Source organism: Diospyros lotus, chromosome 5, assembly GCF_014633365.1.
Source record: "Diospyros lotus cultivar Yz01 chromosome 5, ASM1463336v1, whole genome shotgun sequence".
In the NCBI taxonomy this organism is placed as follows: domain Eukaryota; kingdom Viridiplantae; phylum Streptophyta; class Magnoliopsida; order Ericales; family Ebenaceae; genus Diospyros; species Diospyros lotus.
The window spans coordinates 26,231,034-26,291,981 of record NC_068342.1 but is presented as its reverse complement, the minus strand read 5'-3'; the positions used below and the strand labels follow the sequence as shown (position 1 = coordinate 26,291,981).

The following is a 60,948-nucleotide window of genomic DNA, read 5'->3' as shown; positions in this document are numbered from 1 at the left end:
GAGTGGTACCTGTAAGTGGTAGTGGGGTGTCACATTGCCTAATTATAATAATTAAATTTATTTGTCTTAGAAAATAGCTCGGTCAGAGCCACGAGGTTCGGGGCACCACACAAGGACTAATAGGTGTTAGGCTCAATCCATTGTTTGGGAAAGGTAAGACGGGTGCTAGGAGTCTCCGGGGCCCTTGCTCCCCGAAGAGTCTTCGAATGGTTGGTTTTTGCAAGGTCTGGAAGGCCTTCAAAAATGTGGCATTAGAAGGGTCTGTAACACAGAAATAGTTAGAAGGTACACGAGGATCTTCCCCATACGAGCCCTCTGATGCCTAAGTCAAACAATAGTGTCTTAGAGTTGAAGTGTAAATGTATGTATGCACATATTGGATGTATCTGTTGGGAGTCTTCCAATGGGTTGTTTCCCTAAGGGTTTTGTGTGGTTTAGGGTCTATGTGTTGAGCCAACTTGCTCATATTAATTAAGTTTTGATGATTAACAAAAATATTTTTATGATATAAATGTATTTATTTCTCATATAAAAAATAAATTTATTTTGAATTAAAAGTGGGTACAAAGAGTAAATTTATTTTAAATTAAAAGTGGGTACAAAGAGTAAATTTATTTTGAATTAAAGGTGGATTGTCTTTAGACATGTTTCCTACTTTTGATAATTTATGTCTCAAAAGTTTATGTTTGAATTTTTATTTATTGATAAATATTTTTATTACTTATGTAAAAAGTATATTTATTTTGAATTAAAAGAGAAATACTTTTAAACATGTTTTCTCTGCAAAAAGTAAATTTATTTTGAATTAAAGAGAATTAGTTTTAAACATGTTTTCTCTTATTTATGCAAAAGTAAATTTATTTTGAATTAAAGGAGATTGTTTTTAGACATGTTTTCTTGTTTTAATCATTTATGCCTCAAAAGCTTAGGTTGTGTTTTCTTTGTTGTTTTCAAGTCATTTTTAGTTTTCAATTTTTTAAAATAATGAAAATGCGTTCTCTTTACTGTTTTTAAAAATACATTTTTGAAAACAAAAAAAAAAATTGTAAAGAAAACTCAAAACGACAAAAAGTTGTTTTGGGTGTTTTCATTCAAAACAAACTCAAAACTCAAAATATATTTATTTATTTATTTATTTATTCATATTTTATTATTATAATGAAAAAATATTACAAAATTCATTAACTGTAAAATTAGATATTTTTTTAATAATTTATAAACATTAAATATTTTTAATTTACTGAATAATCAAATTTATTAAATAAAATATCATTAAAATTTTATTTTCAAAATTTAGAAGAGAACGTGTTTTTTAATTTCTGTTTTGAGAAATAGTTTTTCAAAATGACAAAGAGAACGCGTTTTCAATTTTCTAAAAACAGACTACCAAAACAGAAAATTGAAAATGAATTCAAAACTCAAAATTAAAAATTTAAAAACAAAGAGAACGCAGCCTTATATTTGAATTTTCAAATCTTGATTTCTTATGCAAAAAGTAAATTTATTTTGAATTAAAGGTGAGACATGTTTTCTTATTGTTTGATAAAATCTAAACATTTTTTGAATTTCAAATTTCATATTAATCATTTCTTTAGTGGCTAAAATGCTTATAAATACCCTACAAACTCATTTTTTGAGTATCCATTACACATCCAAACCTCCCAAAAGCTCTCAAGCTAATTTTCAAGCATTTCAAGGCTCTCAAAAATTCATTGTTCATCAATCAAAAAGCCAGGCAAGAGGAGAAAAAAGATCGCAAAGTCGAATCCGATCTTCTCCATTCAAACTGAGGTAACTGTTTATTTATTTATTTAAATATTATTAGCTTGTATAATTTGTTCTTAATTGCTTATTTGTGTCAAAGTGTGGACAAATTATTTGTAACATTTAAATTATTATTGAGTATTGTATAGGTTTCCTAGATCCGTTAAAATTTAGGTGAATTTAGTTTCCAAAATAAGTTAGGGAGAAAACCTTGGAATAGTGGTTGCCTAGAACCCATTGTAATCTTGGTGTGTATCTAATTTTCAAGGTGACCTAGTGTGAAAAACTTGGTGATTTTGATTTAGTGGAATCCCAATGGTGGTTAGACCTTAGAATAGTGGATTAGGTGTGTGTGAAAATACCGAACCACTATAAATTGTGCTGTGCTTCATATTATTTATTTTTCTTATATATTGTGGCTTACATTTATTATTAATCTCAAATATAATTTAGTATATTTATCAAATATATATTTTTCAATAAAATTATTAATCAATAATATTTATTAAAATTGAGAAAAATTTTAATCACTCAATTCACCCTCTTCTTCGGGTCTAGAATATGTGTGAGAAAGAAAGAAGTCTCGAGGAATCCAGGCCAAAAGGTCCTTTTGCTGTGAATGAGCAATATTTATAGATATTCGATAATGGGGTCTACGTGACATGTGGCATGCTGATATAAGTCTCTTTACTCTTCGAGTAAAATGCATTGAATGAGGCTGGAGGGTTTAGATGTATCTTTGGGGTTAACGTTGAAAGCTAGCGACCAAAGGCATGCCAAAAACACCAACTCAGTGTGGATTTATGAAATGATTTTGATGATTGATTTTCTGAAGTGGTAGCCGCACGCTCCCTTCTTGCGTCTCCGAAGGTACCTGCAATGGAGACGGGGACTTGCTCCCCCGGTCGATCTCCGATGATCAAGTTAGTTCTCTCAATCTAGGATTAATTGTCCCTTTTAAACTATATCCTCTAGAAGAGGATAAGAAGAATCTCCCACCTTTTTCTCTTACCTTTTCTCGGGATAGGGATCATGGAGGGATCTTCGGGATCTCCCTTCCGCCTTCTTCGGAACTTTCCTGATAAGGATTTCGCGATAATATCCGTCTCCGAGGAGTTCAGGATAGCTGTTGCCTCCGTGACCTTTGGTGGGTTAGCCTGTTCCTGAGGCCTCGGAGATTTCTTTACTGAGTGCCTATCCGATTGACGTGGCGATGCTTGTCTGCCATGTATCTTCTGACAGCCACTAGGTATCCGTCTTGGCGTAATTATGGGACCGAGGGCGTTCTCCTCATCACTTGCCCCCCCACTCCTTGAGCTCTTCGGCTTGAAGGGCTCGAGGAGTAGTAAAGCTCCTGAGGCTCTTCCATCTAACTTCTTCTTTTCCTTTCTTCTTTTTTTGCGTGTCTGGCGGGCGCAAAAATCGATTGGTTTTGACGGCGGTATCCCTTCCCTATGCGTTGTCCGAGGCCTTTTCGTCTTTCGAGCTCTGTCAATGCGGGGTGATCAATGCTCATTATTGCTCGCCCTTTGGTCTCTTATTCCCACAGTTTAAACTTTTAAAATGGGAACTCCTCACCCTCTCTACTTCTCTTTCCGCACGACTTTCCTTCAGTTTTAGCTTTTCTTGTGGCGGTAAGCATTTTCCACTTCTTCCGCCTCTCTTTCTTCTAGCTCTTTGCCATGGCGATAATTGGTTTTGGGAGGTTTAATCCCGCCGGCGCAGAGCTTATTGAGTAGGAAAAACACCCTGCTGCCTCCATTCCATGCCAATGGATGAGCCTGACGGAATGCCAACAGTTCAGAGAAAAGTACAACGTCCCCGAAGAGTGGGAGGTAGAGTTCAATAGCCATTTACGAGCGTGTCATCCCGTCGCCGGCCGCCTCTGCATTTACAAGTGTGCTTTTGACAGGGGCTTTCGGCTTTCTCCTTGAAGAAGAGTGATGTCCTTACTTCAACATCTTACCATCGCTCCCGCCCAGCTGTCCCCCTTCGGATGGCAATACCTGATGGGGTTCCTCCTTATTTGTCATTCTGGCAAAATTGAGCCAACCGGGGACCTCTTCGACTACTTCTTCACGACCAACCGCGACCCCGGATGGTGGATCTCCATCTCCCCTCGGATCGTGAAAGATGGTCGTCTCCTCGCCTGCAAGGGGTACTCCGGACTTGAGATTTTTGCCTCGACTCTCATGCAGTCTGGTGGGTCGAAAGATTCTGATGATTGGAAAGAGCGCTTCGTCTTCGTCCGCCCCAGGCCATCCGGCTCTTCTCAAGAAATCTGGTCTGTCTGCAATGAGTGGACTCTAGATACTAAGCACAAGCGTCCGAGCGTCGAGACCATCGAAGATTTCGCCTGCCGACTTATGAAGAACAGTCGGAACTGGGAAGAAGGATGGCTTTCCAATCCCAGCCTTACCCAAGCGGGTTTGGACGGCGAGAACTGTGAGCTCTTTTTCTTTCATCTCTTTCTTTACTCTCTCTTCTTCCTTTGTCTGTATTTGATTTTCGTTATTATCTCTTTCTTAGTTGAAGAGGTCTGGGAGATATCGTATTCTACTATCACCAGAGGAATGATTTTGGACTTCCCTGGGAGTAAGGGCCCCTCGGCTTCTCCCAACAACCAGAGAGTGTCAGAGAGGGCTGCACCTCCCGAGCGAGTTCCAAAGAGCAAGAAGAATAATAAAAAAAACTCAATACCTTCCAGGTCGCGAAGAGCGGTGGAGGAAGATCCTCGGACCTTCCAAGAGGCTTCCAAGAGGGGCGTTGCTGGGGGTTCGGGGGACCCATCTTCCCAGCTCCTCACTTCTCAGACCAGAGACTCTCCGAACGCGCGGCGGGAAGCCTCCACCATGCCTGCGCCCTCGTCGATCTCTCACGAAGATGATTCAGCGACCATCGCACAGGTGCTTGCTGTAGCTCGCGCAGAGGCCCAGAAAAGACAAACCTTGGCAGGTACGGAGTCCAGTGCTACGTCTCCCAGCATCCCTATCAGTTCGGTTTTTAAACGAATTTTAACGCCATTAGCACCAGCGGGGTGTTCAGAACTGACGGGGGAGGCTTCGCTGGAGGAGGCTTCGGCGTTGTCTACGAAGGAGATATTAGCACGCCGGACGAAGAGTCGTAGGATGGAGGCCACCTCCCCAGCTGCTACTCCCTCCGAGCCTCCGGCTCCTGAAGCCACCAATGTTCCCTCAACAGCTTTAATCCTACCGGGGACCCTACGAACTCCGAACGAAACCGACTATTGCGCCGAGATTCTGAGGGTGCGATTGTGCTCCTTTCTCTTTTGACTTTTCCCTTTTTCTATGCGAGTAGGTCTTAATCTATATTCTGTTTTCACTTCCTCAGAACCTTACAGAGTTCCAAGGTTTGATCTCTCGGCGAGAATCCGAACTTCGAGCCCGGATTATTTCCCTGGAGTCTGAGGTCGAAAGGCTTCGGGGGCTTGAGTCTTTTTCCTCCCAACTGTCGAGTCTCGAGCACCGTGTTCATATTTTAACTAAGTCTGTTGAGCTGGCGCAAGAAGATGCCCGACTTGCCAACGAAGCCGAAGCTCAAGTGCGCGAGGATTTGGAGTTGGTCCAAAAAAACATGCTTGAGGCTAATCAAGCCAATTCCCGGCTTGGGGAGGAACTGGACGCCACTAAGGGTGTTAATCACCAGCTTCAGGAGGATATAAAAAGACTTACTCTAGAGCTGAAGGAAGCCAAGAAGGGACAGGTCGAAGCGTTGGAGTCTTATTCTCGGTGCAAAGAAGACCTTCGCACTGCTCATGTCTAACTCCAATCCGCCCTCAAGGATGCCCAAGTGGCTTTTCAAAATGGTCGCGAGGATTTCCGAAGTTCCGAAGCTTATGCCGCGGAACTAGAAGGAGTTCTTCGGGGCGGGTTCGAGCATATGAGGAAACTCATCAAAAAGCGCTTCCCGAACCTGGATGTAGACTCCATCCCCTTCGACGTTGCTGCCGCCTTGTCCTCTTTAGAGTAGACATTTTTGTATTCAAACCTGCTGTCGTAATAATAAAAGTGTTAGATTTTTTCGCACAATTTTCTTTTGCTACCGCCTTTTTGTTGCCTTGTTTCCTTTGCTTTTTGTCGAAAACAAGAAAAGGTCGTTTGGTTTTTATCGAAAATAAGAAAAGGCTGTTTGGGATCAGGCTTGATCCTTCCTTTTTGCCACCCCTGCTTATCGTAGGACTTGGTCTTTGTCGCTTATTCAAAAGGGCTCGGCTCCGGCCCCCCAAGGATCACGCCTGATCCCCGTAACGTCCTTGAGGGGTTGAGTCGTATCTAATCCTTTTATCTTAAGCCTTTCGAGGATCATATCTGATCCCTTGTCTTTGCCGGGGGTTCGGACCCTCCGAGGATCACATCTGATCCTTTGCTTTTGCCGGGGGTTTGGACCCCCCAAGGATCACATATGATCCTTTGTTTTTGTCGGGGGTTCGGACCCCCCGAGGATCACATCTGATCCTTTGTTTTTGTCGAGGGTTCGGACCCCTCGGGGATCACATCTGATCCTTTGTTTTTGTCGGGGGTTCGGACCCCCCGAGGATCACATCTGATCCTTTGTTATTGTTGAGGGGTCTAGCCCCATTGAGGGTATGTCAAATCCTTCCTTTTGCTCTGATGTGCCTTCCCAGGTCTTTGAAAATGATGAGTTTTTACGCATAGGAGAAAAAATGAATTTATTCCTGGATAGCATACGCAAAGCAACAAAGAAAAAATGCCAAGACATGTAATGGAAAATTATTACTAATAGATCATATGAAGATAATAAAGAGTTATCACTGATAGAACTTTCTCAAGTTTTGCACGTTCCATGCGTTTTTCACTGGTGCACCCTCGAGGGTCTGTAGTTTGTATGCCCCCGGGCTGAGAACCTCTGTTACTTTGTAAGGACCTTCCCAATTTGGTGTTAACTTATCTGTTTCTCGGGCTCGCTGAACATCTGCTCGCCTTAATACCAAATCTCCTGGTAGAAAATTTTGTGCTCTTACTCGTCGATTGTAATATCTCTCTATGCGCTGATTATAAGCAGCTTGTCGAATCCTCGCTTGATCACGAAATTCATCAAGGAGGTCTAGGTTGTCCCTCAAACTTTGCTCATTGGATTCAGGGTCGAACAGCTCTACTCGTAGCGTAGGCACTCCAATTTCAACTGGGATTAACGCTTCTGAGCCGTAGCATAGACTGAAAGGAGTTTCTCCCGTGGAGACCTTCACCGTGGTTCGGTAAGACCACATGATGCTCGATAGTTCTTCCACCCAGCTACCCTTCACCTTATCTACTCTTGCTTTTAAACCGCGCAACAGAGTCCTGTTGGCGAGCTCAATTTGGCCATTAGCCTGTGGATGAGCTACAGAGGTGAATTGTTGCCTGATTCCCAACTCCTGGCACCATTCCCGAACAGACCGATCAGAAAATTGAGTGTCATTGTCTGAGATCAGCACCCGAGGAACTCCGAAACGACAGACTACATTCTTCCATAGAAATTGTTTCACCCGCCGGGAAGTAATAGAGGCCACTCCTTCAGCTTCGACCCACTTTGTGAAATAATCGATAGCAGCCATGATATATTTGACTTGTCCAGCTGCTGGGGGAAAAGGCCCCAGGATGTCTATACCCCATTGAGCGAAGGGGCATGGTGTAGCGAGATGAGCCAGTGCGACTGCCGGCACATGGACCAAATTAGACGTTTTCTGGCATCGATCGCAAGTCCTGACTAGCTGCTCGGAATCTCGTACCATCGTTGGCCAATAATACCCCTGCCGCAGAGCCTTTTGACTAAGAGCCCGAGCCCCAATGTGGTTTCCACATATTCCTTCATGAATCTCCCGTAGGATATAATCTGCTTCGCGAGGTCGGATACATTTGAGTAGCGGTTGTGAAAAAGACCTTCTGTATAGTTCCCCACTAACTAACACGAAATTTTGGGCTTTTCGTTTGACCTCCCGTGCCTCCGAGTTGTCTTCGGGGAGTCTCTCTTCTCTCAAATATAACAACAGGGGGTCCATCCAGCTAGGCTCGTCATTGACACATAACTGGTCCGCGACTTCTTCGATACTCTTTTGTGGAAGAGATTCGATCCGAATCTCCCGAGAGCTCGTAGGGAAAGAGGAAGAAGCGATTCGGGACAGCAAGTCCGCCTCTGTATTCATAGCCCGAGGGACGTACTCCACCTTTACGTGTTGGAAACGTGCCATTAGCTCTTTGACTATGGTCAAGTATCGCGCCATGTGACTTTCTCGGGCTTCATATTCTCCATTCACCTGCTGCACTACTAAGTTAGAATCTGAACTCACCTCGACGTTTTGAGCTCCCAATTACTCAGCCAATCTCAGCCCAGCCAATAAGGCCTCATATTCTGCTTCATTGTTAGACGCTCAGAATTCAAAATGTAAAGCATAAGGCCATATTTGCCCTTCGGGACTTTTTATCATTAATCCTGCTCCACCACCGCCCGAGGTCGAGCTTCCGTCTACCGCCACCAACCATGGTCTCTGATTTTCTTTGGGGCCTTCAGGAGCTCCTATCCCTTCGGCAATGAAGTCTGCTAACGACTGCGCCTTAATAGCCGGTCGCGGCCTATACTCAATGTCGAAGGCGGTGAGCTCCACTGCCCACTTCAACATCCGTCCTGAAAGCTCTGGTTTGCTAAGAACCTGCTTCAAAGGTTGATTAGTAAGCACTATAATCGTATGAGCTTGAAAGTAAGGTCGGAGTTTCCTCGTCGATATTATTAAGGCGAAAGCCAGTTTTTCCATAGGAAGATACCAAACCTCGGCTCCCGACAATCGTTTACTCGCATAATAAATAGGCCTCTGGATCTTATTTTCTTCTCGTATCAATACCGAGCTTACGGCCTCATTGGCCACTGCCAGATATATGTATAATGGTTCTCCAGGCTTCGGCTTGGTAAGAACCGGGGGCGTGGCTAGGTGCTCCTTCAGCTTTTCGAAAGCTCGCTGGCATTCAGAATTCCATTCGAAGTTGTTTGCCTTCAATAAGACCTTGTAGAAAGGAAGGCCTTTTTCTGCCAAACGAGAAAGGAATCTGCCAAGGGCTGTCATCCTGCCCATAAGGCTCTGTACCTCTTTCACATTCCTCGGGGCCGGCATATCCATGATAGCTTTGACCTTCGCAGGGTTTACCTCAATCCCTCGGTGGTGTACTATGTAGCCCAGGAACTTTCCTGCAGAAACGACGAAAGCACATTTGACAGGATTAAGTTTCATATGGAACTTACGAAGGGTTTTGAAGCACTCCTCCAGATCCTCCGGATGACATTCGGCTACCAGGTTTTTTACCAGTATGTCGTCGACGTATGCCTCCATATTTCTCTCGAGCTGTTGGTGAAAAAGCTTATTTACCAAGCGTTGGTAAGTGGCTCCTGCGTTCTTTAAACCGAAAGGCATTACGGTGTAGCAGTAGGTTGCCTTGTTGGTGATAAATGCCGTCTTCTCCTGGTCCTCCGGGTGCAATGGAATTTGGTGATATCCCTGAAAAGCATCTAAGAAACTCATGAGCGAACATCCAGCAGTTCCATCAATTAGGGCGTCAATCCTCGGGAGTGGATAACTATCCTTTGGGCAGGCTTTATTAAGATCGGTGAAATCGATACAAAGTCTCCACTTGCTCTGCCCTTTGGGAACCAGCACGACATTTGCTAACCAATTTGGATAATCCACCTCCCGAATGTGGCGCGCTTCTGCTAACTTTGCAATCTCCTCCTCGAGTGCCCGAGCTCTATCTGGGGAGAAGCTTTGCTTCTTCTACCTGACAGGCTGAAAACCTGGTCGGACCCCAGTCTGTGTGTCATTACCTCTGGATTTACTCCTGGCATGTCCCGGGCTGTCCATGCGAAGATATCCGCATACTGTCTAAGGAGTGATATTATTCGACTCCTTAGCGGGTCCTTTAAATCCATACTCACTCTTACGCATCGGCTTGGGAAATCTTCTTCCAGAGGTACTTCTTCCAATTCATCCACTGGCTCTGCTATTTTGGGATCTTCGGGTCCTTCTAGTAAAAAACTGACCTCCTTCGGGGGGTCAGCGTCCTTTTGCGACCCTGCTTCTTTACCCTTCGCAATGCCTATAGAGGCCATGTAACATTCACGGGCTAAGCGCAAATCTCCCCGCACTTCGCCCGTCCCCCTATCTGTGGGAAACTTCATCATCATATGATATGTGCTTGGGATGGCTCGAAGGGCATTGAGACCAGATCTTCCTAGAATCATGTTGTAAGCCGAAGGCACGTCTGCTACCAGGATGTCTAGCATAACTCGAGAAGTTCGGGAACCTCTCCCTACCGTCAGTGGGAGCTGAATGATCCCTTCTGAGTATACGGCTTCACCATCAAATCCCACCAAAGGGACCCTCGTTGCCCTCAACTGTGTCATTTCATACCCCATGCCTAAGAAGGCTTACCAATACAAGATTTCTAAAGAGCTTCCTGGATCCACGAGGATCCGCCGAAGTTCCCACTTCCCGAGTTCAGCTGTTATCACCAGTGGGTCATTTCGAGTCGGGTATCCCGGGAGGTCGCTATCTAAAAAAGAGATTGGATCCACACTCCTCGATCTTTTCAGCTGGACAGCACTACTCTTTTCATCCCTCATGACTGGGACCTCCCCTGCTGCGAGCGTATGGAATATCGGAGGCTGAGGATGATCATCTTCCCCTCGATGTGATCTCTCCCGCTGAGCCCGATTTCGATCCTCCGTGCGGTCCCTCTTGGGGGGGCTTCTCGATCGCGACCGTCGATCCTTTCTCTCCCGAGAATCACCTGTTTTAGCCACGTAGGTCCTCAAGAAACCCCGATTGATAAGTTCCTGAATCTCCTCCTTTAATTGGTGACATTCCTCAGTGTCATGACCATGATCTCGATGAAATCGGCAATATTTACTTCTGTTCCTTTTGTCAGATGGTGCCTTCATCGGCCGAGGCTTTTTCAAGTAGTCTTTACCCTCAATAGTAGCAAGGATCTCTGCCCTCGGGGCATTCAGAGGAGTGAAGCCCCCCGAATCCCACCGAGGACGATGTTTTTCCCTTCGGTCGTCACTCCTCATTTCCTCGGGATGCTTCTTTTTATCCTTCTTTTCCACATGCTCCGCCCTCTTAGCCTGTATGACCTCCTCAGCATTTATGTACTTCGTGGCCCGGCCCAATATGTCCGTGAACGTACTCGGAGGCGTTTTGGCTAATGATTGGGCGAAAGGGCCGGGCCTCAGGGCATTCTGGAATGCCACCATAGTTACGTTGTGGTCAAAGTTCTCTATGCTCAAGGCTTCCATATTAAATCATGAAACGAAATCCTTCAAGGGCTCTCATTGGTTCTACTTCATACTTACCAAGGCCATGGTGGACCTTTGGTGTCTTCGGAGAGGTGCAAAATGCGCTAGAAAGCTGCCTCGGAGTTGCGCAAAACTTACGATGGAATGATGAGCCAGATTTGAATACCAAGCTCGTGCATGCCCCTCCAAGGTGGCCAAGAAAACCCTACACCACATCGCGTCTGAGGCGTCCTGTACCATCATATGTGAGGTAAAGAGATCAAGGTGATCCATCGGGTCAGAGGTCCCTGCGTAAGGCTTAATGGCTGGGATACGGAGACGCTCCGGTGGTATGGCCGCCATGATCTTTGGGCTAAGGGGCTGATTTATCCTTGGTCCCTCAGTCTCTCTGGTCTTCGGCTTTAGGGCGGCCATCTCCTCCTCTAACTGCTGCAATCTTCTTTCCTGCCGCTGCTGCAAAAACGACAAGTCAAGAGACTCGGCCGCCTCGCCATGACCATCATCTTGTCCTGGCCTCTGCGGATTCTCATCCCGTCGATAGGACTCCTCTTCTCTTGGGGGCTCGTGCTTTTCTTCCGCCCGAGAATGCTGGGCTTGCTGATGCTGGCGATCTAGAAAACCCATGAGTAACTCCTTCAATCGTTGCACTTGACCCTCCAGGAGTGCTATCCGATCGGGCGGAGGCGGAGGGCCCTCCGGACTCCGAGCTCTCCCCGGCGGGCTTCGGGGAGGGTTCTGCTGACTCGGCTCTGGAACGGGGTTGCCCCCCACGGCCCTAGACGGCTGTCTTCTGGTTGCCATTCAAGGTAAAGAAGAAAAAAAAGGCAAGACTGTTTGCTGCACTGGAGAGACAAGAGAAGAATGTCGGCCCCACGGTGGGCGCCAATTGATGATTGATTTTCTGAAGTGGTAGCCGCACGCTCCCTTCTCGCCTCTCCGAAGGTACCTGCAATGGAGACGGGGACTTGCTCCCCCTGTCGATCTCCGATGATCAAGTTAGTTCTCTCAATCTAGGATTAATTGTCCCTTTTAAACTATATCCTCCAGAAGAGGATAAGAAGAATCTCCCACCTTTTTCTCTTACCTTTTCTCGGGATAGGGATCATGGAGGGATCTTCGGGATCTCCCTTCCGCCTTCTTCGGAACTTTCCCAATAAGGATTTCGCGATAATATCCGTCTCCAAGGAGTTCGGGATAGCTGTTGCCTCCGTGACCTTCGGTGGGTTAGCCTGTTCCTGAGGCCTCGAAGATTTCTTTACTGAGTGCCTATCCGATTGACGTGACGATGCTTGTCTGCCATGTATCTTCTGACCGCCACTAGGTATCCGTCTTGGCGTAATTATGGGACCGAGGGCGTTCTCCTCATCAGATTTAATTTTCAAATTATTTTTCAACAGACAAATAGCATAGAGGAAGCATAAAACATATATAGCAAAAACCAAAATCAACCTTTCAAGACTCAATATCTATCAATCACATGCAAAACAAAAAAACCTATGCTATAGGGGTTTTTCAGTATACCTTTCAGATGGAGTTCGGTGTCGATTGCCTACGTGTTAGCCTCATCTTCTTTCTGTTCAGCAAGCTTCCTCGTCTCTGCAAACACACAGGTGACCAGCCTTTATTCGCAAGTATAGAAGACCTAGTTAATTCACGTACGAGTCGCCATGAAACCCTTTAACGGAGTCATGCTAAGACTCTCTCGATTGAGGTGACCAGAAGTCATACGCGGTCCCTTCCTCAGTTGCTTCTTGGCTGTCTAATAGCCTTTCCATGGAGAGAAGAAAAAGATAGGTTCTACATTGACTTGTCTTAGAGCAAGAACAAGAAGAAGCCACAGCTCAAGAGGAAGAAGAAGAAGAAGAAGAAGAAGAAGATAGATAACAAGCAGGCGAGAGCAAAGAAAGAAGAAGAAAAAAGAAGATAGAGAGCAGTGGGAGCCAATCTTGCTCAACACCTTAATCAACGAAAACTCCCTCATATCTTCTCCTATTCTTTGCCAATTACCATGTGATGTGTGATTTATAGATAATTAATTTAGGCAATTGTACCCTAGTCAAATATGTATATAGTGATGAAAAGAATGTCGATCCCACGAGAACTAGATCATAATACCAAATCAATTTTTACCTAACCTAAGTTCAACTAATTAATTAATCGGATGAATAAAAAAAAATAAAGTAAAAACTCAATTCTTTTACGAGAAAAACTAATTAATGAATGCAATTAGGGTTTAGATTTCATTTAATCTGAGCTATTAATTTATTCAGTCCAATTCAAAATAAAAAATACCCTTAGAATATTTTAAAAATTATTTACATGTAATGATGGATTTCTTTTAATTAATTAATAAGTTTTCTCAAGTCATATTAATCTTTTATTAATTCAATTTCACTGTCAAAATTCTGAGCGGATGTCAAAAAAATAAATAAGCATTAAATTCTTTGAAAACCTTTAATATCGAAAGAGATTTGACTCACTAAACTTTCTCGATTCCCACGCATGAGCTAATCATCTCTTGATATTATAGTCAAGCATGTAATTTATATTGTCTATGGTTCTAATTTATAACAATCATTTAGTCAATCATGCATAAATTATTAAAAAGTAGTCAATCTCTTAAAAGTATTAAGCACAATACTATAAATTGTTTATGCAAATAATAATCGAGTTTTGAATCAAACTAAATAAATAATAACATAATCTCAGAATTAAAATTCATCCAAAACTCTATCTAAAACAATTTATCTAGATATAGTTAAAATAAAAATAAAAATTAAATAGAGTAGAAGAACTCCCTGCTCGAATCTAAAATACATCTAGGTCAGAATGGATTTGCTTCAACTGATGCCCGCTTGCGTAAGGCGTCCATATGGCTGCTTCAGCTTGGTTTTCGCTTGCGGCTACTTCCTCCAATTCTTCAATCTGCCGTTCCCCCTCCAATCTTCAACGCTCACTTTATAATATATTATATATATGCAATGCTCGGCTGCCCTGGCCCTCCAATTCCATTCAATCCAATTTCTTTATAATATATATATATATATATATTCACGTAGCATCTTAAGCCTTCTCTCGTTGGACTTCATATTATATATATATATATGTGTGTGTGCGCGCGCGCGCGCGCGCGCGCACGCGCAACACCATTATGCTTCAAATTCAATTATGCTTCAATTGCAATTATCATCCAAATCAATCTCTTATTATATTATATATATACACGGCTTCTTCAATTAATTATTAATTTTTTAATTATATTATAATATTAATTAAAATTAACATTATAAATTAATTGATAATATCTTTTTTTCTTTTTATGTTAAAATTTTTGAATTTAATTCTTTTGCTTGTCTCCTACAAAAAGAGATATTTAAATTATATAAAATCTATATAACACACATTATATATAAGAAAAATAGTATAAAATTAAAATAAAAATTAGATAAAAATATATACATAATTAAGCCCTATCACCATGCACGCCTCACTCTCTTCCATTCATCTTTTCATTATTTGCATCATAGCATTGAATGCTCTGATGTCACAAAGCTCCGTCACATTTAATGGTAAAAATGGTCGACAACATGAGGTACCCGATCGACCGTTTTGAGGCAATTGACTTTCCTCGTGCACTAGTCGATAGCACACGATCGATCGATAACATGAGAGCATCAGTCGATCGTTCCATGAATCTGTCAACCGATTCTTTCTACCAAGCTCCAACTTTGTCCAATTGCCTTTAAGGCCATGCTATCCAATAGCAATCTCTCAGGACTATAGATCTATGTGTCCCACACATAATATAGCAACCAACATCACTGCATCATAACGACGAGGACCACACTAATAGCAATGGATCACTAATCCGCTATATCACTCGATATGCGTGTGACTTTCTAGGTTCACATATATGTAACAATCAGGACACATCAACTCCTTAAAGTCGACAGATCCCATCGGTCTACTAAGAGGATCTCTCCAAACTCCCAGAGCACCCTAAAAGATCTTGAGTATCCTTTAGGCAGGACTCAGGACAATCTTAATGGTAGCGAAATCTAACTTCATATGAACCTATTAAGGCTCATCGATTATCGTGCACTATAGTTTTTCTATTGATTAATATCCCAATCAAGTGAGAGTCATGAACTGATTAAACTCATAGGACTTAATAACTATGACTGATCTAGTATGGTGTGTGATATAGGTAGCATGTCAAATCCAATTTGACATTGGAATTCTTTCTAATCTCATGCTCACCCTGCTCAGGGGATTTCCAACCATAATCACGTACATGGATTACATAGGATGTTCGCCCCAATTCAATGGAGGTCAATAGATCCCTTCGACGAACAGTTGCCTTTATACACCACTACATAAAGAGTATTCCCACCTCTTACACCGGATGGTTCCGTTCAATGGCAAATCGCTAACACCAGTGCATAAGACACTATGTCACTTCTAGTCAAGAGACCAAATACACAATCGAGAGCTACCGACAGATCATTAATCCTTAATTCATATGATCTGTCGTAGATGTCACATTTAGTAGATGTTCTTCCAATACCCACTCACATGTCTACTTTATGCATTACATACAATGTGGCGTGTGACTCACCACCTCATCTCATTAGCATCTTTATGCTAACATAATGGTATTAACCCATGTGCCAGTCCATTAATCGATCAATCATGGTCCTCTTCTGATAAGTCTAAGGATTGAAAATACCTTTAAGAAATCCTATACTAGATATCCAAGTCACACAGTCCCAACCCTTTGATAATAGGAAGTCTATTAGGAAGTTTATGGATTCATTCATAAAGATGAGAGAGAGACATATGAATGAAGATATGACTTTTTATCAATTAAAAAATAATCAACAGTGACATTCACATACATCCCATGTAATGAAAATCTAACATCTAGGGCACTATCACTAACAAACTCTCATTTGCACTAATGCAAATTTATAAGTAGCAATTATGGAATTGTCACATGGTATCAAATACCCATCTTTTAAAGACGAGGATCCAGTTGAGCTTGTGTCAAAGCCTTAGTTAGTGGGTTGGCAACATTCTCCAATGATGCCATCTTCTACAGTTGCACGTCGCTCAATGTGCTTAGACTTTTGGTGAGACTTGGGTTTCTTAGCCTATGCAATGGCCCATTTGTTTCTGTAATACAAAGGTATACGCAACTCAACAGCTGGAATCACACCAAGTTCAGAAATGAACTTCCTCATCCAAACAACCTCTTTGGCTGCATCACACACTGTCACATATTCTGCCTCCGTGGTGGAATCTGTAGTTATATCATGCTTGGAACATTTTCAGCTAACTGCTCCACCATTCAAGACAAAAACAAACCCAGATATGGATTTCCTATCATCCATGTTAGATTAAAAGTTTGAATATGTGAATTCGTCTACACGGAGATCACCTCCTCCATAGGTCAAAACCATATCCCTAGTCCTTTGCAAGTACTTCATGATATGTTTCACGGTCGCCCAATACTCATTACCTGGGTCAGATTGATATCTTCTGGTGACACTCATTGCATAAGAGATATTAGGTCTCATGCATAGCATAACATACATGAGGCTCCCCACCATCGAAGCATAAGGGACTCTCTCCATGCATTTCCTCTCTTTTGAAGTCTATGGAAACATTCTCCTAGAGAGTGGAACTCCATGCCGAATGGGTATTAGCCATTTCTTAGAGTTCTCCATGGTAAACTTCTTTAATATCTTATCTATGTACTGGCTTTGGGAAAGATCTATCCATCTTTTTGTTCTATCTCTATAGATGTAGATTCTCAAGATAAATGTCACATCTCCTAAATCTTTCATGGAGAATTTACTAGATAACCATACATTAGTCAACATCAACATGCTAATATCATTCCCCATAAAAAGAATGTCATCCACATACAAGATAAGATAGGCTCTCGCTCTCCTACTTACCTTCTTGTACATGCAAGGGTCATCCAAATTCTTTATGAAACCAAACTTCTTAATTTTAGAATCAAAATAGATATTCCAAGAGCACGATACCTATTTGAGACCATAAATAGTCCTCTTTAGTTGGCAAACTTGATTAGGATCAGTTGACTGGAATCCCCGTGGCTATTCCATGAATATATCTTCCTTAAGATAACCATTCAGGAATGACGTCTTAACATCTATCTGCCATATCTCATAATCATTATGCACGACAACGGCTAGCATCATCCTAATGGACTTAAGCATAGCGACCGATGAGAAGGTATCCTCATAATCCACGCCTTGGTGTTAACGATACCCTTTCACCAGCATCAATCTTCCTTTTATAGATCCACTTACAATCAATGGGAACAATTCCCTCAGGGGGATCCACTAGAGTCTAGATGTGATTGGAATACATAGATTACATTCTCGACTGCATAGCCTCCAATCATTTTTTGAAATCGATATCACATATCAACCACTAGATCACACTCGCCATACAGGAACATATCCTGCATCACCTCCATACTAAATCCATATTGTTATGGAAGGCGAGGTAAACTACCAGACCTATGAAGAGCTTCGGGGATAACATTTGATAGAGTGACTGGCTCATCCTCATGACCAGGTACAATATGTGTCTTTAAAGACTCCTCTTCTAAATCTACTTTTCTCCCGATCCTACATTCCTGAAGAAATTCCTTCTCCAAGAATATAACATCTCTGATAACCAGAATTCTCTGATTACTTAGACAATAGAACTGGAACCCTATAGAATCTTTAGGATACCCCACAAATCTACTTTTGTTAGAATGAACCTCCAACTTATATGTTTTCAGCTTTTTGACAAAAGCTGAACAACCCTAAACCTTAACATGCTTAAGACTGAAAGTTTTTTCATACTATATCTCATATGACGTTGTCTCAATAGATTTGCTTGAAGCCATATTCAAGAGATAAATAAAATTTGAAGTACATACCTCCACAAAAAATAAGAAAATCTATATAAGCGATCATCGCAATATGCCCAACAAGCCTATCCCATGTAATCCAATTACCTTAATATTAAGCCATCATCATGCTAAGTTTTTTGCATTATGTAACTTTTTTTTTATAAATATATTGTAATAGTAACAACTAATAAAGAATTAACAATTAATTCTCAACTATTATTGTCATGATTTTTCTTATCTTAAACATTATTTATGTTTTAAAATAAATCATTTGCTTCCCAAACTAAACTTAAATCCAATGACAAGAGCCGATGGATCATCATAGGGAAATTCTATTCACAGCTAGCTTTTTACTCTTCGCAGCCATAATTAAAATAAATTTAATAATTACTCTTGGTAGCCAGAATTATTACTTGTTGCAGCCAACTATATTCCAAATTTTCCCTCATATACCCATACACCTCTCTGTCGCGCCTCACCACCGTTCTCAACCTCCACTCGGCTTTGAAACTTCCCTACACCGCACTCGCAGCCGTCGCCTTCTCTACAGCCGCGTCTCTTTGCTGTGCACGCTTGGTGAGGTAAGTTTTACTCACATTTTTTTATTGTTTGGGTTGTATGAGTGAGTTAATGTCAAGAAACGTCAAAAACTTGGGTTCAATCGGGCTATTTGGAGGCGACCATCGCCTCCGAACCCTTTAATTTTTTATTTTATTTTTTTATTTTATTTTTTATACAAATATTTGAAAAAACTTAATTTTTTAATTAAATAGTGCTAATTAACAATTTTTTATTTAGGTATTGGAGTTGAATAATTTAATTTTTAATACAAGTAAATATATATATTTTTACTTAATTTTTTAAATCTAATAATGGATTTTCCCAACTCACTGGTAACATATTTTATATTTTATATTTTATATAATTATATTAACATATTTTTGAGTCCCGAACTCCAGAGTTTGGGAAATATGGATTTTCCCGAACTCCAGCGTTCGGGGAAGCTACTGTTACCCGTACTCCAGAGTTCGGGAAACATGGATTTTCCCGAATTGGGAAAGCTGGTGTTTCCTGAACTCTAGAGTTCGGGAAACATGGATCTTTTTGAACTCCAGAGTTCGGGGAAGGTAGTGTTGCCCGAACTCCAGAGTTCGGGAAACGTGGATTTTCCCAACAGCCCCTATGGTTCATTGTAATGTTAATAATTTTTGTTTAATAATTTTTTTATTGTAATGTTCTGTTTAATATTTTGTATTTTTATGTTATTTTGTAGGTATGATACGGCTATTTTTTATTTTTGTGTTATTTTGTAGGTACGTGCTATTTTTTATTTTTGTATTATTTTGTAGATATGGTATGTGGTAGAAGAGGTGAAGCTTCTTCATCTCGCCAGCCTTCTTCTTCTTCTCGGGAGCGTCCTACTGCGTTAACTAGAAGAATAAGGAGGATCGAAAGTTCTAGTGAACTGACTATTTTAGAGGAAGAGCCAGTAGCAGATTATGTGACATCAGTTGAGGAGCATCCCAACCCTAATCAAGGGGAAGTAACTGATCAACCATCTTCCTCTCAGCACGACGATGATATTTCTAAACCACTATTTGGGGGCCCTAGTGATAGATCTATTCTAAAAAGTTTTAAAAATCATGTTGCATTTGTAATATGGGCAGGAGAGGTAAGTTATATTAATTTTTTTAATATTTATCTTTATAATTTATAATTACCTATTGCAAGTTTTTATAATTTAAATAATTAGGTATTTGAATTTTTTAACATGAAAGAGGCATATTAAAATGTAGAAATCATGGCCTTAAAATTCCTGAATGGCCATTGGATAATCAGCCTCGTGTTCGTGATATTGTTATGGGTTCTAGTTTGTCACCATTGCTAGAGTGTACTTATCGAAATATAAATCATGCTATAGTCTCAGCATTTACAGAGAGATGGCAGCCTGAGACTAATACATTTCATTTACCATTTGGAGAGATAAGTATAACATTATATGATGTTGCTGCTATTTTGAAGATTCCAGTAACAGGAAGATCTGTATCTGTGCCTCATCATTTGACACCTAGTGAAGCTAGTGATTTATTATGTAGGCTACTTGGAGTTTCATTAGATGTAGCAACACAACAAATTAGAGAAAATCGAGGAGCATTTGTAAAATTAGATTGGTTGAAAAAAACATTTATGCATCTACCAAATGAGGTTTCTAATGAAGAGATTGAACATATTACTAGAGCATATCTGTTATTTTTATTAGGTTGTACTTTATTTGTAGACAAGAGTGGGATATTAGTTTCAGTAGCGTATTTGACATTATTAGATGATTTAAGTATGATCGGTAATTATGCATGGGGAGCTGCGTGTCTCACATATTTGTATCGACAGCTCGGAATTGCTACTAGACGAGAGGTGAAGAGTATTGCTGGATATCTTACCTTACTTGAGGTAATTATTTTAATTTCATAATTTTATATCATATATTTATATATATTTAACATAATTATTTATATTAAATTTACAGGCATGGGTGTACGAGCATTTCCCTTTTACTAGAATTAGATGTAACTTGTTATATAGTGACGATTAGCAACGAGCTCTCCGTTGGATACCTGTTTGTGATACTGATTCTTTACAATCTATTAGGGAGCAGCTTGATGATTTATCATCGAACGAGATATTTATCATATATATGATTTGTAAGTTAATTAATATATTATAAAATTAAATTTTAAACTAAATAATATTTACAGTTGATTTGGACGCCGTACCGAAGGGTTCAGGCACACCATCCATTTCCAGAAATTACATTTTTCTCAGGTTGTCTGAAATGTAGAAATATTATAGAACCATATCATCTTGAGAGAGTTTTACGACAATTTGGGCATGTGCAAACTATTCCTCCACCACCATTATCACCTGTTGAAGCTAGGCGGGGTTCGGGTACGACTTTATATCGGGTAATTTATACATTTGTTGATGATATGTGGAATCGATGGGATATGCATTTATTACCACCACGTCGACGTGGTAAATATTCTAAATTTCCATGGCATTTTACACCTGAATATTTAACATGGTATGGAGCTATTACACATCAAATTATACAAAATCCTATACATCAATCCAATTTTGATAGAGGTGCAGAAGATATGCTCAGTCTTGCTGAATCGGTAAGTTTTTAAATTATATTTAAGTTATTATTGAATTTAGTTGATTTAAATTAAAAAAAATTGATATAATTATTTTTATTTCAGCGTAATCGACTAGCATTATATGCTATCGATAAGACGATATCAAGTACTGAGCCTGTATCTGCTGATGCATGGAGGGAGACATGTCTTGGGGTGAATTCCATTCTAGGCTCTCACCATCCTGATGTTGATAATATTGGAGCGTCCACATCTCGTACATCTCCGCCAAGATAATTCACTTCGGACTATAGCTTGCTTATAGTTGTTGTTTATAGCACCGAGTTGCTTGTAGTTGTTGTTTATAGTTGTAATTCGTAAATTATAATTTTGAATTATGTATAACTTGTAATAATATTTTATTTTAATATTTACTGTTAAATTTTATTATGATTTATGTAATTTTAATACCATTTACACAAAAATTAACAGAATAAATTAATGAAAAAAAGAAATATAACTTTGTGCAATTTTGACACTTCTAACAAAATAAAGAAATATTACAAACATATAATATAAAACATACACATTCGTCATTCATAGTTAAATCAAAAATATATAATGTAAAACATTGTCATTCATAGTTAAATAAAAAATATATAATGTAAAACATACACATTGGTCATTCATCATTCATCAGTTAAATCAAAAACATCATTTGTAATAACATTTTTGTTAATAAGAGACAGAAATGCTTGAATTCGAGTTATATATGGTGTTTCCCATTCACGTGCAATATTATATCGATATTTATGTCAATTGCGTGCAACGGGAGGAATTGGTGAACCTGATTTAAGAAACACCTGAAAAAAATATAAGAAAATATTATTAGTAACAAATTTATATTAACATAATTATAGAAATATATAAATAAATTATTAAATAATAATACCTGTACAAAATGACAATCATCCACAAAACCAATAGTAATAATTATATGTTGTATAACTGAATGGGCAGCTAATCTCAATGGAAGGTAGGTAAGACACTGCATTCGAGATAAATGAACCAACACAACATTATATTTTGAAGCAATCAAATGACCCATGTCAGGTAAAGTCATTCAATGTTGAGGAGATGCAACACACTCAAAGCAAGAAAGTGCGTGCATTAACTCATCTACACACATAGCAGATCCATATAACTCTATATATTCATCACGAAAAGTATGCAACTCTCCAATCAGATTCATACGAATATCTCTCCAGTTGTGCTCACTCATTCCAAGTAACGCAGCAATAGCACAAAATCCACAATGTCCATCCGACTCCACATTAACAATATTATGTATAAAATGATATATTTTTTATGGGAATGAAGCATCATAGCCTAGCAATCTATTTTTGACACTGGTACGATAAAGTTTACCTTCATTTGGTGTCTTAACTGAGTTCTGTGTTGTTGGAGATGTACTATCATGAATAGATTGTACTATTTCAAAATATGATGGATCGCGTCGAGTGGATGTATCAACTTGAATTTTATTCTTTGATGATGGCTTACCTTTTGTCCGAACTTTCACACTTGGTGGGATCAATGAAGTCGTAGCTGGATCTATTAATTCTCTCAACTTCTATTTTAATACGATTTTACCTCCTGCTGGTTCTGATTGAAATATATTATATAGACTTTCTAACACTGGATCAATAGTTAACACTGAGGACACATCAACAGTCTTCACTAAATCTAATTTTGTTCAATAAGGGTGCACAAATGATAAAGGAATTGGTCGTCCCTCCATCATTAATTCTGTAATTTCATGTGCACAAGGTAAACCATGTGTGCTTCTTATCACACATCCACATGCAACCTTATCCACCCTAATTTTTTGAGCTATCTGTGTTTGCTTTAATACCATATTCATTGCATTTCTTGATATAATACCTCTCAATTCACTAAAAATTTTTGGACTGAAATTATGTTGTACCAACATTAAACTCTTCTCAAAAGATCCCTTTATCTCGGTATGTTGTAACTCAATAAGAGAATTGATAATTTTTCATAATGACTCAAAGTCATCTTGAGATGATCCCAGATATCTCTTAAGCTTCGCATGTGCACTCTCAGCCCTTAGAATAAAAACATAAGCAGTATTAGATTAATAAGAGATTAATTAGAAATATTATAATAAAAATAATAACAACAACATTTGAGTTTACTAAAGAATACCTATTAGTAGTAACATTGCCAAAATGTAATACTTTATTTGTCCACGCTGCAATAAATTTTTCTTTATAATCATTCAGTCATATCTTTCTCACATAATCAAGTGCTTCTTCATATGCATGATTGTAAGCACCCCCGCCCGGATATCCCCAGCCGCCAGGACTACCCGAACGGGAGCGCCTACGGAAGGAGAAAAATAATGAAACACGAGACAAAGACCACCCCGGCATGCACACGCGAAAATAAGAACAGCGGAAGCAAAGCTCAAGACATGCATGCACTATGGGTACCCCGCTAACACAGCGGTCACAAGATAAATAAATAAACTCGAACTCCTGTGCCGGCATACACAAGACTCGAGAAAACACCTGGCACAGTACGAAATAATAGAGTAAATTCTACTTAGACATCAGAGTGGATAGGGATTGACGAGACTGCCTGTACACCACACCGACTCTGACTCTGCCGTTAAAGCTGACTCCCTTGCTATGGCCCACGCCGCCACTACCTGGAATGATGGAAAGCAAGGTGAGTCGAGAGACTCAGCAAGCATAAGGAAGAAAAGGCTGAAGGCTACACAAAATCAGAAATCTCACCCCAGAATAAACCCCCAGGTACACACAAGCCATGAGACGCTACAACACAACAGCTCAATAGTATAATAAAATAAAAGCACATACCGGTCCTTGGGGCCCACATAAGACACTTGGCACCCAAGTCCCATACCAACCTGCCGCTGCCCTGAAAGGCAATAAATATCTGCAACAAACCTGCGCGCGCTGTCCCAGGCCGGTACTCCCGTCACCTGTATCCGTCGGTACTCCCGACAACCGAGCCATAGGCTCCCTCGGAACGGTACTCCCGTCCGAGAACTAAATACTACTAGTATCCATGCAATGCACATAGAAATGCAATGGCGTAGTGAGCATCAACGTGATACAAGGCGCCCATACATCCAGGCATCAGGCCATGCTCCGCCCACATAGTAAACCACACGCCATGCATATGCTCGCGGTGGATGCAACCTAACCAAGCTAGAATGTCCGTGTCCAAGCATACTCAATAAATGAATATCCCAACATGCATCCCGTACCCATGTGCATATCAAATCATGAACAGTAATACAATGTAACTAATCATGCAGTAAATCACATACCGGCAGAGCTAGTCAGCAGTACCCAGCACCGGTCAACGGTTAGTGACTAGGAGTGTCCACCCAACGATCCACATCAAGGCCGTACAATAGTCTACCCCAATGTCACCAACAACCGACCCCTGCCCTACTGCTCGATAGCTCTAACCGAACCATAAATAAATCCGAGAAAAACTGTAAATAAACCCGATAAAATCATAAATAAATTCGCCCGTCTAGGAACCTAATTCCCAGGCTGGTTCGGCATCATTCCCAAAGGGAGTGGGAGTGGTACAAACCCCCATAAGCTCACAATAAATAAAACTCTAGAAGTCTCGGATTTAATTTAAATTAAAACAAATGAATAAGAATAACAAATAAGGTTAAGAGCCGAATTAGAGTAAGGGAGAGAATAAAGTACAGGAAATCACGGGGTGATTCACGGGAATTAAAGATCAAGAAGAGAGGGTTAAGAGCTTGCCTTTACACGGTCGTTCCTTGCTTTTCTTACGCACCCGCTGCGAAGTAAAACGTTCGCTGGCAATAAATAAAATCGCAGCTTTAATTAAATAAATCTACCGTGTAATATAATTAATTTAGCCGTCTAAAATCCTACGTAAGCGCACCACAATTAAAATCTCAACGAGTCTCATATTTATTTTAAATTAAATCATGTTAATAAAATCCTCGAAGCCAGCTTAATAAATTAAATTTAAATCAGATGACTCAAAATTCCATAATTAATAAACAAGCCGAAACAGACGAAGGGAGGGTATAAAATACGAGAAATCACAGGGTTTCTCCCGGGAATTAAAGAATACAAGGAAAGAATTAGGAACTTGCCTGAAATCAGCTGATTCCGACCACACTCGAGCTCCCGATGCAAATTAAATCATTTCCTAGCAAATAACACAACCGGGACCCAAATTAATTAATTTTAATCGCGTAAAATTTATAATTTAAACATATAATGCTTCTACAAATTTTTACCCACGTACCTGATCACTTCCCATGCCGACAAATCCCAAAATTCATTTATTTTTTCCTTATTTATTTTTCTTTCCTTTCTTTTCTTCTCTTTTCTTTCTTTCTTCTTCTTCTCTTCTTCTTCCTTCTTCTTCCTTTCTTCTCCCACGCTCACGCTCACTGCTCCAGCGCCATTTTTCTTCTTCTTCTCTTCTTCTTTCCTTCTCCTTCTTCCTTTCTTCTTTCTTTTCTTCTTCTTCTTCTTCTTCCGCATCTTCCTCCATGCGCACAGCCGCTACCAGCCACCGCCTCGGCCAGCTTCCATGGCTGCAACAGCTGCGGCCGTGCCACCGCCGTAGCTCTTGGCTGCTACTTCGCGCCACCACGAACCAGCGCTCCACGTCGCTGCAAGGCCACCATCGATGGCTGCCTCCCCTCGCGAGCTGCTGCCCTGCCTCACTCAGCGGCCATGGCCGAGCTGACTCGGAGCTTCCATGGCTGTCACCTCCCTCTTTCTCCCTCGTTCGATCTCTCTTTCTCACTCTCTCGGTCTCGATCTCTCTCTCTCGCATGAGCTCTCGGCCTTAAACTCTCTCCCGAGCTCTCCCTCTCCAACTCTCACCCTCTGCTCCTCTGTTTTCTTCTTTTCACCAGAAGCTTCAAGAAGCTTCAACGAGAGACACACAAAAATAACAATTTTTTTTTTAAATAATTTAAATTAATTAACTAAATTTAATTTCAGTAAATTTAGTTTACACTTTTATTATTTTTATTATTATTATTTTTTTGGGGGATATTACAATGATACTCAACCATTAAGTCACAAAGCAGACTTTGATACTCAATCTTAGTAAAGGCAAAAACAAGAAGATTCCATTGTAACATAAACTTCTCCCATGTCTCATTTCTATCAAAAAATTTCTTACACTTAGCAAGTACATTTTTAGATATATGCCACCTATATAATAAGATCGTCGTACTTGGAAACACTTTATGTATTGCATTCATCAATGCTAATTCTCTATCAGTGACAATTACTCCTGGAAATGTATTAGATCCCATCACATTCTTTAATCTCTCCATAGCCCATGTGTAATTATCCTCGTATTCATGGTTCATAAATACAAATGCAACAGGAAAAGTTAACTCAGTGGATGTCACACCAACAATCTCAAGAAGTGGATATCTATACCTGTTAGTTTTATATGTACAATCCATTATCAAGACATGTGGAAATATTTTTAATAAATCTATGGACATCGGATGAGCCCAAAATAAGTCTGCAATACAATTTGATCCATCGCTTCTGTGCCACTCCACATAATTACATCATCTTAATTTCTTCATCAACTGTTGCATTTGTGATCTACCATCTTTCTCAATAAGTTTATATCTTTGACGCGCATTATATATAGTTTTGATAGTAGTAACATTATTCTCATCATCTGCCTTTAGGCTCATCAAAATATTTCTAGGTTTCACGAGATTCTCAGACATTGTTTTTAAAATTACTTTCTCTTTTTCTATAAGCCTCCCTGCATATGAATGACCCTCCAGTTGAACTGCTAGTGCATGATTATGCAGTCCACATACAACTTTCAACTCCCATTGCTCAAATTTCATACCAAGTAATTCAAACGGACAATCACACTTTTTTGAACCTGTGCACTTCCGTTTTAATTCTCCTATTATTTCTTCTTTCCTCTTTGATGGTCTATACTTTCCACTACGTTCACAAGCAAGATGAACTCTAGGTCTTTTTCCAGGACCCCTAGATTCTGAACTCTTGATCACAATCACAATTCCATTTTGTTTTCCAATTTTCTTAGCCCATCCAATGAGTGCTTCTCTAGTATCAAATAGCTAATACAACAACAAAAAATATTCAGATATATTTTTTTCAATAATTATATATTTCAAACAAAATTATTAAAAATCTATCATACTTCATTTGTAGTAAATTGTTGAATAACATCAAATTCCTGGATTGCACAATTCGATTCCTATAAAAAAAATCAATAAAATAAAATATAGATTGCAATTATATTTCCAGAAACCTAACATTCGAGAAGTCCCAACTTTTCCGAACGCTAGGGTTCGGAGAGACTATCCTTCCCCGAAGGTTGGGGTTCAGGAGACTTCCCCGACCTCGAACCCTAAAATTCGGGAAGGCTAGCATTCCTCGAAGGCTGGTATTCGGGGAAGCTAGCCTTTCCCGAAGGCCAGCATTAGTGAAAGATAATATTCCTCGAAGGCTGGAATTTGGGGAAGGCCAGCCCTCCCGAATTCCAGCATTTGGGGAGGCCAGCCTTCCCCGAAGGCTGGCATTCGGTAAGCTTTGCCTTTCTTTTTCAACTTCTAGAAACAAACACTTCTTTCCATTTTACAATGCATTCCAATACAACCCATATTACACTCTTACAAACACAAACACATATTTTAAAACACACATTTACAGATTACTTACATATTACACTCTTACAAACACAAACACATATTTTAAAACACACATTTACCATTTACTTACTTGTGCGTAATATTCTTTTTCTAAATAGTTGTTCTGTTCTTCCTCAAACTCTTCCCAGTTCTTCGTCAATATTTTAGTGTAGTAATCCATGATCGATCATAAAATGTATGAATCGCTGATATGTATTTGAGAGAAAATAGATTAGTGTTAGTGTGAGTCTGAAAGTGAGTCTCAAATGAGAGAGATAGAGATTTTAGGAGAAAAGATTTGATTGGAATATGAGCCACTGTGAAAAAGAAAATTTCTCCGGCGAAAAACGTCATGTCAGGTGGTGGTTGAGTGGTTGAGTATTGAAGATAAGGGTAAAATTGAATTTTTATTTAAGGGTATTTTAGGTATATTTAAAAATGATTATGAAGAGTAAAACGTTTGAATAGAATTTCCCATCATCATAACCCACCCACGATTATTTGAATGGGTAAATCAAATGACGTCATCTGCTGATGGACGGTTATTAATTGATCGCTCTGGGCAATTCATTTTTAGATTCCATTTTCAGAGTTGGGATTGAATCAATAATAAAGGCTTCCCAAATTAGTTGCATGATTTTTCTTCTTTCTTTTTCCATTTTAGACCTTTTCTTCTTTCTTTTTCCATTTTAGACCCACCCCTTCTGATGAGGAGAACGCCCTCGGTCCCATAATTACGCCAAGACGGATACCTAGTGGCGGTCAGAAGATACATGGCAGACAAGCATCGCCACGTCAATCGGATAGGCACTCAGTAAAGAAATCTCCGAGGCCTCAGGAACAGGCTAACCCACCGAAGGTCACGGAGGCAACAGCTATCCCGAACTCCTCGGAGACGGATATTATCGCGAAATCCTTATCGGGAAAGTTCCGAAGAAGGCGGAAGGGAGATCCTGAAGATCCCTCCATGATCCCTATCCCGAGAAAAGGTAAGAGAAAAAGGTGGGAGATTCTTCTTATCCTCTTCTGGAGGATATAGTTTAAAAGGGACAATTAATCCTAGATTGAGAGAACTAACTTGATCATCGGAGATCGACCGGGGGAGCAAGTCCCCGTCCCCATTGCAGGTACCTTCGGAGAGGCAAGAAGGGAGCGTGCGGCTACAACTTCAGAAAATCAATCATCAATTGGCGCCCACCGTGGGGCCGACATTCTTCTCTTCTGTCTCTCCAGTGCAGCAGACAGTCTTGCCTTTTTTTTCTTCTTTACCTTGAATGGCAACCAGAAGACAGCCGTCTAGGGCCGTGGGGGGCAACCCCGTTCCAGAGCTGAGTCAGTAGAACCCTCCCCGAAGCCCGCCGGGGAGAGCTCAGAGTCCGGAAGGCCCTCCGCCTCCGCCTGATTGGATAGCACTCCTGGAGGGTCAAGTGCAACGATTGACGGAGTTACTCATGGGTTTTTTAGATCGCCAGCATTAGCAAGCCCAGCATTCTCGGGCGGAAGAAAGGCACGAGCCCCCAAGAGAAGAGGAGTCCTATCGACGGGATGAGAATCCGTAGAGGCCGGGACAAGATGATGGTCATGGCGAGGCGGCTGAGTCTCTTGACTTGTCGTTTGTGCAGCAGCGACAGGAAATAAGATTGCAGCAGTTAGAGGAGGAGATGGCCGCCCTAAAGCCGAAGACCGGAGAGGCTCAGGGACCAAGGATAAATCAGCCCCTTAGCCCAGAGATCATGGCGGCCATACCACCGGAGCGTCTCCGTATCCCGGCCATTAAGCCTTACGCAGGGACCTCTGACCCGATGGATCACCTTGATCTCTTTACCTCGCATATGATGGTATAGGACGCCTCAGACGCGATGTGGTGTAGGGTTTTCTTGGGCACCTTGGAGGGGCATGCACGGGCTTGGTATTCAAATCTGGCTCATCATTCCATCGTAAGTTTTGCGCAACTCCGAGGCAGCTTTCTAGCGCATTTTGCACCTCTCTGAAGACACCGAAGGTCCACCATGGCCTTGGTAAGTATGAAGCAGAACCAAGGAGAGCCCTTGAAGGATTTCGTTTCACGATTTAATATGGAAGCCTTGAGCATAGAGAACTTTGACCACAACATAGCTATGGTGGCATTCCAGAATGCCCTGAGGCCCGGCCCTTTCGCCCAATCATTAGCCAAAACACCTCCGAGTACGTTCACGGACATATTGGGTCGGGCCACGAAGTACATAAATGCCGAGGAGGTCATGCAGGCTAAGAGGGCGGAGCATGTGGAAAAGAAGGATAAAAAGAAGCATCCCGAGGAAAGGAGGAGTGACGACCGAAGGGAAAAACATCGTCCTCGGTGGGATTCGGGGGGCTTCACTCCTCTGAATGCCCCGAGGGCAGAGATCCTTGCTACTATTGAGGGTAAAGACTACTTGAAAAAGCCTCGGCCGATGAAGGCACCATCCGAAAAAAGGAACATAAGTAAATATTACCGATTTCATCAAGATCATGGTCATGACACTGAGGAATGTCACCAATTAAAGGAGGAGATTCAGGAACTTATCAATCGGGGTTTCCTGAGGAGCTACGTGGCTAAAACAGGTGATTCTCGGGGGAGAAAGGATCGACGGTCGCTATCGAGAAGCCCCCCCAAGAGGGATCGCACGGAGGATCGAAATCGGGCTCAGCGGGAGAGATCACATCGAGGGGAAGACGATCATCCTCAGCCTCCGATATTCCATACACTCGCAGCAGGGGAGGTCCTAGTCATGAAGGATGAAAAGAGTAGTGCTGTCCGGCTGAAAAGATCGAGGAGTGTGGATCCAATCTCTTTTTCAGATAGCGACCTCCCGGGATACCCGACTCGAAATGACCCACTGGTGATAACAGCTGAACTCGGGAAGTGGGAACTTCGGCAGATCCTCGTGGATCCAGGAAGCTCTTTAGAAATCTTGTATCGGCAAGCCTTCTTAGGCATGGGGTATGAAATGACACAGTTGAGGGCAGCGAGGGTCCCTTTGGTGGGATTTGATGGTGAAGCCGTATACTCAGAAGGGATCATTCAGCTCCCACTGACGGTAGGGAGAGGTTCCCGAACTTCTCGAGTTATGCTAGACATCCTGGTAGCAGACGTGCCTTCGGCTTACAACATGATTCTAGGAAGATCTGGTCTCAATGCCGTTCGAGCCATCCCAAGCACATATCATATGATGATGAAGTTTCCCACAGATAGGGGGACGGGCGAAGTGCGGGGAGATTTGCGCTTAGCCCGTGAATGTTACATGGCCTCTATAGGCATTGCGAAGGGTAAAGAAGCAGGGTCGCAAAAGGACGCTGACCCCCCGAAGGAGGTCAGTTTTTTACTAGAAGGACCCGAAGATCCCAAAACAGCAGAGCCGGTGGATGAATTGGAAGAAGTACCTCTGGAAGAAGATTCACCAAGCCGATGCGTAAGAGTGAGTATGGAGTTAAAGGACCCGCTAAGGAGTCGAATAATATCACTCCTTAGACAGTATGCGGATATCTTCGCATGGACAGCCCGGGACATGCCAGGAGTAAACCCAGAGGTAATGACACACAGACTGGGGGTCCGACCAGGTTTTCAGCCTGTCAGGTAGAAGAAGCGAAGCTTCGCCCCAGATAGAGCTCGGGCAATCGAGGAGGAGATTGCAAAGTTAGCAGAAGCGCGCCACATTCGGGAGGTGGATTATCCAGATTGGTTAGCAAATGTCGTGCTGGTTCCCAAAGGGCAGAGCCCAAAGGATAGTTACCCACTCCGGAGGATTGACGCCCTAATTGATGGAACTGCTGGATGTTCGCTCATGAGTTTCTTAGATGCTTTTCAGGGATATCACCAGATTCCATTGCACCCGGAGGACCAGGAGAAGACGACATTTATCACCAACAAGGCAACCTACTGCTACACCGTAATGCCTTTCGATTTAAAGAATGCAGGAGCCACTTACCAACGCTTGGTAAATAAGCTTTTTCACCAACAGCTCGGGAGAAATATGGAGGCATACGTCGACAACATGCTGGTAAAAAGCTTGGTAGCCGAATGTCATCCGGAGGATCTAGAGGAGTGTTTCAAAACCCTTTGTAAGTTCCATATGAAACTTAATCCTGTCAAATGTGCTTTTGGCGTATCTGCAGGAAAGTTCCTGGGCTACATAGTACACCACCGAGGGATTGAGGTAAACCCTGCGAAGGTCAAAGCTATCATGGATATGCCGGCCCCGAGAAATGTGAAAGAGGTACAGAGCCTTACCGGCAGGATGACAGCCCTTGGCAGATTCCTTTCTCGTTTGGCAGAAAAAGGCATTCCTTTCTACAAGGTCTTATCGAAGGCAAACAACTTCGAATGGAATTCTAAATGCCAGCGAGCTTTCGAAAAGCTGAATGAGCACCTAGCCACGCCCCCGGTTTTTACCAAGCCGAAGCCTGGAGAACCATTATACATATATCTGGCGGTGGCCAATGAGGCCGTAAGCTCGGTATTGATACGAGAAGAAAACAAGATCCAGAGGCCTGTTTATTATGCGAGTAAACGATTGTCGGGAGCTGAGGTTCGGTATCTTCCTATGGAAAAACTGGCTTTCGCCTTAATAATATCGGCGAGGAAACTCCGACCTTACTTTCAAGCTCATACGATTATAGTGCTTACTAATCAACCTTTGAAGCAGGTTCTTAGCAAACCAGAGCTTTCAGGACGGATGTTGAAGTGGGCAGTGGAGCTCACCACCTTCGACATTGAGTATAGGCCGCAACCGGCTATTAAGGCTCAGTCGTTAGCAGACTTCATTGCCGAAGGGATAGGAGCTCCCGAAGGCCTCGAAGAAAATCAGAGACCATGGTTGGTGGCAGTAGACGGAAGCTCGACCTCGGGCGGTGGTGGAGCAGGATTAATGATAAAAAGTCCCGAAGGGCAAATATGGCCTTATGCTTTACATTTTGAATTCCGAGCGTCTAACAACGAAGCAAAATATGAGGCCTTATTGGCTGGGCTGAGATTAGCTGAGCAATTGGGAGCTCAAAACGTCGAGGTGAGTCCAGATTCTAACTTAGTAGTGCAGCAGGTGAATGGAGAATATGAAGCCCGAGAAAGTCACATGGCGCGATACTTGACCATAGTCAAAGAGCTGATGGCACGTTTCCAACACGTAAAGGTGGAGTACGTCCCTCGGGCTATGAATACAGAGGGGGACTTGCTGTCCCGAATCTCTTCTTTCTCTTTCCCTACGAGCTCTCGGGAGATTCGGATCGAATCTCTTCCACAAAAGAGTATCGAAGAAGTCGCGGACCAGTTATGTGTCAATGACGAGCCTAGCTGGATGGACCCCCTATTTTTATATTTGAGAGAAGAGAGACTCCTCGAAGACGACTCGGAGGCACGGGAGGTTAAATGAAAAGCCCGAAATTTCGTGTTAGTTAGTGGGGAACTATACAGAAGGTCTTTTTCACAACCGCTACTCAAATGTATCCGACCTCGCGAAGCAGATTATATCTTATGGGAGATTCATGAAGGAATATGTGGAAACCATATTGGGGCTCGGGCTCTTAGTCAAAAGGCTCTGCGGCAAGGGTATTATTGGCCAACGATGGTACGAGATTCCGAGCAGCTAGTCAGGACTTGCGATTGATGCCAGAAAACGTCTAATTTGGTTCATGTGCCGGCAGTCGCACTGGCTCATCTCGCTACACCATGCCCCTTCGCTCAATGGGGTATAGACATCCTGGGGCCTTTTCCCCCAACAGCTGGACAAGTCAAATATATCATGGCTGCTATCGATTATTTCACAAAGTGGGTCGAAGCTGAAGCAGTAGCCTCTATTACTTCCCGGCGGGTGAAACAATTTCTATGGAAGAATGTAGTCTATCGTTTCGGAGTTCCTCGGGTGCTGATCTCAGACAACGGCACTCAATTTTCTGATCGGTCTGTTCAGGAATGGTGCCAGGAGTTGGGAATCAGGCAACAATTCACCTCTGTAGCTCATCCACAACCTAATAGCCAAATTGAGCTCGCCAACAGGACTCTGTTGCGCGGTTTAAAAGCAAGAGTAGATAAGGCGAAGGGTAGCTGGGTGGAAGAACTATCGAGCATCCTGTGGTCTTACTAAACCACGGTGATGGTCTCCACGGGAGAAACTCCTTTCAGTCTATGCTACGGCTCAGAAGCGTTAATCCTAGTTGAAATTGGAGTGCCTACGCTATGAGTAGAGTTGTTCGACCCTGAATCCAATGAGCAAAGTTTGAGGGACAACCTAGACCTCCTTGATGAATTTCGTGATCAAGCGAGGATTCGACAAGCTGCTTATAATCAGCGCATAGAGAGATATTACAATCGACGAGTAAGAGCACGAAATTTTCTACCAGGAGATTTGGTATTAAGGCGAGCAGATGTTCAGGGAGCCCGAGAAACAGATATGTTAACACCAAATTGGGAAGGTCCTTACAAAGTAACAGAGGTTCTCAGCCCGGGGGCATACAAACTACAGACCCTCGAGGGTGCACCGGTGAAAAACGCATGGAACGTGCAGAACTTGAGAAAGTTCTATCAGTGATAACTCTTTATTATCTTCATATGATCTGTTACTAATAATTTTCCATTACATATCTTGGCATTTTTTCCTTGTTGCTTTGCGTATGCTATCCAAGAATAAATTCGCGTATGCTATCCAAGAATAAATTCATTTTTTCTCCTATGCGTAAAAACTCATCATTTCCAAAGACCTGGGAAGGCACATCAGAGCAAAAGGAAGGATTTGACATACCCTCAATGGGGCTAGACCCCTCAATAATAACAAAGGATCAGATGTGATCCTCGGGGGGTCTGAACCCCCGACAAAAACAAAGGATCAGATGTGATCCTTGGGGGGTCCGAACCCCCGACAAAAACAAAGGATCAGATGTGATCCTCGGGGGGTCCAAACCCCCGGCAAAAGCAAAGGATCAGATGTGATCCTCGGAGGGTCCGAACCCCCGGCAAAGACAAGGGATCAGATATGATCCTCGAAAGGCTTAAGATAAAAGGATTAGATACGACTCAACCCCTCAAGGACGTTACGGGGATCAGGCGTGATCCTTAGGGGGCCGGAGCCGAGCCCTTTTGAACAAGCGACAAAGACCAAGTCCTGCGATAAGCAGGGGTGGCAAAAAGGAAGGATCAAGCCTGATCCCAAACGGCCTTTTCTTGTTTTTGACAAAAACCAAACGACCTTTTCTTGTTTTCGACAAAAAGCAAAGGAAATAAGGCAACAAAAAGGCGGTAGCAAAAGAAAATTGTGCGAAAAAATCTAACACTTTTATTATTACGACAGCAGGTTTGAATACAAAAATGTCTACTCTAAAGAGGACAAGGCGGCAACAACGTCGAAGGGGATGGAGTCTACATCCAGGTTCGGGAAGCGCTCTTTGATGAGTTTCCTCATATGCTCGAACCCGCCCCGAGGAACTCCTTCTAGTTCCACGGCATAAGCTTCGGAACTTCGAAAATCCTCGCGACCATTTTAAAAAGCCACTTGGGCATCCTTGAGGGCGGATTGGAGTTGGACATGAGCAGTGCGAAGGTCTTCTTTGCACCGAGAATAAGACTCCAACGCTTCGACCTGTCCCTTCTTGGCTTCCTTCAGCTCTAGAGTAAGTCTTTTTATATCCTCCTGAAGCTGGTGATTAACACCCTTAGTGGCGTCCAGTTCCTCCCCAAGCCGGGAATTGGCCTGATTAGCCTCAAGCATGTTTTTTTGGACCAACTCCAAATCCTCGCGCACTTGAGCTTCAGCTTCGTTCGCAAGTCGGGCATCTTCTTGCGCCAGCTCAACAGACTTAGTTAAAATATGAACACGGTGCTCGAGACTCGACAGTTGGGAGGAAAAAGACTCAAGCCCCGAAGCCTTTCGACCTCAGACTCTAGGGAAATAATCCGGGCTCGAAGTTCGGATTCTCGCTGAGAGACCAAACCTTGGAACTCTGTAAGGTTCTGAGGAAGTGAAAATAGAATATAGATTAAGACCTACTCGCATAGAAAAAGGGAAAAGTCAAAAGAGAAAGGAGCACAATCGCACCCTCAGAATCTCGGCGCAATAGTCGGTTTCGTTCGGAGTTCGTAGGGTCCCCGGTAGGATTAAAGCTGTTGAGGGAACATTGGTGGCTTTAGGAGCTGGAGGCTCGGAGGGAGTAGCAGCCGGGGAGGTGGCCTCCATCCTACGACGCTTCGTCCGGCGTGCTAATATCTCCTTCGTCGACAACGCCGAAGCCTCCTCCAGCGAAGCCTCCCCCGTCAATTCTGAATGCCCCGCTGGTGCTAATGGCGTTAAAATTCGTTTAAAAACTGAACTGATAGGGATGCTAGGAGACGTAGCACTAGACTCCGTACCTGCCAAGGTTTGTCTTTTCTGGGCCTCTGCGAGAGCTACAGCAAGCACCTGTGCGATGGTCGCTAAATCATCTTCGTGAGAGATCGACGAGGGCGCAGGCATGGTGGAGGCTTCCCGCCGCGCGTTCGGAGAGTCTCTGGTCTGAGAAGTGAGGAACTGGGAAGATGGGTCCCCCGAACCCCCAGCAACGCCCCTCTTGGAAGCCTCTTGGAAGGTCCGGGGATCTTCCTCCACCGCTCTTCGTGACCTGGAAGGTATTGAGTTTTTTTTATTACTCTTCTTGCTCTTTGGAACTCGCTCGGGAGGTGCAGCCCTCTCCAACACTCTCTGGTTGCTGGGAGAAGCCGAGGGGCCCTTACTCCCAGGGAAGTCCAAAATTATTCCTCTGGTGATAGTAGAATACGATATCTCCCAGACCTCTTCAACTAAGAAAGAGATAACAACGAAAATCAAATACAGACAAAGGAAGAAGAGAGAGTAAAGAAAAAGATGATAGAAAAAGAGCTCACAGTTCTCGCCGTCCAAACCCGCTTGGGTAAGGCTGGGATTGGAAAGCCATCATTCTTCCCAGTTCCGACTGTTCTTCATAAGTCGGCAGGCGAAATCTTCAATGGTCTCGACGCTCGGACGTTTGTGCTTAGTATCTAGAGTCCACTCGTTGCAGACAGACCAGATTTCTTGAGAAGAGCCGGATGGCCTGGGGCGGACGAAGACGAAGCGCTCTTTCCAATCATCAGAATCTTTCGACCCGCCAGACTGCATGAGAGTCGAGGCAGAAATCTCAAGTCCGGAGTACCCCTTGCAGGCGAGGAGACGACCATCTTTCACGATCCGAGGGGAGATGGAGATCCACCATCCGGGGTCGCGATTGGTCGTGAAGAAGTAGTCGAAGAGGTCCCCGGTTGGCTCAATTTTGCCAGAATGACAAATAAGGAGGAACCCCATCAGGTATCGCCATCCGAAGGGGGACAGCTGGGCGGGAGCGATGGTAAGATGTTGAAGTAAGGACATCACTCTTCTTCGGGGAGGAAGCCGAAAGCCCCTGTCAAAAGCACACTTGTAAATGCAGAGGCGGTCGGCGACAGGATGACACGCTCGTAAATGGCTATTAAACTCTACCTCCCACTCTTCGGGGACGTTGTACTTTTCTTTGAACTGTTGGCATTCCGTCAGGCTCATCCATTGGCATGGAATGGAGGCAGCAAGGTGTTTTTCCCACTCAATAAGTTCTGCGCCGGCGGGATTAAACCTCCTAGAACCAATTATCGCCATGGCAAAGAGCTAGAAGAAAGAGAGGCGGAAGAAGTGGAAAATGCTTGCCGACACAAGAAAAGCTAAAACTGAAGGAAAGTCGTGCGAAAAGAGAAGTAGAGGGGGTGAGGAGTTTCCATTTTAAAAGTTTAAGCTGTGGGAATAAGAGACCAAAGGGCAAGCAATAATGAGCATTGATCACCCCGCATTGATAGAGCTCGAAAGACGAAAAGGCCTCGGACAACGCATAGGGAAGGGATACCACCGTCAAAACCAATCGATTTTCGCGCCCGCCAGACACGCAAAAAAAGAAGAAAGGAAAAGAAGAAGTTAGATGGAAGAGCCTCAGGAGCTTTACTACTCCTCGAGCCCTTCAAGCCGAAGAGCTCAAGGAGTGGGGGGGCAAGTGATGAGGAGAACGCCCTCGGTCCCATAATTACGCCAAGACGGGTACCTAGTGGCGGTCAGAAGATACATGGCAGACAAGCATCGCCACGTCAATCGTATAGGCACTTAGTAAAGAAATCTCCGAGGCCTCAGGAACAAGCTAACCCACCGAAGGTCACGGAGGCAACAGTTATCCCGAACTCCTCGGAGACGGATATTATCGCGAAATCCTTATCGGGAAAGTTTCGAAGAAGGCGGAAGGGAGATCCCGAAGATCCCTCCATGATCCCTCTCCCGAGAAAAGGTAAAAGAAAAAGGTGGGAGATTCTTCTTATCCTCTTCTGGATGATATAGTTTAAAAGGGACGATTAATCCTAGATTGAGAGAACTAACTTGATCATCGGAGATCGACCGGGGGAGCAAGTCCCCGTCTCCATTGCAGGTACCTTCGGAGAGGCAAGAATGGAGCGTGCGGCTACCACTTCAGAAAATCAATCATCACCTTCAAAAGTAAATATTCCAAGAGATCAAGTCTTGAGTAATTAGTTAGGCAACAAAATCAAAATAATAACAATAGATAATACAAGACCAAATTGAGCATTTGTTGATTATTGACTGAGCTTATAGGTGGATGATGCCGCCATCGCCATCTAATCCATGGCATCTTAGACACGTGAAAATGTTGCATTTTAACAAGGCTATGAGAATAAGCACAAGCATCTGGGAAAAAGGAGGTGCAAAGTTCGTTAAAGCACTCGGCGATACCATTATGCTAGCTCTTTTTGTTACTATAAAAGAGTACTAAACGTTTGCATATTTCTTTTTCAAAATAAAAGTCCGGTCATATTCTTTTTCTTAGCAAATTACACTCTGAATTTTTTTAACTTTATATTTCATACTAAATTAATTAGTTATTGTATTTTTTTTTTTATTCATCATTGTCACTAAGTTTTAATTTTTTGTTATAACTCAATCTCTCCTTTCATTTTTGGTGTTAATAAAAATAGCACAATAAAAAAATTTCAAAATTATTTGATTGTGGTGTTTATACTAATTTTAAAATTAAGTGCTTTTTGAGTTTATACTAATGTATATTATATTATTTTTTTTTAACAAAAATTTGATGAAAAATTAAAATATGAATTGAATTACAATAAAAATTAAAGTTTAGGCTTATCGGTTGGAAAGGTCAGTCTGTAGTACAAATTAAAAGGCAAAAGTGGCTGTTCAATTGAGAGGACGCAAGTGGGCAATATGGACCGAGAGTGCGCCGGCTTGTTATCCGTCCACTGTCGAGAGCGGGAAGTTGTCGCTGCTCTGTGAAGCCAGCCTCACGCTTTGCCCTCCTCTCTAGGAGTCACGAGGCTCGAGGCATTCGCCCGGGCCGCATGACCCAGCTCCCTACTTGGACTGGGCAGACCGGCTACTGCAGCCTGCAGGCCCTGCCACGATGGATCAAACCATTGTCCAGCCACTCTAATGCCCCCACTTGGGTCACAAGCTAACGCAACCTAGCTCGGCGTGATGTGTCCCCCTTAGTCGTCTATTATAAAGAAAATTTTCCGGATGTCAATGGACGATGTGGGACAAGGCTTCTATTTGTTGGTGAAATTGTTGCCCCCAGCAAAAACCCATCGTGTTTGGTGGTTTCAGGCTTTGCAAAAAGGGGACGTCACGCCCAGGAAAATGCCAAATTCAAGGCCAATTCATGAAATTATTTCTAATCCCCATCCCCATGGGACCTAAAAATAAGAAAAACTGCTTCTTTTGAGTTTGATATACCCCCAGAAGAAAACATGGAAAAAGATAATACTTGTATTAAGTTTTTATAATATTTGTATCTAATTTCATCATAAAATTTAAAGTTAGGGATTAAAATTCATTGAAAGTAAAATAATAATAATAATAATAATAATAATGATAATAATAATAAAAATAATAAAGATGTAAACTTTTAGAGATAGTGATTAATAATTTAATACAAATGTATTCATAGATATATCTCTAAACATGTTGTAAGATTAATTATTTATCTATTTAGCCAAACTTAGTTTCACGCTAAATCTGTCATTAAATGATAATATTGCTTTGTAAATTAGAATTTATAAATTTAAAACCAAGTGGTCAACAAACTAAAAGATTGTCATACTAGTCGATTGTTTTGGTTGGTTGATCCTGAAATGGTCGATAATATCCAAAATTAGTCGACTAATTTTCTAGGTCTCTTGGAGTGGTTGATAGATCCAAAAGATACTGTTTACCGACTTCTTTTATCAAACACAGACTGATCGATTGTTTGGATGCAACGGTTAACAATTTGTGCAACCTGCAACAAAACAGAATACAAAATATGTCTGAAAATATACACACAAAACACAAGCACGGGATGATAAAATTGAGCCGAGACTCTAATACCACTTAAAGACAATGGCCTAAGGCGTGCCAAAAACACCTACCCAATGTGGATCTATGCAAGAGTTTTATTTTCAAAGTATTTTTCAATAGAAAAATAGCACAACAGAAGCATAAAACATATACATCAGAAACCAAAATCAATCTTCCAAGACTCAGTATCTATCAACCACATGCAAAATAGAAAACCCACACCATAGAGGTTTTTTAGTATACTTTTTGGATGGAGTTTGGTGTCGATTGCCTACGTGATAGCCACCTCTTCTTTATGTCTAGCAAGCCTCCTCGTCTCTTCAAGCACACGAGTGACTAGCCCTAATCCGCAAGTATAGAGGACCTAGTCAATCCATGCCCAAGTCGCCACGGAACCCTCCAATAGAGTCATGCTTGGACTTTCTTGATAGAGATGACCAGAAGTCATATGAGGTCTCATCTTTGGTTGCTTCTTGGCTATCCAATAGTCTTTCTATGGGGAGAAGAAGAAGATGGGATCTGCATCGGTTTGTCTTGGAGCAAGAACTGGAAGAAGCCGCAGCTTAAGAGGAAGAAGAAGAAGACAGATAATATAGCACCTGAGAATTTCTTAAGAACTTAAGCATAAATTTTATTAGGGCGTAAGTAGAATTTTTTAAAACTTTGGGGCTTTAGCGTAAATTCTCAATATTGTGAGTGACCAAATTAATTGCGGGGAATGCCCTGAAGCATAAATATCTAAGAAAAATGATGTGGGGTTGACAAGCAGTTCGAGGCAAGATTTACGACATCGAAAGAAATCAGGTCAGAGATAGTTTTCAGAACAATTATGATTCAGCTTGAAAAATTAAATTGTCATAAGGTGTAATATCCCGTTTCGGCATAAGATTTCTAGGCAAGTTAGATGACTTTAAAATATCGAAAAGTAGGTTAATAGTAAAATAAGTCGCCGAATCAATTGAAGGGAGTGCCCTGGAACTTAGATATCAAAGGAAAATGATATAGTATCAAATTTCGTCTCGAGACATGACTTTTAGCATCGAAAGAAATTGAATCGGAAACTGTTTTCGGTACAGCTAAAATACAGCTTCGATTCAGACTGAAAAATCGAATCGTCATAAGAGACTCTCGGGAAGTCAATGAAACCTTAAGGGGGCTCCGATTTTTCGTAAGGATCAACCCTGGAGTAGTTTTGGAACGAAACAAAGGTCCGATGATGGCGTATGAATGAAATTGTCCTTATCGAGTAAATCTTGAATTATTAATTTTGGATTTATTGTATCGTAATGCAAATTTATTGGACGTTTGAGGGTGTATTTGCAAATTAAGAAATTCTCAAAGATAATAAGGATGAAATATGAGAATTAGATGTGTATTTTCTCATATGTATATGAGTGTAATATATATATATATATGTGTGTGTGTGTGTGTGTGTATAATGGAGGGCAGACACCACAGATGACATTCACGTGTGAAATTTGAAATTTGCTGTAATTAAGGGACAACCAATCAAGGCATTAGGATGGGATATTGGACATAAGGATAAGGATTAGAGATTGGTTGCAATTATTTGATTATGTAATGTAATATATATATATATATATACACATATATGATGTGTGTGTGTGTGTGTGAAGAGGCAGAGGGCCGAGAGCTGTGAGAGAAGCCGAGAGAGAGAGAGGGAGCTTGAGAGCAATGGCCGAGAGCTAGGAGGGAGAGAGGGCAAGATCGAGAAAGAGAGAGAGATGGAGCTTGAGAGCAATGGTCGAGGGAAGCAGCCGCAAGCTCCAAGCGGCCATGGCAGCTCATTGATGGCTGAGAGTGGCTGAAAGCGAGGTGCGAGGCTGTTGGAGGCGTGATAAAGGCTGGAAGCAGCTGGAGGCCAAGGCGAGGCCGCGGCCAGATGCAGCCATGGCTGTCGCGACAGCAGACGCTCGAGCAGGGCAGCAGCGGGCGCGTGACGAGGAGGCGATGCAGCGCAGCGGCCGGGGGTTTCGCGGTGGTCGACGAGGTCGGAAATGTTGATCACGATGGTTGGTGGAGGGCCAGCGGGCCGGTGCGCGCGGGCATTGCAGCTCGCGTAGGAGCAGGTCGCGCAGGAGGCATGTGAGGAAGAAGATGAATAGGAGAAGGAAAAGAAAAAAAAAAAAAGAAAAAGAAAAGAAAAGAAAAAGGAAAAGGAAAAAGAAAAAGAAAAATAGGAGAAAAATCTCGAAAAAATGCTAGAAAATCCTAAAAAAATAGGAAATTGAGATTTATTAATATTTCAGAAATTTTGGCATGAAAATTGATTGGACACACGTTTCGAGGATATGACACGCATACCGAGGAAGCCAAAGAAGCTAAGTTAAGGTAAGTAAAATTCCCTAGAAAATTTAAAAAATTCAAGAATATTATTTTATGAATTTTCATAGTTAAATATTAGAGAAATATTTAGTTTGAATTTATTGAGGAAAAATAAGCATAAATAGAGAGAAAAATAAAGAAAATGTAAGAAATTATGAAAAATAGGTTTTAATGCTTTTTTAATCAAATATGGTGATTAGGATGATTTGAGGCTTAAATTGAAGTGACTTGTGCAAATTTTGAGGTTGGCACGCAAATCGAGGCGATACACGAATTTCAAGACAGGTGCGAATATCGAGATAGCTCGATAAGCTTGAAAAGGTAAGTGGTATTTCTCAATTGGACCAAGTGTTAAGATCTTATCATGTTGTCATGCCTTGTTATGAGTATGTCATGTAGATTACATTTTATATGTTTTGATTTATGAAATATGCATATGAGCATGATGAGATTCACGGTTATACGTTGCATGGGTTTGGGATTATGTACTGGATCTGTTATTTTGTCAAGGGTGCACCCATACACCCCGGTCTAGCAGGGAGACTGGAAAAATGGCGGGTAATCTTAAGGTGCAGTCGACCCAAATATGAGAGTTATGATGTTATGTGCATTGCATACATACACGAGCATTAAATGTTTTGTTTCCCTTACTTAGATGATTCATCATCTAACTTTGGCTTTGCCCCTGGAATATTCAAACGTTCCAGATGGAGATTGTAGTAGAAACGAGGATGAATGAGGCATGAAACGACACTTAGCAAAGTGCATGATGAGTTGTATGATCAGTTGAATGTATGTTATGTAGCTTATGTATTTAAATTCTATTACTTCGAATTCTGAACGTTTTGAGGAATGATGATGTAGAACCCTATTTATGGTTAATGTTAGTTGAAAACTTATGTTATGTATTAAGACATGTTGAGAAATTTGTGTTCCCGTGATGTAAGCACTGAATTATGATTAATGTTATGATGTTAGGTTCGATTTTAGTTTCCGCATTTAGTATTTATAATGATTCTCCTTGGAGATGAATGACTGGAGCTTTTGGGATATATTTAAGGAGTGATGTGATTTAGCAATGGTTTTTAAGAAAAAAAAAATTATCCCAAAATTGTCCTGAGTTTTAACACGCTCGGAAAACAGGGCGTCTCAATTGGTATCAGAGAGAATTGATAATTGGAGACCTAGAAAAGTTTGACTTGTAAATTAATTGTTATTTCAATTGAGGATTCTCACAGCTTAGCCCATTTGGAGATTTATGAAATAGCAATTTGGAGACTTAGGGTGATCTGGTACAGTTAGAGTCAATTAGTAGAAACCTCGAGTGGAGACTTAAGGGAAAGAAAGAAACTAATGGTTCGTAGAATGAAATCCCTATTTAGAGATTTGGGGATTGTCGGTTAAAGTCATAGAGGTTATTGATTGAGGATCTAACCTTGTTAAGTGATAGAAAAGCTGGTCGGATTGACTTAGCTATTGAAGTTAGGATTTGATGATATGATTCGAGTGTAAGGTTGACTCAGTAACCATGATTATGGATCCAAGAGATTAAGAGACTGTTGATTTGAGGTCATTAGTCGAAATATTTATGCAGAATGAAGCATCGGAAAACTAGTAGTTATCAAGATTGATCGAGTCATGGATAGTTTGTTTGATGCGACATAGCCTAGCTATTGAGTTAGGATCGAATGATAAGTGTTTTCGAGGAACATTTAGTGTCTCAGAAATAAGATGTGTAGATCGAGAACCCTAGGATTTGAGATCATGATCAGGTCGTGTTTGTAATTACCTCGAGGATATGGTTGGGTTTCATAGTAAGAGCTATTCGACGTGTGAAATGGACATGGTAAACTTAATGTATAAGTGTTACCTATGCGGTGACGTGATCACCAGCATTGTTGAGAGACTTAAGTGACAAAATTTGTACCTACGGTTTAGTGTGGCAAGTGAGTTTGAGGATTCGAAAGTCCGTGAGAAGAAGCACGTGAATAAGTTATGCCTTGTGCATCGCATGAGAACCTGAATCGTTATTTGAGGTTTAAAGTATTATTTGATAAAGAGTCCTTGGAAGTTTTGAGATCCGGTTGTTTATAAAAAATGATTGGGGCCAATTAACGCGATTTGATTTGGGATCTTCAGAGATAAATCGGTTTGAGATTTTCAAGGAATTTTCTCAAAGGAATGAGGGTTAGCTTTTTCGGCCATGGGACGGGCGAGGTCATGCTTGGGTAGGTCCTTAGGGGCCTAGGAAGCTTGGGGACCAAGTTCTGCCCGTTGATTGGCCGAAGAGAGGCTAGGTTTTGCTATAAATAGGGGCCGGGGGTTTCCAAGTTTTCTACTTCAAATTGCTTAAGTGTTGGAGTGTTTTTGGGAGATTTGATAAAGGGCTTTTTGTTCCTCGTGTTTTGGGGAGCATTTTTGGAGATTTTGAAGTATTTTAGTGCAAGTTTGAGTAAGTTCCGAGGGATTACCGAAGTTTTCAAGCTTCACCGGATACGAGCTTTCAAGGAAGTTTTTGAAGGGTTTTCAGTGATTTTTTCAGGCATCCAAGGGTGCTAAAGAGATCAACATGAGGAGCAGCTTCAAGAGGTAAGAGAAAAACCACCATTGAAGGTTTTTTGGTCGCCAGTCGACGAGAGGTTCACCGTAGAAGATGACCTGCATGCAATACACGTACAACACACGCGTCAGCGCGTGAGGGCGAGTGAAGTCCGAGACAAGTTTGAATTTTTTTTAGAATTTAAAGGAAATTATTTTATGAATTATGGTGTTGGAAAATTTGAGAAAATGTTTGAGAAGGTATTTATTTTGAAATTATCGGGGAAAAATAAGAAGAAAATAGAGAAAATTATGAAAAAATAAGTGTTGATAAGTCTTTGAATAAATATGATGGCTAGGGTACATTGAAGCTTAGAATTAAGTGTTAGTACAATTATTAAGGCCTGACATGAAAATTAAAGTTAAGCACAAGAATCGAGGGGTTTTGAGATACGTTTGAGGTGAGTAGTTTTACTATCAAAACTTGGCTTGTTTTATACAAATGGTTTTGAATTGTGAGTGTTCTTATACTTGATTTGGTTTCATGCAAATGGTTTTGTTGCATATGAATGATTTAACCTATGAATGGTTATTTTCATATGGGAGGTTCGTCCCAAAATATTTTATACATGTGCATTGAATTTTGTGCGATAAATTGTGTACATTGAAATGTTGTTTTATATGATGCATCGAATCATGGTATGTGACATTGGCATGTTTGTGTGTTGTCCATGTGGCATGTGGGTTATCAACCTGTGTTGTGGTACTTGAGTGATAGCACTAAGGATGTGTGCCAAGGATTAATACTCACTTGTGGTGGAGTTGAGAATGGACACCACCCTCGATGAACCACAAGTGGCGGGGCTGAGAGTGGACACCACCCCGTATCAACTTAAGTGGCGGGGTTGAGAGTGGACACCACCCCAGGTTCCTTTGAGTGATAGCATTATTTCCGAGGGTGACGTGGTTTCTTAGGGATAGTGTTGATATGATCATCTTGTGGCCAGGGTTTGTGTTGACATGATCCAGAATGCTTTTGAGTGGAAACGTAATCCCTGACATGATAGTGGGGTGATTCCCTGGGTTCTTATGTTGATGTTGACCTTTCCATGTCAGAAGTATTAACGATAGTTTTTTGTTATGACAGGGAGAGGCATTGATGTTGCCCTGTTAAGTCAGGACTGTGTGTTATGCCAATGTGTTGATGCAGTTGTGTTGCCTTCAGAGAGATTACTCTTTCCCTGTGGTATGGGTTAAGCGCGATATGAAATTCTCTTGGGCTGGGACATGTCGAGATATGTCAGTTTGTTCATGGTCTTGCATTTATTCATGAAAATATTTTGAACTTTCACTTAGATAATTCAACATCTAATTTGGACTTTGTCCTTAGAATATTCAAACGTTTCAAGTAAAAGCAGCGACGTCAAGGGAAAAGAGGTGATCGAGATGTAACGGCTATATTAGATCTTTTGTAGGTCTTTTTGTCTATGTTTGAGATATCTAGATGTTATGTATTATTTTGATAACATCATGTGAAACATCGATACAGTTACTTGGTTATAAAAGGAATTTAAGGTTATGTATCATTTGAGGTTTCGATCTTACTTCTGCATTTATGATGATGTTACTTGTCTTAACTTATTAATTATTAAGTTTAATATGCTGAAAAGGTAAAACAAGATTGTTGCGGAATGATTTATGTTGAGTGTATGAGTGAGAAAATATATATTCTCGAAATCTCAGGTTAATGCCATAGTTGGGAAAAATGAGGTGTTATAGACAACAAGCAGGTGTGAGCAAAGGAAGAAAAAGAAGAGAGAAGATGGAGAGAAGAAGAAGAAGAAGAAAAGAAGAAGCATGCGTGACGCCTTAATCCACCAAAACTCCATCATATCCTCTCCTACTCTCTGCTAATTTCCATGCATGCCTCACCCTCTCTCACTCATCTTTCTATCATTTGCATCAGAGCATTTAATGCTCCTATATGATAAAGATATTAGTGTTGGTGCCCTAATATTAGATTTAGATGGTATTTGACATTTATCATTAAGGGACTAATGATGTAATTTTTGCATTATGTAATAAAACTAGCGTATACCTGTGCCTAAAGGCACGGTATAAATAATATTAAGATTAAAATGTAGTTATAATTTATATGTATTATGTTGTAATAATTTTGTTTGTATTAAACACTCTACAAAACTTAAACATATAAGATTTATAATGTTCACTAATATTGCAAATAAAAATATAAGTAAAAAAAAAATTGTAAACATTGAACAAAAACAAAAAATTAAAGTTATTGCATACTTGTTAAAGTTTTATTACAAAAAAATTACTAAATCTATATAATAAAACATATCAGTAAGTGCTCTACAATTTGAACAAATTAAATTAAAAATTAAATATCAAATAATACATATCAGTCATCGTTGGTCGCCATGGCCACGGCCATCAACGGGTAGGGGGACCCCGATTCGGGGTTGGAGAACCTTGTATTCTTGATCATGAGTGGTCGAGAACCCTTGTGTTCCCAAATCTTGGATTCTCCGACCATGCGTGGTTAGGAACTCTTTGATTCTTATATTATTTTAATTTAAAAAAGATTTTAAAAGTAAAATTAATAAAATAAAAATAGAATTGAAAAAATGAATTCTTTTTGAATATTTGCAACTCATTAGGATAGATTAACCAATTTCACATTTCTTTAAATATCAAAGATTCAACACCTAAAAATAAAAATATTAAATTTTGAATTAAACTTCCTACTTTAAATAAAGTTTTACACTAAAATCAGTATTTGATCATCAATGATTTAAAAAAGATATTTTTATTTCTTTTAGACCATCCATGTTAAATTCTAAATGTCAAATTCTTATACATTAAAACTTACACTGGTGTTATTTTTTTTATTTAAAACTTGCATAATATTTCAAAACTTACACTGTTGATATTTAGAATACTTAAAAATTAAGTATTAAATGCTTTTAAAATTAGAATATTTATAATGATACTCTTTAAGAAAAATTAAAAAAAAAAATCGCAGTCAATGATACTCTTTATTTTATAGTGATCGAGTAGACACATTATAATTATAATTTTATCTTATTAACATGCATATGTAAATAAACACAAATTATAAGTGTAATGTTTTTAATTTTAAATATTGATTAAGGTAACTTTATCTATTTTTTTTACTTTCTATTAATGCTTCTAACTTTAAATATTTTATCTAAAAATATTATAAGTGTAATGTTTTTAATTTTACTTTAAACTTTAAATATCGATTAATGTTTCTAACTTTAAATATTTTATCTAAAAGTATTTTTCTAGATAAACGGGAAGGGACCGACTTGCAAAACCCACTCATCAACAATTTCAAAATAACACTAACTAAAGATTTAAATAATTCAAAAATAATTATTTTTACATCAATCAATCTGGAGGTGAAACCAGCAAATGCTCATACTCGCGTCGTCTCTTTGGCTGCCTCCCTTGTGCCAAAACCCACCCATCAACAATGCTATTTCCGCCAATTTTTTCCTTTTTTTTTCATATTTTATATTTTTTTCTCCTTTTTTTTCTTTATTTTATTTTTTCCTTCCCATCTTCTTCTTCCTCCTACTTCTCTTTCATGCACGACCGAAACTTTTTTTTTTTTCTATATTTATATTTTCTTTTCTTTTTCCCTTTTTTTTCTTTTCTTTCTTTATTTTCTTTTTTCCTTCCCATCTTCCTCTTCCTCCTGCTTCTCCTTTCTTTTTTTCTATGTGTGTGTATGCTTGTGTGTGTATATATATGTATGCGTATGTGTGTGTGTATATATATGTATGCGGGTATGTGTGTGTGTGTGTGTATGTATGTGTGTGTTTGGGGGCGACATGGGGGCGGGCAATAGCGTGGGTAGGGGTTCGTGAGAGAGAGAAAGAGAGACAGTGAGTGAGGGAGTGAGTGGGTGGGTCAATAAGAGAGAGAAAGAGAGGGAGATAGAGAGGTAGTGATGGAGGATGGGATGGTTTTGGGGAGAAAAATATGTAGGTATTTGATCTCAGCCATTGATTAACATTCAAAATTTATCTCTGCCATAGGATCAAAATGTACATTAGACATTTTCAAAAATCGTTCTGTTTTATTATATAGATATATGTTTTCATATTTTAAGGTCATATCTTCATTCATACTTCTCCAATCATTATATATGAATGAGTTGCTAAATTTCCTATTAAATGTCTTATTCTTAAGTGTTAAGAATATGTGACTAAGGACTTTTGTATTAAGGATATCTTAATGATAATTCCTAATTTTTAGACTTCTCAGAAGGAGACTATGATTAGTTGAGTATGAAATGGCACATGAAATACTATATTTGATTAGTATAAGATGCTAATGATAAAGGATGGTGAGTCACATGTCATAATCCATGAGATGTATATTGTATACATGTGAGTAGATGTATTAGTACACTTAATCATGGTGAGTCGCTTAAACCCTTGCATTGGTACACCTAATCATGGCATTCCTCATCAATGGTATCTGAGCCTCAACTCGTTTTCATGTCTTATGCAGTTGTTAGTGCAATGTGTATGTGTTTCAGGTTGGAATATGTCTCTGTTTTGCAGATTTGGAATCTGCCGGTCGACAACCAGCAACTGTCAGTCGACAATTCTAGGCTTTTGCCTTGGCTAACTGTTGACTGATTGGAAGAACTGTTGACCGTTTTAAGCAAAGCCCAAAAACGGTCGATAGCCATCTTGAAGCTGTCGACCGTTTGGAGTAGAACCCAAAAATGATCGACAATATGACTTGTAACTGTCGATCGATTTTTTCAATTTCTGTTTTTATGCAATATAATTGCTATGATACAAAATCGATTAATGCTCATGATATAAGATATCAATGACCTAAAAAATGATGCATATTGCATTGATAAGGATATTAATCAAAATCACCATAATATTTAATGAGATTGAATTGGGAGGGTGATTATGGACTTATGCAATGTGAGTGTATGTATGAATGAATGTGCGTTACAAATATTCATTGGTTTGTAAAATAATATTTTTCATTCTGTTTTTGGGAATGTAATGAAACATAAGTTTCCTTGTAATTTCATTTTCGTAGGAAAAATGTATAGTACAAATTTCTTGTAAAATGAAGGAGCCATCAAGAGTTGGTGACCCAAGGAATAAGAAGGTGGCAATGAGATTTTCCATGAGATGTGTAATACCCCGAAAGCCTAGAGAAGGTTAATAAATATCGAGGATAGGTAAGGAAAGAAATAACACCAGTTAAATATCTTTTGGGCTGAATGTAGGCAAAAAACTCTCGGGTTAAGCGTGCTTAAGCTGGGGAAGTTTAAGGATGGGTGACCCCCTGGGAAGTTCGCGTAGGCCCATCAGAGTAAGTTGTTCCGGTCCTTCTTATTGCTCGATACAGGATGTTACAGGTGGTATTAGAGCCGACCCGGGCCCTGTGTTGGGACCGTGTACTAGCCAAAGGTTGGGGACTAGATAGGGGAGAGCTGGGACCAATTGTAAGGTCGCATGACAAGGACGTCATGTGCTCAATAGGGGAAGAATGTAATACCCCAAGAGCCCAAAGAATGGTAATATATATCGAGGATAAGTAAAGAAGGAAACAATACTAACTGGATAGCTTTTGGGTTGAATGTAGGCAAAGAACTCTCAAGTTAAGCTTGCTTGAGCTGGGGAAGTTCAATGATGGGTGACCCTCTAGGAAGTTTGCGTAGTTCCATCAGGGTAAATTATTCCGGTCCTTCCTATCACTCGATACGGGATGTTACAAGATGGGTGCTAACCGCTTTATGTTTGATCCCTTATTGACACTATTGATTAAGTCCAGAGGCTTGGATTTAATCAATTAGCTAAAAGTCCATGATCACCCCACTATGTATGCTTAAATTTATTTGTGTATGAGATATGTAACACCCCGCCTTCCAAGGCATTAATATATCCTAGGATTTTTTTTTTTGAACATAAATTGGCAATAAATCCTCAACATAACTTTTATTTAATAACACTCCCAAACATAGTAAATGAATGATATAATTTAAACATAAGCGGAAGCAAAATCAGAACCTGCATGAAACCTCGAAAACATAACCTAGGTTCATCAACATCATTTACCCAACACATTTATTTAAAATCTAAATAATATAGCCGAATGAAACATATGGTATGGCCCCACATGGGACCTACATAATTTCTGTCGCGATCAGGCCTCAATCATCTCCTTGCCCTTCCGGCCGCTTGCCTCGCCAAGAATGTGGAATATTCCAGGGACATAGTCCAATATTAAAAGATGAAATCTTCTAAGTGAGGGTTAGACAAGTATGAATAAATGAGTGATGTATGGACATTTATAAGCAGATACCCTTAGTGTAACTTCCTTAGCCTACTAGCCCGACACAGAACTGGCCTACTAGCCCGACACGGAACCTTAGGCAATATCTCGAACCTTTGCAGGATAACCCTAACGTTGTTCCATCAGTTGCCCTCGAGGAATTTCGGCTACACTCTTAGGGAAACATCCCAACCCCATGCACGAGTTTCAATATGATGATAATATCATGCCATGCAAGTGTCACAACTTTCCATGCAACGGTATATGAACAAATATGACGAAATTGCTAATAACATATGTAATTATCATGCACAGGAAGATAATCACATCGAATATGGATTTTGGGGGTAAAACCACTCACCTTTCACAAAAATTGGGATACCTCAAAAAGTGTGCAAACTGCCTTGATTTGCATGCCAACTTTGAAATTTGCACCAAAATGTTTCACCTCAATTCCAAAAGCACCCTAGGCAAGATAATTACTTAAATAATCAATAAAACATATTTTTATTTAATTTTCTTACCTTTTTCTCTAATTTTCTTCAATTATTTCTCTTCAATAAACCAAATTAAATACCTACATCACTGCTTTCAAAATATTTTTACATAGGAATTTATAAAATATTTTTCTAAACATTTTAAAAAAAATTGCAGAAAATAACAAGGTCATACGCGCTGGCGCGTGGTAGGGCATGTGAGACTGGCGCGTGGGGCCCACGCGCCGGTCATTTTCTTTGGTGATGGCTTGCTAGAAAAATGAGATTTTTACACCACGACGAAGCCCAGCCCAAATCGATCCCAATGGTACCTAAATCAGCTCGAAAGGAGGCTCGAAAGTCGGTCAACTGGAAGCTCGAAGTCTCAACCGAACCGTCCGCCTTGCTTCTTCGAAGAGCTTCAAAACACACTCAATTAGACTCCTTTGCTCACCAAACTCTCCAGAACGCTTCTACTACTCTCAAGGATCAAAAGCCCTCTATCATTGCCCTTTGATTCGACCTAAAAAGTTTTCGATTTCAAGCTCAAAGTTTTAAAATTTTTGGCTACAACATGCTCTATTTATAGGCGATGTTGAAGCCCAATTTTCGTATGGCGCTTAGCCCATTGCCTTTGGAGTCTCCCCCTCCCCTGGATGGACGTGGAATCACCCTTCCCCGACCGAAAAAAAGCGAGTTGCAGGTTGCAATTTTTGGTCAGGTTTCTTGGCCGAATTTCTTGAAATTCCGGCCACCTTGGTGGCCATTGTCGGCTCATCATCATCCTTTGGTCCTCCCTGACCATTACCTATGCAACCCCAGAAGCTTTCGGCGCCCCTCGTGGCCTAGTCGGTTTCCCATGGTTGCCATTTTTGAGTTTTTTTTTTATTTTGGCCCCTTAACTTTTGGTCTTTACCTTTTTGCCCCTTTTTACTTGGCCCTTGAACTTTCCAATATTGCATTTGAGTCCCTCAAGTTCAAATCTTTCAATTTCCCTTTTGAAACTTTTTGAAAAAATGACATTTTAACCCCTCTCGGGCAACTTCGAAAAATTACACTTAGGCTTGTTTCTTCATTTTGACTCTAACCCTAATCATTTCTTCTTGAAACCACTGAAGGGTTGTTCTTCATGAAAAACCGAGGCCCCCTCAAGCTTCTATTGACTTCCCGAAAGTTTTCTTCAGAGATTTGATTTTTACAGCCTAAATGGCAGCTGCATTTTTTGCTGTACCGAAAATCGTTCCCGATTTGATTTCTTTTGGTCTTAAAAATCATGTCTCGATATGATCGTTAAAGGTGTTCCTTTTTCTTTAGACATTTAAGCTCTCGGGCCCTCCCTTTGACTGATTCGATAAATTTTTCAGGCTTTTTAGATACCATTTTTCTCCGAATTTCTATTTTTTTCCCTTAAAATAATAACCCAAAGTTCTTGGGTATTACAAGATACATAAAGGAAAAATTTAATACATGTGCAAAGAGAAACCTCAAAAATAAATTATGAATTTATTTTGAATGCATGAAGTTTATTTCTGTATAATATACATAAAGGGAAAACTTAAATGCATGCTCAAAGAGAAAATTCTCCGAAAATATATTATGAATTTATTATGTATGCATGAGTTTATTTATGTATGAGATAGATAAAGGGAAAGCTTAAATGTATGTGCAAAGTGAGACCTTTAAAATTAAGACCGAAATCTTTCCAAACGTACAAACTAATATTAGATATGATAAATAAGATTTGTCATGACCCTTCATCGTCGTAGGAATTCACCGCTCGATTGAGTGTTCCCAACATACCACCAAAGTATTGAGCGTGCATTCCATGAGGGTTGATTGAATTTCCTATCTAATAATGAGATGTTGTTGGTTAGCCCATATAGATATGGATAACATACCACCAAAGTGTTGAGGTCATATACGTTTCAAGTGGGTCTTGTCTATGTATGTTACTCTCCAACATACAACTAAAATGTTGAGGAATAGGTGACATATGGGTCAGTGGATTGAACCTCACATGAGATGTGATAGGCAAGAGTTGCCTAGTCAAATATGTGGGTATCCCAAGATACCACCAAAGTGTTAAGGGATATTCAAGTAGGAGAGAACTTGATCACCTGCCATGAGTCCCCTCGGGGATTCGCATTTTCCACCATGGGAAGTGTGAGATTTGAAAAATTGAGTGGGAGGTACCATTTGGTTTGAAACTGAAGCTAAATGGATTATGCAGGATAAATCAATCTAACATTCATTTATTTATTTATGCAGCATTTTCAAAATGGCACTTTCAAACCTTATCGTGCATCTTTTGGACAAAAATACTTTAACGGGACCAAACTACAAAGATTGGCTTCGTAACCTAAAACTAGTTTTGGGTATGGAGAAAATTCTTGATGTCTTGCAACAACATGTCCCCGAATCTCTTCCTGAGAGCTATAGTGAGGAGGAATGGGTTACATGGAAAGAAATGACGGATCAAGACTTGAGGGTTAGGTCGTATATCTTGGTATTTATGACCAATGAGCTCCAATGTCAGCATGAGCACATAACTGACCCTCGTAGTATGATTGTGAATCTACAAGAGCTCTACGAGGAACATAGCGAACAATTAGATATGAGATTTCTAAACAATTGTTCAAGGCCAAGATGGCAAAAGGCACTAATGTGAGAGACCGCATGCTCAAGATGATCAATTTGATTGGTCAACACTACAAAAAAAATGACTTTTAACAAGAAAAAATTAACGAGATGACAAATATCCCGTCGTTAAAAACATAATTTTCATAATTATAGCGAGGGATTATTTATACTCTCGTTAAATGTGATGTAAAATTAGTTTTCTAACGACGGGTATTTAAAGTTCTCACTATTAATTAAAAATCCTGTCGTTATTGAATCTTAAAAATTAACTTGAAAATTTCCCGCCAAATATATACTCATAATCTTAATTAGGCAATTTTTTTCCCACCAAATATATACCGATAATCTTAATTAGGCAATTTTTTTTTATTAATTTCTCTTTTAACACTTCAACATTATTTTTTTAAAATCTTATTTTATTAGTTTCTATTCTAAATTTTCCAAACCCTTTTTCTAATTAACACAGCACTTCCATATCTTCTCCTTCCCGCGCGTCCAACTCTGCCTCTCTTCCCATCGAATCCAAATCCCTGCCAAATCCAAATCCCGCCAATCAAAATTGCACTACCCTCTGCATAAATCGCCTTCTTCCCGTCAATCCATATCTGTCAATTAGCGATCGAAGCTCCTGCATATCGCTGTTGCCTGCAGTGTCATTGATCTTGGTTTCGTGTAAGTTTTTCTATCTCTCTTCCAAGTTTTCTTTTGGTTTATTGTTCAGGTCTCAATCAATTCGGATATGGGTTTCTTTCCTTTTGTTCAGTTTCAATATTTAAGTACTTAGTTATTAGAATCGTTCATCCCTTTTGTATGTATAGAGAAACCCTAGCTAACTATTACTTTGTGATTTATACAATTGTGGTTGATTTTGAGGGTTTATGTTTTAATTTATTCTACATGTTAGGGCTTTCTGTGAATTTCCTTATTTTTGCTTCCTGATTGATACCTTATTTTGTCTTTCTTTTTCTGTATCCCTAATCTTATATATATAGATACACTGTGTGTAAAGATAAGTTTTAAGTTGTAGGCTTGGATTGTATTAACACAAGCACAATTATATCAAATGTTATCTTGTTATCTTTATTGGTAAAGTGTGATTCTAGGGCATGTTGTCGTCATTAATGATGTTGGTTTGTGATTATGCAAGTTATGTTATATTTGATGCCCAATGTGTCGCATTCCGCCTTGATGTGCTACCATTAATGAGACACCTAACGGTTAAAATAAAGAAATCATAAATAATCATAAAAGGAAATTTAAAATGGCTAAAACATGATAACAGTAATAGCAAGGCTTCTAGTTCAATCCGGCTCATCGAGCTACCCCAAAAGCATATATTATGGGCTGAAAACGGACATCGTATGCGAACTCTACGCCCATAAGACCGAACATCGATCATTGTGACCATATCTTTGAATTTTTTCCATCGTGCTTGTCTAGATACGCTAATGTATCACGATCTCGTATCTCCACTCCTATTTTCCTGTTGAGAATGTGATGTGCTTGTAGTTGGGAAGAGCAAGGGTGGACTTTTATTGGAGACCTGGATGATTTGAGACTTTGGCATGGTTTTTTAAAGGTTTATATAGTAGACTACAAATTTAATGTCCTTAAAACCCTGTGCAAGGCATCTTTTGTACCTTTGTTTTCATATATTACAGAGAGTGGTTATGTCTACAATGGAGAGGAGCTTAGCTGAACATTGGCATTATAATAGTGCCCTGTTATTTCCTGTTGATGGTAATGCCTTTAATGTATTTCTTGTCCTTGTTATTTATACAATGTAGGAGCACGTTTCAACAAACATTCTGATTTGAAGTTTCATCACTAACTCAATATTTGAATAATGCACAATTTTGACATGCAATTACCCAATCTTTAAAATGATAATATCAGCTTAACCCCTTGTAAGAATTGGTGGTCAAAACGTGAATTAAAATCCAGTTACCCAATCGTTTTGACAAATTTTTCTTCTTTTAAATTGACATTTGGCAGTGTCTTGTTGGATAGAGGGATGAAATGGCATTGAGTAATCATCTTTTTTGATCAGTTAGTGTGTCACACGTTTATGGCATTAGAGATCTGAATGATATAAAATTTTTGAATCTTGAATCAGAAATGAACTACTAGTTGTGATTATTATAAATGTTGAATTTTGTTTCACCCTGTAGAGTGTTTACTTTACCTGTTGTGTCTACTTCAACTTTGCTTTGTAATCTGGGCATTGAATTTTGCTGGAATCTCTGGTGGTATGGTAGACTACAACTATCTGTTGACTTGATGATTCCATCAATTTCTGTTGCTTTGCAACAAGTTGATTTATTTGAATCTTGCAACTTGCAAGGCAGGGGCTGTAGGAAAAGTTTTTTTTTTTTTTTTTATAAGAATCTTTTGCATTTTTTATATGAATTTGAATTCCTACAGTAAAACACTTGTGATGGGTTTTTGGTATAGTAGTGATAGTCCCTTGACAGTTTGAATTCCCATAGTCAGTTCCTACAGTAAAACACTTGTGCCCTTTTTTTGTCCATATGCTAATCCTTGGGGAAAATTGCTTAATTGTAATTAATGCAGTCTGGAAATATTGTTGTTCATTGGAAGTCTTCAAACATTTACTTTGTTTGAAGTTGTTCAGTGATAATCTAGATGTAAACTATTTATTGGATGGATTATATTTTCTCTACAGTGGGCATTTTTGTTGATATTTAGAAGTTTGCTACTGGTTGATACCTAACTTACTGGAATGCTCATTTTTAATAGGATAAATTTGATAATCCTGACATAGAGTTGTATCGTGACCACACCTTGGAACATATGAATGTCTTGTGGTCGAATTGGAGATCAAGTTTAAATACTATGTATGTTAAACCTTGCAAAACTGTAGCTGAGGCTTTGAAAAATATGCCACAAAGTATGGATAAGGAGGACTAGGAATGGCTTCTGACTGAATATTTTTTAATTGAGAATTTTCAGGTATGATCTAATTTTAAAATTCAAGTGCAAAATGGTTTTAATGTTGTGATTCTTTATTTTTACATGTATCTGATGATTATTTTTTGGTTCTCATATAGAAAATAAGCTCTCAAGCTTCTCAAAATAGAGCTAAATCTTCAATGCCTCATCGCACGAGTAGTAAGCCTCATAGAGAGATTATTTATGAAATGGTAATAAATACTAATTTATTTATTTATGACGTTTATTGTTTAATATAATTTTCTTGATGATTTTATATATAATTTTTGAAAGGGAGGAAAAGAAGGTAATCCACTAGATATGGGAAAGATTTTTTTTGAAACTCGAAAGAAGAATGGAAAGTTTGTTGAGCCTAAAACTAAAGAAAAACATGTAAGTTCTACTACTTTAACTTTGATTAAAGTTTATTTGAAAAGTATTATCTTATTCTATTTTAAGTCTTTAAATTTTGCAGGATCAAATTGTGGAGACCATTCAAGCAGAGCCAACACTTTCCAATATTGAGGTAATTGAAAAATGTTTTGGAGCACAACGTCATAGCCATGTGTTTGGCTATGGGGGCGGAATCAAACGAAAGAACTTCAAAGATCCTAGTAAAAAGAGGATGGAAGAGCTTCAAACTAAACTTAATGACAAGGATGAAGAAAATCGCATCCTAAAGAGGCGCATTGTAGAGTTTGAAGAGAGATTGCGAAGAGTTGAATCTGTGATACAACAAAATCCAAATGCTTCAACTGAATTTTGCCCATCTTCTCTGGATGAAGATGTTCATGAGGTTCTATTCTTTTGAAGTCATTGATACATTTTTCAGTTTGCATGTTTCCTTTGCTAGGTGCCTTTTTTCACGTGAGGTTCTATTCACTTCATGTAGGGATTTATTTATTTTTTCATTACTTTATGGTGTAAGACTATTTTTAGATACATGATTACTTTTGATCCTAAAGTCTTTTTTTTCTTTTATTGAATGATTTAAATTTTTGCAGGACAATGTTCAAAGCTAAACCATATGAAAGTTTTTTGGCAACTTCTTATTAAATAGGTATGACATTTTTAAACCTCTTACATGGGGTTAATGGTGAACTTAATTAATCGCTAATAACATTGATTATTGAGTAGAGATAGTGTTAATCATGGGATTAATGTATTCATGTTTTTATGGAGTTTATTGAGTAGAGATAGTGTTAGAAATTTAGTACTACTATTCTGAAAGATGATGAGTAATATGATTTTCTCTTTGCAATTTGTAGGTACTTGAAGATACAAGTTCAGCAGGGAACACTTGGTATTGGTTGTGACTATAATACATGGATTCTAATGACACTTAACAATTTTTTGATTTTGATTATAGGGAGAGATTAGGATAATATGAAACTCATAATTTTTTTTCCTCATTTCTATGATTGTGGACGTATGGAAGTTTTTAAGATGATTTTAATTAGTATATAATCAATGTCGATGATAATATTTTGCATATATCTTGTTTTTATTAAATTAATTGAGAATTATATTTTTATTATTAGTATCTCTCTTGCCAAAATTACTAGGTACAAAATAAATTTTTATATAATAATAAAAATAATTATTAGAATTGTAATATAGTAATAATGATAAATAAATATAGATATAACGATAGAAATATTCATCATTGATATTATGTTTAGTGACCGGTAAATATATATATATAGTTATAATAATAGGATTATTTATCATTTAGATTATGTTTAGTGACTAAAAAATATTACAATAACGACGGGAATATCTATCGTTGATATTATGTTTAATGATTGATAAATATTGCAATAATGACGGAAATATCCATCGCTAATAATGTTTTCAACGACCATACATATTGTTATAGCGACAGAAATATTTGTCGTCGTTATTATTTTTAATGACGACACTTTTGCCTCTCACTACTTGTATTAACAACGGTACTTTTCTTCCGTCGTTAATACTATTAACGACGGAAGCTTTAACGACGGGATTTTTCCGTCGTTAAAACTCTTTAAGGACGGGAAACTGACTTTTAATGACTAGTTTTCCCCTCGTTAAAAACCTTTTTTTTTATAGTGCAACTTGAAGTACTGGATTTCTACATGGATGCCGAGCTGCATATTGACCTTATCCTCTAGTCGCTCCCAGAATCTTTCGCCCCATTTATTCTCAACTTTAACGTGAACAAGCTTGAGTGCCCTCTCCCAGAGTTGTTAAATATGTTAACAACTGCCCAAACCCAGATCGAAGGAAAGAGACAAGAAGGAGTTCTTGCGATAGCCTCGTCTTCAAGATCTTCTAATAAGAAGAAGAGTTCTTCCTCTAAGAAGAAAAAGCTCGGGCTGAAAAAGGAAGTTTCCAAGAGTAAACACAAAGAGAAGGGATCGAGGGGAAAATATTTTCATTGCCATAAAGATGGGCATTGGAAGAGGAATTGCCCAGAATATCTTGCCAACTTGAAGGCCAACCGGTCTAAGAATCAGGGATTAGGTACATCTTCCTTATATGTTAATTGAGGTGATCAATGCGATTGGTCATTCTCCCATATCTTGGATTCTTGATTCAGGTGCAACTTCTCATATTTGTGTTTGCATGCAGGATCTTGTGGAGAGTAAGTCGTTTGAGAAGTGGGAAGTTGTCCTCCGTGTGGGAAATGGAGCTCTTGTAGAACCATTAGCAATAGGGATAGCTTTTATTACTCTTAATTCTAGGCATATATTTAATCTTAAAGACTGTTTATATTTACTGAATGCTTTCCGAAATGTAGTGTCCATTCCTAGACTTGTGAGGGATGGTTATGACTATATTTTAATTCTAATATATGTCATATTCATTATGGTAATGATGTGGTTGGCATAGGAATTATGGTGAATGGTCTTTATGTTTTAGAGTTGCATGAAAGTGGAAAACAGAGGAATGTAAATGTTGCATCCACTAGTAGCGGGAAGTGTTCTTGTGATGACGGTGTTGACCTTAAACACTTATGTCATCTTAAACTAAGCCACATAAATGAGAGAATGATCAATGAATTGGCCAAAAGAGGATTGATTGATCCAGTAGATTTTGAACTGAGGCCAACTTGTGAATCTTGTCTCCTCGAGAAAATGGCTAAGTCACCCTTTGTTGGACAAAGTGGGAGAACTAGTGATATATTAGGGTTATTCCACACAGATGCATGTGGGATGTTCTCTGTAATGGCAAGAGGTGGTTATCACTACTTCATAACCTTTATTGATGACTTGTAGTGGTTTGGTTCAACCAAGCTACTCCATTCACTTGGCTCCTTACTAAGGATTTTAACCAACTCACAAGGTAGCATTTAAAACGGGATTAGCTACAAATCACTTAC

The 60,948-nt window shown here is 39.9% G+C and overlaps 3 protein-coding genes across 3 annotated transcripts; 1 reads left to right on the top strand and 2 right to left on the bottom strand.

Moving 5' to 3' along the window:
* Positions 1 to 10,194: 10,194 nt before the first annotated feature.
* On the bottom strand, positions 10,195 to 11,865 carry LOC127802169 (uncharacterized). The gene is made up of 2 exons (XM_052337873.1): positions 11,122 to 11,865; positions 10,195 to 11,007 (listed from the first exon to the last, which is right to left on the bottom strand). The coding sequence occupies exons 1-2, from the start codon at positions 11,863 to 11,865 to the stop codon at positions 10,195 to 10,197; spliced, it is 1,557 nt and encodes a 518-aa protein (XP_052193833.1).
* A 303-nt stretch (positions 11,866 to 12,168) lies between these two features.
* LOC127802168 (uncharacterized) lies at positions 12,169 to 21,429 on the top strand. The gene is made up of 5 exons (XM_052337872.1): positions 12,169 to 12,283; positions 19,351 to 19,673; positions 19,841 to 20,081; positions 20,280 to 20,449; positions 21,259 to 21,429. Exons 1-5 carry the CDS (start codon positions 12,169 to 12,171, stop codon positions 21,427 to 21,429), a joined length of 1,020 nt encoding a protein of 339 aa, XP_052193832.1.
* A 5,356-nt stretch (positions 21,430 to 26,785) lies between these two features.
* LOC127802167 (uncharacterized) lies at positions 26,786 to 28,073 on the bottom strand. Its single transcript, XM_052337871.1, has 3 exons — positions 27,984 to 28,073; positions 27,403 to 27,459; positions 26,786 to 27,319 (listed from the first exon to the last, which is right to left on the bottom strand). The coding sequence occupies exons 1-3, from the start codon at positions 28,071 to 28,073 to the stop codon at positions 26,786 to 26,788; spliced, it is 681 nt and encodes a 226-aa protein (XP_052193831.1).
* Between the last annotated feature and the right edge of the window lie 32,875 nt (positions 28,074 to 60,948).

Bases quoted from the DNA above. Each gene is read 5' to 3' on its own strand.
- LOC127802169 (XM_052337873.1), bottom strand. From the start codon at position 11,865: ATGGCAACCAGAAGACAGCCGTCTAGGGCCGTGGGGGGCAACCCCGTT. The intron at 11,008-11,121 runs GTAAGTATGAAG...GTGGCATTCCAG, and splicing joins AAAGGTCCACCATGGCCTTG to AATGCCCTGAGGCCCGGCCC.
- LOC127802167 (XM_052337871.1), bottom strand. From the start codon at position 28,073: ATGGATTACTACACTAAAATATTGACGAAGAACTGGGAAGAGTTTGAG. The intron at 27,460-27,983 runs GTAAGTAAATGG...TTTTTTTTATAG, and splicing joins AAAAAGAATATTACGCACAA to GAATCGAATTGTGCAATCCA. The intron at 27,320-27,402 runs GTATGATAGATT...TTGTTGTATTAG, and splicing joins AACAATTTACTACAAATGAA to CTATTTGATACTAGAGAAGC.
- LOC127802168 (XM_052337872.1), top strand. From the start codon at position 12,169: ATGGAGGGATCTTCGGGATCTCCCTTCCGCCTTCTTCGGAACTTTCCC. The intron at 19,674-19,840 runs GTAAGTTATATT...TTGGATAATCAG, and splicing joins TTGTAATATGGGCAGGAGAG to CCTCGTGTTCGTGATATTGT. The intron at 20,082-20,279 runs GTGATTTATTAT...CTTTATTTGTAG, and splicing joins TTTGACACCTAGTGAAGCTA to ACAAGAGTGGGATATTAGTT.